The sequence below is a fragment of the Coptis chinensis genome, chromosome 4, assembly GCF_015680905.1.
Source record: "Coptis chinensis isolate HL-2020 chromosome 4, ASM1568090v1, whole genome shotgun sequence".
NCBI lineage: Eukaryota > Viridiplantae > Streptophyta > Magnoliopsida > Ranunculales > Ranunculaceae > Coptis > Coptis chinensis.
The window spans coordinates 39,898,302-39,963,409 of record NC_141459.1 but is presented as its reverse complement, the minus strand read 5'-3'; the positions used below and the strand labels follow the sequence as shown (position 1 = coordinate 39,963,409).

At 37.5% G+C, this 65,108-nt stretch overlaps 1 protein-coding gene and 1 long non-coding RNA gene across 24 annotated transcripts; one reads left to right on the top strand and one right to left on the bottom strand.

The window, feature by feature from the left end:
• Positions 1-6,217: 6,217 nt before the first annotated feature.
• Positions 6,218-9,965, top strand: LOC147503480 (mechanosensitive ion channel protein 6-like). The gene is made up of 4 exons (XM_086604859.1): positions 6,218-6,507; positions 9,145-9,268; positions 9,527-9,820; positions 9,909-9,965. The coding sequence occupies exons 1-4, from the start codon at positions 6,218-6,220 to the stop codon at positions 9,963-9,965; spliced, it is 765 nt and encodes a 254-aa protein (XP_086460985.1).
• Positions 9,966-11,834: 1,869 nt separating this feature from the next.
• On the bottom strand, positions 11,835-38,071 carry LOC147503479 (uncharacterized). 23 transcript variants are annotated; one of them, XR_015192718.1, is made up of 23 exons: positions 37,848-38,071; positions 36,378-37,712; positions 36,209-36,282; positions 35,298-35,661; positions 35,159-35,208; positions 35,003-35,030; positions 34,863-34,901; positions 34,626-34,690; positions 34,443-34,524; positions 33,058-33,535; positions 32,749-32,907; positions 32,416-32,561; positions 31,514-31,666; positions 30,149-30,279; positions 29,525-29,589; positions 29,265-29,335; positions 28,694-28,797; positions 27,000-27,054; positions 25,649-25,724; positions 24,525-24,620; positions 15,444-15,538; positions 12,155-12,222; positions 11,835-12,083 (listed from the first exon to the last, which is right to left on the bottom strand). It is a non-coding gene; the product is annotated as an uncharacterized LOC147503479 (long non-coding RNA). The 23 variants fall into 23 exon arrangements; XR_015192719.1 differs by lacking the exon at positions 36,209-36,282; XR_015192725.1 differs by lacking the exons at positions 36,209-36,282; positions 36,378-37,712 and adding an exon at positions 24,159-24,309 and having other exon boundaries at positions 37,848-38,066.
• Positions 38,072-65,108: the final 27,037 nt, after the last annotated feature.

Below are 65,108 nucleotides of genomic sequence, written 5' to 3'. Positions count from 1 at the left end.
TATGGGTTTTTTGAAATTTATGTTGGTAATCACGAACTGTTTGATTAAATGCTTATCTGATGTTTATGTTTGTTCTACTTTAATATTTTTTTGTTCTATAATCATTGTATTAGGTTTACATTTTGAGGATAGTACCATGGATTTTGTATTATAATGTACTGTCCTATGAATTTGGCATTCATATGTCTTTCTATCTATTTTTATGCACCGTTATCAAAACTTTAATAAGGTTTCATGTGTCACACTACATGGAAGGAGTAAATAGCATTATCAGTCATCCTGGCTTTCTTATATGTCATTTCAAATTAACCCAATATTGTCTGTAGCATCACCTGTAAAACAACTTGTGGTTTACAACTTTTGATGTAGGCTGGCGTTTTTAAAGTTTGTTATGTGGAATAAGTTTATTATTTGGTTAACATTCACTATTTCATTTGCATTTCTTAACTTATGTAGTTAGCTGAATCTGATTGTTCTAATTACATTTTTTGCAGATATGAAGTTGGACCTGCAATACCTAGAAAAGTGATTTCCTAAGGTGGTCAATCTTAAATAACTTTCACTGTTGAAACATATCCCCTTCCCAGGGCGTGCCATTATAACTGAATCGGTGATTTCCTCCCCCCTCCAACTCTTTTCTCTCACTGCATGTGTTCTCATCAAGAGAGTTTAGCTACACTAATCTATTATTCCTTTAAAATCAGATTTGTGCCCCTTCATTTTCACAATCTCAACAAAGATATTGAGAAAGTTGCCACAATCAATTATAGATCATATGTTTTTCCTTCTCAAGAATCGATTGTTCTATGAGAATCTCTTAATATTTTTTATTTCTTCAACCCTTGAAGTTAAAGGACCAATGCTGCAATATAGTAGGTGTGTTAAGCTCTGTCATCTTATATGGATGAATTTATATGTTGCTTATAGAATATCAGAATATCAGTTCGATGACGAATGTGCATGAACTGAAACTAATCGAAATAATTTTTCATTTTTTGCAGATATGTATAGTTTAAAGTTGATTCAATTCAAGACTCGGAATTAACAGATTGAACTCTTATCCTCCTTTTGTTTGCTACAGTGACGCTGGAGAGACTCATATTATAAATTTTGTTTATACTATGGGAGGTTGTGCAATGGATGTTAAGATTTGTCTGGTGAGATTTGAAATTGTTGCATTAGATAGTCCTTTAATTTGCTTCTTAGATATGTAACCACTTTTGAGTTGTACAGTTCAAACTTAAACACGTCCACCTGCTTTTGTGTGTGAGAGTGGTTTAGTACTTTAGTTAGCCTAAAGCAACAATACATATGTAAGAGATCCTCCTGAATGATAAGATTAGAAGTTGATTGCTATATATAAACTTATTCAAAAATCAAAACTGGAGTTATTTGGTTTCATGTGAATGATTTATACTTAAAACCTTGGCTCATTGTCTTGGAGACCCTTGATGGATTTAGCCTTAGTAGCATGGAGAAGTACCTGAGGTTAACTGTTAAGGTTGGTGTATGAGAGTACGAGAAAATAATTCAAGTACATGAGAAAAAGTCCATATACAAAACCATGATCTAGGAACCGTTAACAGGCAATTTGGAATTCTAAGCTTACTTTTTTTTCTTTGATCTTGCTACTCAACCAAGCAAGTATGCATTGTGTTAATTGTAGGAAGGCACATACATACTGTTTTGATTTGTTTTTTTCTTTTGTATATGCCGTTTGAATTGTGTACTATATAATGCCAATATTTTTGGAACTATTTTGGTGTTTAACATTGTACCTACGTAATATTATGTTGTTATCAATATATGAAATAAATTATCACTGTATTGCCTTTCAGCTTGGGTGTTTGGCTCATCAAGTTTTAATTTGTAGAAAGTTGTATTCGCTTTACGTGTATATAGAAGCGCGACCTGCGCCCGGGATATAGTATGGATGGATAGATGGCGACCCCATTTCGGATGTTAAGGATGCCCGATTGAATTGACACGACCAGCGCTTCTCTCCTAAGCGGTAGCGACCTGCGCCCCGTGTTTCTCAAGCCACCGAATTTTGTTGTTTCCTATTTTGTAAACTCTATATAAACAATTGTAATCTCTTTAGATTTTAATCAAGTAAATATACACTGAATTGAATTGAATCCTCTGGTTCTACATGGTATCAGAGCCAAACCATTGAAATCCGCTGCATTTAATCCTTGAATCTTAAACCCATTATTAAATTCTTGAATCTTAAACCCCTCTCACAAAGTTTTATTTTTTATTTTCTTCAAAAACCTAAATTGTTTGTTTTTTTTCTGCAATGGCTGACTCTGACAACAATTTTTCAAGCATCATTCATCACCACTACACCCACAAAACAACTCAGCATTCCCAAAAACTGTTCCATTAGATGAGTCTAACTATACCATTTGGGCTCCTCTCATACGGATGCAGATTGGAGCAAGGGGAAAGCTTGGTTATTTGACTAGCACAAAGGTTGAACCGCTTATGAATTCGTCAGAATATGAAGTTTGGGCAACAGATAATGAAAAGGCAAAAAGCTGGCTTATTGATTCTATAGATATTTCTCTTATGAACCGTATATTCGTCTTCCTACTGCAAAAGATATTTAGGAGGCTATGGAGAAGACCTTCTATGATGACTCTGATGAAACTCAAATTTTTGAATTGAATACGAAGTGTTTTGAAGCGAAGCAGAATGGGAGACTTATTCCTTCCTATTACAACGAATTGGTGGCTATGTTTCAGGAAATTGATCAGAGGGTGACCTCCCAGAATAACAATGTTGAAGATGTAGTCCATGAAACGTCCACGATGTCTAGAATGCATGTTCATATGTTTTTACGTGGCCTAGATCAGGAGTATGATCAGGTGCGTGGAGAGATCCTTCGGAAAGAACCTAAATTTTCCTTGGAACAAAGCTATGCTTACATTCGTAAGGTACAATCTGAGAAATAGGCTATGGGGCGCTCTGTATCAACTGAATCCTCTGTCTTGGCTGTTCATAGCAAGACAACTCCTCCAATTTTTTCTGGTCCTCCACGCCATCCTAAAGGTAAATCAAATCCTTGGGCAGATAAAAAATGCGGTGTTTGCGGAGACTTGGGTCATAGAAAAGAAAGATGTTATGAAGGGATTGGTTATCCTGATTAGTGGGACTTCTCGAAGAGGTCACAAAAGAATTTAAGCAAGGCCGCCATTGCTAATGTTGTGAATGGAGAGAATGCTTCGGCTAGTGTCGCGCAATCAGGTATGAATGGTAAGGTTATTTCGAATAATACATGGATAATTGATTCAGGTGCATCTGACCATATGACAAATGACCCAAACCTTGTGAAAAGTCTTAGACCTTCACCTCAGACTGCTGTTTCTACTGCTGATGGTACTCCAACTCCGGTTAGCGGAGAAGGGTCTATTGAGTTATCTAACACCCCCACTCTTGAATCTGTCTTAGTTGTTCCATCCCTTGATTATAACCTCTTGTCTGTTTGTCAAATTATCCTCGCACTTGCATGTACTGTGACATTCTATTCATCTTTCTGTGTTTTTCAGGACATTACGATTTTCGTGATTCTTAGTTATGGTGTTAGAAAGGAAACCGTACTACGGACTTTGGCGGCGAGAAACAAAAGAATTTTCAGGGGCAAGCTAATCAGGTTAATAGGGTCGAGAATACAAAAGAAGTTGTGTGGTTATGGCATCGTAGGTTAGGTCATCTATCTTTTAGTTATTTGAAGAGGTTGCAACCTCAGTTATTTTCAGTTGTTAGTGAGTCTGAGTTTCATTGTGACATTTGTGAACTGGCTAAGAGCCACCGTATTTCATATTCACCAAGTATTAATAGATGTCCTGTTCCTTTTATGAAAATTCATTCTGATGTTTGGGGTCCTGCCAAAGTTTTTTCATTTTCTGGAGCTAGATATTATGTGACTTTTATTGATGATTGCACTTGCATGACGTGGGTGTCGTTACTGAAAAACAAAAGTGATGTATATGGGATGTTTACTAATTTTTACAAAATGGAGGCGACGCAGTATCAACAATCTATCAGGGTCTTTCAGTCTGATAATGGTGGAGAATTTGTGAATGGCCTCATGTCTGAATTTTGCAAAAGAATTGGAATTCGTCATCAAACCTCCAATTCTGGTACCCCCCAACAAAATGGTTTAACTGAACGGAAGAACAGGCAGTTGTTGGAGGTTGTTCGTGCTTCCTTGTTTGGCATGAATGTACCTCGATCTTATTGGGGTGAAGCAATGAAATCAGTAGCCTATGTTATCAACCGTACTCCCTCACGGGTAATTGAGTTCCAGAATCCTTATCCGAAACTCCATACACTTTTGTCCATCCCATCTATGCCTAACTTGGAGCCTCGGGTGTTTGGATGTACAACTTATGTTCATATCCCACAACTAGAATGAAGTAAACTTGATCCTCGTGCGAATAAGTGTATTTTTGTGTGTTATGTTGAGTTTCAGAAGGGGTATAGGTGTTATGATCCGATTAATGCCAAGATGTATATATCCCTTGATGTCTCATTCCATGAAACATACCTGTATTCCTCAGGGGGAGTTTCCCAGTCTTCCCTTCAGGGGGAGAGTGGCGGTGAAGAGAATCCTGATGTCTTTGAAGAATTGGAACACTTAGAGGAACGATTTGAAGTTCCTGAAGTAGAAATTGATCTTGTAACAGTAGAGACGGAAGCACATGATCCGGATGTATTTGAAACTGTAGTACACGACATTTCCCCTTCTACATCAATAACTGAAGATCTCGATCAGAATGCTCCGCTTCAGGTACCTCCTATAACCTTTAATGAGTCTGTTGGGGTAGAAAGTCTTGAACCTAGACAATCACAAAGAGATAGTAAGGGAATTCCTAAGAAACAATATGAACCAGACATCAAAGCCAATGCTAAATACCCTATAGCTAACTCTATGTCTAACCATAGCCTTTCTGAAATCCATGCACTTGTCATAAATCAATTGTCTACTATATCTATTCCTAGTAACGTGCAGGATGCTTTGAAAGATTCAAAATGGAAAAAAACAATGAATAAAGAATTGGAAGCCTTTCAAAAGAATGTAATATGGGAGGTAGTTGATATGCCTGTTAGAATGAAGATTGTTGGATGTCGTTGGGTGTTTACTGTGAAGCTTAATGCAGATGGAACTACTGATAGATACAAGGCAAAATTCGTTGCCAAGGGATACACACAACGTTATGGAATTGATTACGAGGAGACTTTCGCATCTGTAGCGAAAATTAATACAGTTCGGATTTTAATTTCACTTGCAGCAAATAGAGATTGGCCCTTGCACCAGCTTGATGTGAAGAATGCATTCCTGAATGGGAACTTGGAGGAGGAAGTATACATTGATATGCCTCCAGGTGTGAAGAACCATCCCAAAGATGTTGGGAAGGTGTGTAAACTGAAGAAGACTTTGTATGGCCTAAAACAGTCTCCAAGAGCTTGGTTTGGAAGACTTACACAGTCAATGAAAGTTTTTGGGTACAAACAGAGCAATTCTGACCATACCTTGTTTATCAAACACAAGGATGGTAAGATTACAGCTCTAATTGTGTATGTTGATGATATGATCGTTATAGGAGATGATCCGAAGGAAATAAATGAATTGCAAAAGTATTTGTCGAAGGAATTTGAAATGAAGGATCTAGGCCAACTGAAGTATTTTCTAGGTATTGAAGTTGCAAGGTCTAAAAAGGGGATTTCACTCTCACAGAGGAAGTATGTCCTTGATTTTCTTACTAAAACCGGGATGTTGGATTGCAAACCGATGGAGACACCCATTGAGATAAATCACGGACTTGCCATTCATTATGACCAAGTTCCTACTGATAAAAGCAGGTATTAGCGTCTTGTAGGAAGGTTAATCTATCTATCTCATACTAGACCTGATATTGCTTATGTTGTGAGTGCGGTTAGTCAATTTATGCATTGTCCTAATGAAGAACATATGGATGCAGTCTTTCGTATACTAAAGTATTTGAAAAAAGCACCTGGCAAAGGTTTACTGTTTGGAAAGTATGATGCATTGGATATTGTTAGATACACAGATGCAGATTGGGCTGGTGATAAAACTGATAGACGGTCTACATCAGGATATTACACTTTTGTCGGTGGAAATCTTGTCGCTTGGCGTAGTAAGAAGCAAAAAGTTTTTGCCAGATCGAGTGCAGAAGCTGAATTTTGAGGTATGGCACAGGGAGTATTTGAATTGTTATGGATTCGTACTGTCTTGATGGAATTGGGCTTCGAACTTCAAAAGCCTATGGATTTACATTGTGATAATAAAGTCTCCATTCAAATTGCACATAATCCAGTTCAGCATGATGGGACAAAGCATGTGGAGGTTGATCGTCATTTTATTAAAGAAAATCTTGACAGGAAGGTTATTTGTTTTCCGTTTGTAACCTCTGAGGAGCAATTAGCTAATGTTCTTACCAAAGGTGTATCCCACAAGGTGTTTGACAGCTCAGTTGACAAGTTGGGCATGATTGATATCTATGCACCAACTTAAGGGGGAGTGTAGAAAGCTGTGATACGCGCTACGTGTATAGAAGTAGCGACACTGCGCCCAAATATAATAATGGATAGAAGCGCGACCAGCTCCAACGCGATGTCCAGGATGTCGATTGAATTGGTAGCGACCCGCGCCCTTTTCTAGCCTAAATAGGGAGCGACCTGCGCCCCATGTTTCTCAAGCCACCGAATTTTGTTGTTTCCTATTTTGTAAACTCTATATAAACAATTTTAATCTCTTTAGAATTTAATCAAGTAAATATACACTGAATTGAATTGAATCCTCTGGTTCTACATAATTGGTAAAGGCAATTGTTCCAAGCCATCTCTACGACCAATTTCCCAGCCGTCTTCGTTACTATCTTCTCTCTCTTGGAAGCATGTTCAAAGCAGGCACATCCAATCTCGATCTATAAGGTATGCATGTTGATGTCATTCAAACTCTATTTTATATTAGTAGGCTTAATCAGAAATGGTGTTAACCTTACATTAAACTTTGATATCCTTTTCTATTTAAGAAAAAAGATTTGCATTGAATTACTTTAACATGATCTTAAGTGCTCATACATTTAAGAATACTTTAGTTAAGGATAGGTGTTGGAGGTCAGGAACTTTTCTTTGAAGAAAAGAACATTTTTCCTCTCTCTGACTATAAATTTTAGGAATTTTTCTAAACTATTTGGTGTAAATTAGTAAATATAAACATGCATTTATTTCACGAAATTTACCCAGAATGGCTTCAGTGTATAAATTTCCGTGATAATTTAAAAGAAGATATAGTTTGTGAACCACTATTGAGTTCTGAAGAAGAAGAAACATGCAAGGATACAATCTATATCATGTTCATTGATCGTGTTTACAATCTATAGGTGTTAGCACTGGTATTCTGACATGTCTCTATATATGGTTCATCTGGTTCTTTAGGTACAATGAAGATCTTAAAACTATTAGAAACATGAAGTCTACAGCCTAAGCTAATTAAAGATTTCCATATTTTTTTATTAAGAAAGGATAGATGTAGTGTTTACTATTATTCTGTTAATCATCTTTCATGTGCCTCAGATTCAGGTTTATCACTTTTTGGGATTACTTTGTTCGAATTGATTTAATTTGTTATCTCTACCACTTCATGTAACAATTCATGGCCCAAGAGTTTTATAGTAGAGGTTTGAGGCAGTGATATAATGATGGTGATTGTACCACCTTTACGCTGGGAAAATAAAGTTTTTTATGGCTATGGTTCACTTTTGGAGAAAAAGGAAACTGATCTACAACTTCTTTATTGTTGTGGTACTCTGAATTGATCGACGTATATATAGTAGCATGTAGTTGAAAGTTAAACACCTTGGTTACAAGCTTTAGTGTTACCCCTTGGTCCTAAGCTGACAATGGTGTTTTGATGAAACCAAAATAGAGAAATCTTTATGTGGACCTTTATGACAATTATTAAGCTTATGAGTTACAGTCATTGTTCAATGTTAAACTTTATGCATGTTACGATTAGTAAGTTTTATTAGTGTTGTGATGATACGAGAATGATTTGTTCCTTAGTATTGTGCATTCATTGTCTATAGTTCCTGAAGGATGGCACACATAGTTAAGGCCTTTGTGCCTTTGTGTTTTGTCTGGTGATTGCTCCTTTTTAATGTCTCCGTCAAGGCATCAATATGGCAGTATACATCCAAAGATGTTAGAGCTGTTAAATTTTGTAATTGGAATTTGTATTTGCCTTTTGTGCCCTTGGAGATTCCTAAAGAGATTTAGAGATTGTAGCAGTTGTTGAAGTTGGATTTCAGTAATCTTATGTTGGTGGGCTCGGTTCCTCGGGAGATCGATTAGACAATGTAATCTACTTAGAGATCTTAGTATAAATGAGCATACAGATCAGTATGAGGATATTAAATTACTTTTACTTATCAAAGGAAACATCTTGATTGTAGTATTCCAAGGAACACCAATTAAGATTTAAATTAGAATTGTAACATAAAGTGTGGACATTGCAGATAGAAGCTACCACGTTTTCTGCACTAGTGGCATTGCTTCAGGTTAATCTTACATATATTCTTTTCTAACGGAACACCTTTGAAGAGACCAATGGGTAAAAGAAGCAATAGCACCACACTTACACATTGTATTCCAGCACCATAAGCTAGAGCAAAGCATATTATATAAGTTTGAAGTTCTGCCTGTCAATATGTCAAATCGGGCCTTAGGGGGTTTGTATTTTAACAGTTTTTATAAGGTACTTCCAAATAGTGCAGGTCATGTAAACATCAAAGCAAATTGTCTATTTTGTATTTGCTTTGTAATTTAGAGGATCTTAGGCCAATATATTTGGCAGTGATTGTGTGCAGTTAGTGTATGCACAGCTTAAACTTTTAACATCGAGGTGTTAGATGGCCATAGCGAAGTACTTGCTTGGGTTCTTCTTCACATTAAGTGGAGCAGTTTTGTTGGCATTATCTTGGCATTTGATTGAGAAGGCTTTTAGCAAGAGCAGTAGACCATATGTGACATTATAGGGGAAGCAAATAGGATTATTATATGCTTCCTATCAATTGCCATTCTCTTAAGTTCGCATGTTCTGTCTCTTGGTGACAGGTATATCTATCTAGAGGATCTGATGCGTTTCATAAGAGAGGATGAAGCTTCAAAGACAATGAGTTTGTTTGAAGGAGCAGCGGAAACCAAGAGGGTCAAGAAAGCATCTCTTAAGAATTGGGTGGTAAAGATCTTTGACCCTGTTCTTCGTTTCAATTATACAGTTTAAATTAAAAGTCATCATGCCAATTGCCCAGGTTCTGGATTTGTTATCCTCCTTTGATAGATGTCATCAATTTATCACCCTGGGGGTTGGGAATTGTAAAGAAGAAGAATGTCTTGACTTCATTCTTTGTTGCAATTGTAATATGTGTTTTCAAACTTAAATTTGTGCAAAAACAAATAGGAATACAATTTAATTTGCTGCACCTTTTGATTTCAGGTTAATGCTTTGAGAGAAAGGAAAGCCCTTGCCTTGACCCTGGGCGATACAAAAACAGCTGTAAACCAACTCCACCACATGGTGAACGCTGTTATGGGGATCATAATATTGGTTATTTGGCTTCTCATACTTGGAATTGCAACCACGCAACTTCTGGTTGTTAGAAGCACACAGCTCCTTCCGGTAGGTTTCATGTTTGGAAACACCTGCAAGATGGTATTTGAAGCCATCATTTTCTTATTTGTCATGCACCCTTTTGACGTGGGTGATCGGTGTGAAATGGAAGGTGTTCAGGTAAGAACAAAGTTGACCTGAACTTGGGTGTTTTTTTTTGTGTGTGTTGGAATTTTTTTTGTTCTAATATGTGATTATATTGTCTCAGATGGTAGTGGAAGAAATGAACATCTTAACTACAGTGTTTCTGAGCTTTGACAACTAGAAGATCATATGCCCCAACAGTGTCCTCTCTACTAAACCTATTAGTAATTACTATCGAAGTCCGGATATGGGAGATGTAGTGTGGCCTATGGCAATTTAAGTATATTCATCACAATATGTATAACTTTTTTTTTTCCCTTCATGTTTATAGTGTCAACTTCAACGAGATACCGGTGTTCATTCTGTTGACAAGGTTCTCTTTTGAAGAGTACAAGTTTTTTATTTGGGATAAAATTCAGATAACCATGAAAAAGCTTTGGGATTTCAAAGTAAACTTGGGAATATAACGACGTCGGGATCATTGACACCAAGTCTTTTAGCGCCGACATTGCTCACTTTGATAAATTTGAATGTCATTGTTGTAATGGAAGTATCATATTGCAAATGTTTTTCTTGGCCATTCTCATTCAGTTTGTTGGAATTATTTTTAGAATATATGAACGATGGGACCTATATTTGTAATGAGTATATTTGACTTGTTTTAAAAATGTGCAGTCGTAAAGAGAATCACAAGTAGTTGGTATTTGGATGGGCTTTGAGTTGTTATTTTTCTCCTCATGTTCATGATTATGATGAGACTAATAAAAGAATCTTCTTTATTCAAATCCAGACGAAGCATTGTTCTTCAATTCCATGTTTGCCATGTTAAGTAGAGTTTTCATCTCAAATTTATAATGAGCACTACATTATTTTTTCACCTTCGTCACTTGGCAAACAAACATGTCTTTTGTTATCATGGTGTTCCTATCAGTTCCATATTGTTTTGGCATGCAAGGCTATTGTCAACTAGAAGTATGCTAACATAATTTTATAAAAAAGTTTTAGACACCAAAATTATTTTCACTTTTTGTTTTGTATAATCTGGCAGGTCTTCCTGTGCTAATGTGGTATGAACTTTTTGGGCAATGGATGGGTCCTTACCACGTGCAAGGCACGTGCACAGATGCTAGTTAAGTATAATTAATGTATAAACTTATTAAGACATAAGTTAGAAGATTATAAAAGATTAATGAGGCATAGTATGTCTTGCAAATGGATTTTCCACTTAGCATGATCTCCGTTTAATGGTATTATACCAAACTAAGGTGCTTGCAACATCCACCGCAATGTATTCTTAGTGCACGACAAAACATATAATACAACACAAGTAGGTGTGTTTGACAATTTCATGACAATGATCACACAGAGATTGTATAACACATAAACATGGTACTTAACACGAACAAAATTAGCTCCAAGACATCCAAATTATGAATTTGTAGAATTTGAATGGCTAACTTTGTAATAATGGTAAGTTCAAATACCTTCTTTTTTTTCATCAGCATGTGCACACTCCACCCCACCAAAAAAAAAAGTATGCAAATTTTTTTATTTTTTGTTGTCAGAAGGTCTAAACAATAAAGATTAACAGAATTATGCATTTATTTCAATTCACAAAACTAGAGTGTTTGACTACTAAGAATTTAATATGGACTGATAAAGTTACTACTTAAGCACTTAACCCATTAATTGATACTACTATGTCTATATATATCTACATAATCTAGTCCACAAGTCTATAACAATTCAACAAATTGTTAATTTCCTATAATGCTATAAATAAGTCTATATAACCAGGGGCGGATCTATGAGTTGGCTGTTTGGAGCTATAGCTCCCCCCCGCCCCCTAACGTTGCCAAATATATATATATATATTTAGTGGTCACTATTCATGAATTATACTCCTAAAAATGTCAAAAACCAAATAGCTAGTAGTGGCAATTAAAGCTAGTACCCCTGTAGAGAATCCTGCATCTGCCCCTATATATAACTCAACTATCATGTGGAGAAAACTATAAAATATTAAAATTAAAAGTAAAAAATTACATTGTTTTTTGTTTTTTTAAGTGGAATTTTTATTGATAATGATAATCAATTTTACAAATAATTAGGACAAACGTGCAACAAGCTGTGCTGCAAGTCCTTTCTGAATTTGTTTTTTGTTTTTTGTTGAGGTCTGATGTTTGTTTAAGAATTGAGAGTGAAAGAAAGGAGGGAGGCTTCTTCGTAGTTTTAGCAATTTCTGGTCCAGCACAGTCATGTGCAACATCAGCATCAGGATCATCAACCTGTGAAGCTCCTAGAAAAACACAAAATAACAATAAAAACTATATAATTGTTTTCTAAAGGTTAGGTTGTATCTGGACTTACTCAAAGGTGTCAGCTCTATAGAGGAAGCAGCTTCGGCTACAACCACAATCTCAGCATCCACTGTCCTCCTAACCATCGTTTTTGGAAAAAGAGAATAAAAAAAGTAAGTACACATATAATAACTTAACAAAAAAGTGATTTTGTGGGGAGAGTGAGAGTCTTGAGAAGAAAAATATATGTATTTGTATAATTTTTATTTTATATATATTTATAAAACATATCTATTTATCGATAAAAAAGAAGAAAAATATAGTGAAAAAAAAGTACCTCTTGAAAAGACAGTAGAACAACAATTCGTACAATACCACATAAGATTACCACTAACGAGGAGCCTATACAGGAGAAGAGGAAAAGTGTGGACAGCATGAGGGGGTGGAGATACAACAAAAGTCGGTGGAGGTTGAGATACGTCAGAAGGTGGTAGAGGTGGAGGTGTTGGTGGCGAAGGGTCTAGAAAGGGTGTATCAAACGGATCACTGTGGGATGTAAAAAGGTGGTGGTGGAGGGTCTGAAAAGGGTGTATCAAATGAATCATGTGGGAAGTAAGAAGGTGGTGGTGGAGGGTCAGAAAAGGGTACGTGTATCAAATAGATCACGTGGGAAGTAAGAAGGTGGTGGCGGAGAGTCTGGAAAGGGCAGGGACGAAACAAGGATTCTAAGCCAGGTGGTGCGAGATTATATGCACACCCCACCTAAAAAAAAAGTATGCAATTTATTTTTTATTTTTTTTGTCAGAAGGCCTAAACAATAAAAATTAACAAAATTATGTATTTATTTCAATTCACAAAACTAGAGTGCGTTGACTACTAAGAATTTAATATGGACTGATGAAGTTACTACTTAAGTACTTAAGCCATTAATTGATACTACTATGTCTATATATATCTACATAATATCTAACCTACAAGTCTACAACAATTCAACAAATTATTAATTAACTTCCTATAATGCGCGCTATAAGTCTATATATATAACCATACTATCATGTGGAAAAAACTATAAAAGATTAACATTATATTGAAATTAAAAAATTACTTTGTTTTTTGTTTTTTATTTTTTTTAAGTGGAAATTTTATTGATAATGATAACGAGTTTTACAAATAACTTGCCAATTAGCCCGCCTGCGGCCGGGCCTACTACATTGATAGTTCATGCATGATGATCTGTTTTTACTTTTATCAAACTATTAACAACTACAATACAACATTACTGCATTACCTACCATTGGTGGCAGAGTATATATTGACCGACTTTCCTCCATTGAAATATAATTACATCCAAGATCTTAACAAACATGGTGAGGCAAACGAAAAGAAATTGTATATATATAGAGTTCTAGACTTATAAAAGAAGTTGTTCATAACGTAGTGATTATAAAAATATAAATCACCTAGCTAAGCAAGCTTGTATCACTAATGTTATTAACCCATAAAATATCTTTACCACAATGGTTATTGGTGGTGTTTGCCCAAGAGTTATAATTTCTAATCTATGTAGCAATGTCCTTATTAACCGCACCAAGGCCAAGCGCAGTATGAAATATGAACACCCAAGTTGATGTCCCTGGGACACTCGAAGAGAACTCAAGCACACTATCCCACAGTCCGTCCACAATAGCCATTCTCCATGGTGAGCAATACCAACCCCAGCCATGTATTTAAACTCTGCCTCTCCTTCAACCCATTTCTGCCGCATGAAGTCATTGATCTAAATATTGGAAAAACCAACTCTAAGTAAAGAGAAGAAGAAAAAGTTAATCCAAGAAGCATAGTTGTGAAACATTTTTCCGTAGCCTTTTTTGGTCCATCGGATCATGACAGTGCCATGACTTCTATATATTATTTAAATGTATGTAGAATAATTTTTACAATAAATAAAAATAGATAGGGAAATGAGGGAGATGGTGGAAGAGGGGACAAAAGGTAAATGTTTCTTGTTGGCAATATGATGAGTACAATAATGCATTGAGATTTAAAAATCAATCATATTAAGCAATGAGGTCTGGTATAAGTGTGACATTGATGATTGAAAATGTAATAAATGTCCTCATCAGAACATGCTCCATTCGAATTATACTCGAATTCGTCATAGTAGGTGGCATTATGTCCATCTTGGACACACCACAGAAGGTGTGTCCTTCCTACATGGGCAAAGAACATCTCACGTGGGAGATCCAAACTCATACCCAGTGTTGACCCTTGCTTGCCAGAGATGAAGTAGAAGCTGAAGGCGGGTCCTGTTGAGTCTTGAAAAACCATTTCCAGCTGGTTCTGCGTTAAGAGATCCATGTTGACTTTGAGAACAATTTGATTTTAGACCCGCTTGTTCCCAGTGTCTTGGAAAATGTACACATCCGAAGCAATCGCTATACTCACTTCTCCCCACCCACGCTGAAGTGGCAGTGTATAGGTGTGGTAGTGGGCTAGGGTTTCCGCATCCAAGATACTACAAATCTCAAGTATATGGCCATTTGTTATTTCAGTGATATAACAAGCCCAGTTATAACTCTCCCAAAGCCAGAAAGCATCTTTCTGTGACCATCCTCTACCCTCAATGTGATAGAAGATATACATGCTTCTGCTCTGGTCAAATTCAATTGCCTCTCCCATCAGCAAAGTGATCCCACCATCCTCTATGGGATAGGTGCTACTGAAACACCCTCTCTAACTACTAATAGGTCTAGCATCAACATGAGGCAAGTCGGGTAAGGGAAAGACATTCCAAGTCTTCAGGTGCAAGTAAAAGATGCTACGGTAGTTTCTTCTGGCAAGCAGGACCCAACCGTCCTTTTAGACCAGAGGATAAAGGACTCACGCCACAATTCGTGTTCAAAGGAGGAGAGTCTCCTATCATCTAAATTATATATGGTAGCCCTCACTTCATTCTAGTGTTTGCTAAGCAATACCCTTCTCGCGGAAAGTTCAACAATGCCTCTAGAGTTTTGGGGTGGTGGCATCAAGAAGAAAGGATCAGGTATATGTAGCACACACAACTGGGAAACCATATAAACTCCGCCAGCTGCCAGTAATATAGACGTGTAGATTGTTATATTGGCCTGTAATACTTAGTAATTGCGAGATAATGATCACCCATTGTTGTGATTGCCGACTATCAAAATGGAATTTTGCAATACCAAATTTGTCAATACACCAAGAAAAAAGTAAAAATAGGTAGCATACCTTCTTTTCGAACTTAGATAGAAAAAGTATTGGAAAGAAGATTAATACAATAAAAAAGAAGTTCAAATGAGCAGATTCATATACTTCTGAAAACTTGAAGTACACATTACCTAAACTTCCTCAGCCAGCATGGTGCAAATTTGCTCTTCCAAGTATGCATGTCAAGTTGACCACTTGCACTTCTTGTTCCATGATAACTATATACCTTCCAAACAGAAAAAAATCATGTGTTCAAAAATGCAAGTGCTACTTTCTTCTTGGATACACGGTGGATATCTAGCACATTGGGAAATAATTAGTTGTCATTATTTAACTCCAAGAATCCAACACTGTAAAAGGCCTTATACAAAGCACCAATGGATATACTTAGCAGAGTAGCTACGTTCACTTTTCATCATAATGATAGAATTCAAGTTTAACATAATTATATTAACATAATAAAATATAATAAGAAAACAATTAAAAAATATAATAAAACTTTGCTGGAGAATAAAATATAATAAAACATAATAAAATATAAATTAAAACTTTGCTGAAAACTATCATCTCAACATCAATAAGAAGAAAACAATTACTTAGATAAGTACATTTAAAAAATAAAAGGATGATAAGATTCCATTGTCTAATATGATGGGTGCTACTATTGAATACTAATGGAGAATTTAGAAATGATGCAGCGAGATATGGAGGACTAATTTGGTACTCCAATGTTTAAATTTACATGCCTATTGTGCTGGTTCTTTCAAGCATTTCAGTTCTTACAACAAAACAAAGTGAGATTGCAAATACATAGTGATTATATCGCGATAACAACTAGTAAGGCTTTGATTTTTTTTTTCCTCATTTGACAGTACATTCATGATCCAAAAAAATTTAATTAGCATCCATTCTTATAATTCAAGGGCAGGCATTGTAATACTTTTATTGAGTAAGTAAATGTGTACATGTAAAATCAGTGGTGGAGCTAGGAATTCCCATAATGTGGGACACTTGCATGAGCCAAATTTTTTTTTCCCAAAACAATTAGTTAACCTTTTGTTTTTTGGTACAATCGATTATCAAAAATCGAAGTAAGTAAGAAAACTCATTGAAAGGGTTGCCTACCAAAGAGAGAAACACGTTGATTAGCATGTATTAATGGCTCAATAGTGACATGAAATATGCAACTAATTGTAGCCATGAAAAACTTTTCTGCACATGAATATCCCACCCTCAAAAGTTCTCTAGAAGATGAGTTGATATGACTGCCTAGATTGATTATGTCGTTTACAGTATCTGAATAATCTGTTCATCTTCATAATGTTGGTTAATGTTTTCTTGAGCTGATTCCTTGGTGTTCCTTAGATTTTGCATTAAACTATGGTCTATGGGAAGCATCTTATTTGCGCAGTGATAAGGTCTTTGTATTTGTAGGCAAAATCACATTTTTCTTAATCAAACATGGCTATTATGGCAAATATAGCACCAACGTGATATTTGCAAGCTCATCGATAGGCCCTATCACTACACCATATGAAGGAATTTCTAACAATTGCATTTTTTCATTTGTAACACTTACTCAGCCGTTAGTAATTTAATGACAGTTAGTATTCCGTTACTAAGTCATGTAACCGTTAGTAAATTAGTTGAATAATTTTGTGACCTTTATCGGGTTATTAACTAACGGATCGTAAGTGTTACCAATTTGTTAAAAACAAAACAAATAGCAATATCGGACTAAATAAAAAAGGCTAAAATTTAAGCGGGATTAATTTCGTTAGGTCAACTGCCATTAAGTCCTTATCTAAAGAAAACATAAGCAAAAAGAAGCAAAGGGTTGCCGCCTTGACTGCTGCCCGCGGTAAAGTAATCATCTTCCTCTCGATTTCTTCCTCGTTGTCTTCCTCGATTTCTCCCTTTTCAATTAAGTGATTAATAAGATATATTTCTTTGAGTCATGGTTCTATACATCTCCAAATTATCCCCTCCACGGGAGTTCTATTTCTACGGATTGACATTGTTTTATTGCTTGATTTTGATAAATTAGGGATTTTGGTTTTGATAATATTGTTTGTAAAAGTTAAAAAATGAGGACCTTTTTTTTAAAAAAAAAATTTTTTGTTTTGTTTTTAGGTTTGGGTTATTTTTTAGGTTAGTTTGATTTTACCCCTTTCATGCAAATTTCCATTTTTATGTCCTCCAAACTTTAGGATTATAGGGGGCAAGGAAAATAACTTTCTTGATTTATCTTTTTGTTTATGGAAATATGTAAAGTGTTTGAACTCTATTTTATCTCTTGTTGGTTTATAGCAATTTGTTGAGGTATATTAATGTGTGGGAATTGTAGGGTTTGATTTTTCTTTACTTGTTAATTCATGGCCTATCGATAGAGGTTTCAAACCTAAAGTTTTCTTGTCCCAAGTAGCCATGACTAAATGAATGCCCTTTTGTACTGATTTCTAAATTTTGCAATGTCAAACCTGTTGGTAAAGTTAGAAGTGAAGGAGTGTGGTAGAATTGCAGATTGAAAAATTTAAGACATTAGTTAATTCACTTTGATAAAATTTTGTTTTTTTTTTGATATACTGACTTTTGTACTAAAGTTGCATTTGGGTGGTCGCTTTTGTGGAAAACGTTAATATCTCTCCAAATCGAAAGTTGCATACCCATCGATGTAGCGGATAGTCAAGTTGATTCGAGATGAACTTGAATGCCTCGAGATGGATGGAAATTGCAAAGGTACTCTTTTATATGTAAATGTTTTTATTAGAATCCTATCCTCTTTTCTCATATCTTTTCATGATGTTTTTGTATTTCTCAATTGTATTTGAGAGAGTGAAGTGTTCATTCTGTTTTGTCTGAGGAATAATAATGTTTTAAAGCCTTTGAGCATATTATAGAGGGTAGTTATAGGGGTAATGGGTAGAGTTATAAGTGTCATTGTCAAGATAGTTTATTTATTTAACTCTTGCTAAATTAAGAAGGAAACAAATGAGGAGGCTCGTTAGCGGTAAGTAAGCTAGGAGGTGCTCATAGTGAACCTCGGTGCATTTGTATAAAAGGTAGTTGCCTTACTTTTTATTTTGGTCTGCAAAAGCGGTGGTTGCTTTGATATTTCTCCTTAGATGGGCATTTCAGCTTATGGTTGCTTGAAGTCAGAAAATCATGATTTACTTCATCTTTCTGCTGATTCTTGTTGTGTAAAATTGAGAATGCCTTTTCTTTTCAACTATGGTTTGAAGTGATCCATTAGACCATTCAACATAAAACTTGGGTGCCAGCTCACATATACAAACTGATTCAACAAAAATTGGTTTATGCTAATAGTAAAATGGTTTATGCTAATCTGGTCATTTCATATACTCAACTTTTTATATTCAACTATGCAAAGGAGAATGGGCCATGTGAGGAGTGATTCACAAATTTGTTTCTTTCTATGGAGGGCTTACTATTAGTTCCCATTTTACGTGTGCAACTATGGGTTGGGAATTGGTAACTAAATAAGTTTGGAACATAGTCGGCCCCTATAAGCAGCATTTTTATTTCTTAGTCATCATTAATAGAAGCTATGCCATTCATGGTTATACGATTTGTGTTAGATTAGTCTTTTATGCTAGAACTTTGCTGATTGCTTTGTTTGAAATGATTTTTGTTTGTAGTATTAGTATGCCTTTGTTTGGTGGGTTTATGGTCTTTACTAAATAGTTGGTGCATCTTGAAAGTGGATAGATAGTAGTAAATATATATAGTATAGCATGATTGCAGATTATATGCATCTTGTAGCTTTTCGATTTTAGCTTTTAGTCTCATCTTTGTTGTTTTATTTGCCTTGTTGCCTATCACTTACCAATTTGGATCGGATGGTTCAAGGCTTATTGTTTCATTGGCATGTTTACCACTTAGTTACTTCAAATTGGCTTCTACATGTTGTTAATTTCCAATTCTATCTCGTCTTCTTTTATGATTTAAAACTTAATTTGTTCGCCTACGCATACCTAATTTCTTATAATTGTTTATCTAGGAAATATAAAATTATTGAATGAATATCCATGTGCTTGAGAAAATGTTATTTTCATTGACAAGGGTTGTGAGTATATTTACCCTATCTTACTCTGCCAATGCAAACGTAAGAAAAGTTTTTTGCATTACCCAGGTTCAAGCCCAAACAAAGGAGGAAGGAGGGGTCTCTTGGGCGTCTCTTTCTAAACAAAGTATATATGTGTATACAACATGTCATCGGGTGGTTAATATATCAAGGTAATGGTGGTATTTCGGGTGATGCTTGTTTTTTTTTTTTGAATGTAGAATCAATGTTATGTTTTTTTTTTTTTGCTAATGTGTAGATGTGCCATATGGTAAAGCGTCTATATTTTGATGAATTGGTGGAGTCCATCACATGCATTGGCAATTGAGTTCAAGGGGATTGTATGTGGGGGTAGTGAAAGGTGAGGTAACTATTAAACTTGTTGAAGTGAGATCTGCTTGAGGTTTTATTCCTTGGTTGCCACACCTTTGTTCTTTAATTACTAGGCTTTTTAATAAACTTTGTAGGTTCCCACTCAGATTTTCTGGGCCAACTTCTAGAAGCACAACTTGTATTGCAATTGTTCCAAACAACCATGTTGTTGTCGCAAATCTTGGTGACTATCATTGTGTGATATCAAGGAAGGGTGAGGTAACTATTAAAATTGGCACAATCTTATTAACATGTGATGCTCTTGTAAACATGTGTTAGAAGATATTCATATTGTTACAAGTTTGGGTAGTTGATAGTGTTCAAACTTGCCTTGTCTCTGTTGATTAGTTTTGGTAGTTGAAAAAATAGGGTTCTTTTATATTCAAATATTGTGTAAGTATCGGTCTCATGTTGGTATTTGATGTTGGTTTTTTTTTTTTTCTGTAGCCAAATTATGTTTTCGAGTGTGGTTAACTCATCAATTTTTATTGTGGTGAGGTCGGTGCTTTTACCCGATTCTGTTAAATTTTTTGAAGTACTATTTATGGTAATACAATTCAGTCCTCTATTTGTGTCATTTGTTTGGTATGTGGTAGCACTTTGGATTAACATAGAAATGGGATTGCTTATGGAAAGTATGCTCTCTAAAAAGTCTTAAATTGGTGAAATAGTTTAGTCCTCCACATTAACAAGTGTGGAGTCCTTGAGAATGTTCTTGACTATTTGGTGACTTCGACATTGATGGTGGTATATGTTTGTGTTCTTTTGGTGGGAAGTTGGAATGCAGCGGATATTGCACATCCATCTTTTGGCATTTATACATTGGGGATGCTTGGTATGGGTTGTCAACCCTCAATACACATTACTATACATGAATGTCAGTCATCTTTCAATTGAACTGTGGTGTGGACTGTTATTGTACACTTTTGCATGCACTCTTGCAAATCACTCCTTTGTATATATTTCAAGGTCGACTATTCAATGTGTAGGATCAGACAGAGTGCATACATGGAGAGGGCTATCATCCAATATATATAGTATTCAATCTATACATTGTATTCTTGATGGTACTTCTAGCAATATACAAAGATTTGGATGAATCTGAGAACTATCATGGTGACTTTGGAATATATATAAACATGTCACATAGGTATTTGTGGGTAAAGCGATGTGCATGTGTCTCTTTTATGTTGGTCTGTTATTGGAGAACATGGGTTGGTGGGATTTTTATATTGTTATTAAAATCGAAAGTTTCATAATGAAATTCCCATCTATTAAAATATAGATAACGATTGCCGGAAGACTCTTGTTACTTGTTAGTTACCCCATGATAGCATGTTGTTCAAAACTGAATAAATAAATGCAACAAATGCTCAATATTTATGTCCAACTCTTTTTTAATTTTTCTATATCCCAAATATACCAAGTCCCGGATATAATCTTTTTCCTTGGTTTGTTAACTGCCCTAGGCTTCGGTACCAAGCCTGGATGTACGGATGGTGGCATTTGGGATATAACTTGTTCGGATTTCCCACCCTAAAGAAACTTTATCCCGCCCGTAGCTTAAGGTTTTAAATTTAAAGTTCTCTTTGTAGGTTCTTTTCAATTTTTCAGTTGTTGAAAAGGTATACTTTGTGGACAATTTCTTTGATGGATTCTTTTAGATCGTTGGACACTCATTAGCTAGGTGGAGGCCTGCGGCACTTCTAACATATGCATTAAAGGGAGCAACGGGATTTCTCGATGGTGGCTACGTGTGTTGCATTTTCTCCGGTATGTGTCGTTGTGCAATATATGTTTGACTTGTAATAATTGTTCGGACACTATTTTATTGTTTCTTTTTTGCTTTTTTTTCATGTCCCGGTTACCTTGACTTTCAAACAAAACAAAACCAAGAAAAAAGTTTGCTCTGTTCTAGATTTAATTTAGATCGAATCACTCTCTATAAAGTTGTTTGTTGGAAACAACTTTCTCACCATCTTCATAACTGATTAGATTTTTAACTTAGCTGCTTGCATTTTTGTATGACATGGGATCGGCGAGTCGGGCAAACACTTTATTATACATTTGTAAATGGAGCGATTTGGTGCCTACCATTTCATTTGCTTGATTAGATGACTTGCTTTCTGTCTTTGGGACTTCCATTCTTCTAGACTTTATGTATTACTATTATTTCTTATTTCCTCATATATGAGCAGAAGCATTATACTACGAGTAAGCATAGAATTTGGGCCGACTAATTTGAATTGTCAAATCCGAGATATTACTCGTCATTGTCTTAAGGTAACAACATATGCTTGGCTAAATGATTTGCATAGCCAGATTGAGCACACAAGAATCCTAAGCTTGTCTATCGTTATGCATCAATTTTGGGTTCTCGCCTTCCCTCCATTGCTAGTGCTAGGTAAAAAGTTCGGTCTTTGAGGGATTTCTGCGTCCCCATTTCAAATGGTACTTTCGGGTAAGACCTAACTACTACCTTCCACAAATAAAACAAAATATTGCATGGATTTGTACTTGGCATTTTAGCGCCTGCCTTGTGTAAGGAATTTAATTTGGTACGTATGAGCCTAGATTAAAATGTTGACAATATAAATAATTATATTCTTGACAATATAAATAATATGTTGAGAAGTACTAGATTAAGATATAGCGTTTTGTTTTATGAAATGATTGAAAACTTCAGATTTTGGGATTGGATGTATGTGCTGATACCTTGGTTGGAAATGATATGTTGAGAGGTATCTTTGGTGGACAAATGAAGCGAGTCACGATAGGTAGAACATAGTCTGATGTGTAGTCAGAATTCCATTCATATGACTTACCTTTGAACCATTTATTCTAAGCCCTATTGCCTAATGTTTTATAGGGGAAATGCTTCTTTGGAGCAGCAAAGGCATTGTTCATGGATGAAATATCTATAGGTTTGGACAGCAAAGGCATTGTTCATGGATGAAATATCTGAGGTTTGGACAGTTCAACAACTTTCCGGATAGTGAATGCTTTGAGGCAAACCATCCATATTCTCCAAGGACTGCCGTCATCTCGCTCCTTCAACCAGCTCTAGATATTTGTGACCTTTTTAATGAGATTATTCTAATCTCGGATGGTCGATTGTGTACCGGGGTCCGCGTGAGAATGTACTTGAATTCTTTGGATTGATGGGCTTCCAATGTCCGACAGAAAAGGAGTTCTTGACTTTTTGCAAAAGTAAGTTTCATTTAGAAAACTACCCTACTTTTTCTTTATTTTCCATTTGCTATTATCCCATGTGAGTCTTTTAGAAAGGGGGTTGAGATTGAACTTTTCGTTTGTATGATAGCTAGGTGACCTCAAAGAAAGATCGAAAACAGTATTAGGTGCGTAAAGATGACAAGAGCAAGAGCCATCATGCAACTTTGACAATGAAGAAGTTTGGGGTTTAACAAGAAGGAAGGAACTCTTAAAAGCTTGCATCAAAGAGAATATTTGAGGATGAAGAGGAACAGTTTTGTGTACATCTTCAAATTGACATAAGTGAGTTTCATGTTTCGGATAGAAAATCTTGCTCAATACACATTTGATCTCTTACTGATTTTTTATTATTCATGTTGCAGCTTACCATAATGGCATTCAACACATCGACACTCTTCATGCGAAATGTCTTGTGATGATGTAGCAGATGGTGGTATATATATGGGAGCTCTATTTTATAGTCTTCTTTTGCATATGTTGTATTTGTGATTGGGCTATGTTAATTGGAAATCGTATATATGTATGGTAAAGATTGTTAGTTTTATGGATGAATAGAAGAATTTTTTTTAATATATTGTAGAGTGAAAAGGTCGCATGTGGTGCTTGTAAAAGATTGTGTTGTAGCATTCTAGGTGGGTGACAAAAAAGGGCCAGGAAATTCAATTTTCTTTTTAAAAAAAAGCGAAAAAGTATTAGTAACGGATACAAAACCGTTAGAAATATTTTAACCAAACAGTTCTAGTAACGGAAAAGCAAGCGTTGGAAAGGGGTAATTACCAACCCTTCTATGTGTTGGGAGCGAATCCTTATCTAAATTAATAAGCTGTTACTAATTAATTGTAGCGGTTGATATGTGTTGTTGAAATTAATTTTAGTAACACTTATGAATCGTTAGTAAATTTCCTAACGGATACTATCCGTTACTAATATCTGATATTGTTCATTTGTCACGCATTTGTGTAAGCATAAAGATAACCGTTACTAATATTTTTGTAGCGGATGTGCATCCGTTACTAATGTCCTATTATGGTGTAGTGTATAACTGCCTTGAGTAGCAACTGTGCCAGAGGACTCACACTATTTTAAACCTGTAAACAAAAGTAGTGGTGGTTATAACTATCTGGAAGAATGGAGGCCAAGGGGCTATCTCATGCACCTGAGTGAGGAATTGAGACTGTATCTAGACTTAGAGCAAGAAGTGAAAAAGTGAGATTCAATCCAGCCTCAGGCTAGCGATTGATAATGCTGCCATCGATTAAACATTAATTGAAAATTTGTTGTCCATATACGCAGTGATGCTGTGCTGCCTGACATTAAATACACATCATATGATTTAGCCAATTTGTGGAAGATCAACATTGTAAATATATGGGATTTCAGGCATATGGTGGGAAGGGTTGTGTTCAACTTCTTTAAATAAATGAGTATTGTTCTAGTTGCTTTAGCACCATATAATAATGTAACTAATATATGTCTACGCATATGTGTCCACATGGTTTCCTCAACGAATAGTAGGCAATACCTTTAAAGTTCATATGAACCAAATTGATCTCCACAATCTCGGAATTTATCTCAACCCACTAGCAAGAAAATCTGAGTAATGAACTGTCACCAAGAGCTACAAAATGAAAGACAAATTGTTTGAATAAGGTTTATATTTAACACCACATAAAAGACTATGTATTATCAAAAAAACCATATATAGTGCACCAAATATATACAAAAGCTTAGTTCAATAAAAAAAAACATTAGCACCTCGCCTATTATTTATAAAAGAACTATAGGTGCTCGCTTATAAAGAATCCATAGGCACCCTGCCTGTCAAATGCCAATAAACCATAGGCGTCCACCTATATTGCATCACTCCCCCCACCAAGAGATGATTGATATGAGAATAAAACTTCGAGGTTTTACTGTCGATAAATTAACTAATTGGAGGAGTGTTATTCGCCAACTCAATGAGTTGCATACATTTCACCTGAGTAATTTTCATCATGAGATTCCAATAAATTACATAGTATTTCAAATTTCAAGACAAAAAAGTGTCCTTTACTTAAGGTATGTAACTCACAAAGTGGGTTGCCAAGTTTTTTAGGACGCTTGTCGGTAAAAAGTTTAAGCAAGATTAAGATTTTGCAGCTATACTACAGTAACACACTAAAACAGAATTTACAATAAAACAAATAACAAACAATGGAATGCAGAACAATATCCTTACGCCACAAATAGGTTGGTGACTCAAGAAACATATATAACTCAACTACGCGCAGCTGTATATTAAAATATTAAATTATCTAACTTGCTTAGGTCCCCTGAGCTAGATATATGGATACCCACAAATATTGTCAAGTTGCATACTTTAGGCTCTTTTGGAATAAACTATTTAGCATAAAGGGACAAAATTTAGTAGCATAGATTCATAAAGCTCTGTTAAGGATATGCATATAGGCAAGCACACATAGGCTAATCTAGATTCCTCCGCGACAGTCCATACGTGCTAGGACAATTCTAGTGAATTGTATTTTTCCACCTTATCCTTGACATGATACCAAAGTTGCAACGTAATTACAACAATCCTTTACCTTTTCGCATACAAACAATATAAGGAAATTCTGAATTGTAGAAGCGCATATAACCGATACTTACCGTTCATGCCTTTGAAATTAGAATGCTACGACAATATGGTTCATTCTATCTCGGAAATGATTCGCAATCAAAGACCCTGGAACACACACACAAAAAAAAGGTTTATCAAGTATGTAGGCTACAAAAAACTTTGGATCCTAAACTGAAAAGGTATAGTAGCCTATGTTCAAGTAAGTACCCTACTGGTACATGAATCCATGTATAAGAATGTTGAAATGCAAACTAATCCGCTCGTAAAAAATAAAGAAATGCAAGCTAATCTTGAAATGAAAGCCAATTCACTCATACTAATTAACAACTCTTAGTATGATAGGACTGATTAACTACCCATTCCAATTGATTAACTAAAAAAACTTTGATTTTGGTAGGTCACATGCATGTTAGTATGTGAATGGAGAAAAAAATGACCTTGCATGACTATTGTGGATCCAATCATGATCTTGTAATTCATGAGCGTAGTTAGATCATGTTTTTTTTTTATAATATTTTAAGTGGTCTATTAAAAAATAATATGACATGAGGCATAGTATACAAAGATGTCACTTGAAAAGGAGAGGCAGTTTGCTGAAAAAATAGCGCTTAGTCGATGCCCAAGTGTGCCTACACATAGCCTTGATAGTATAGGTTTTGTGCAAATTATTACAATTGCATATACACGATAACCAAAACCAAACCTATTGCTGAAGCGAGGTGATACCCATAACCAAAACATATAACCTAAAGTAAAACTCTTCTGAACAATCCTACTACCCATAGTCCTATTCAATGTTTAATACATAAACATACTGCTTGTTCTTCAAACTCCTATGTAACTAGACTCCTATTAAACTTCTATTCTCCAACATCTCCATCCACTATTCACATGTTAGTTAATAAGAAAAATCAATATCTTGATGCAGTGTTGCATACCAAACTAATGACTATAAGTTCAGTCTGATCACCACTTTTGTCAAGATAGGTATCAAACTATGGAGGCTAGTCCCAATCAACTATACTGTGATTCTTGTGATCTTGATCTTCTTGCACGCAATACTAATTGAAGTTTGGTGGGAAATGAAGATAACATGATCATATTCAACAAATTGATATAGAGGTCCAGAACACAATCTACATTAGAAAAGCCCATTACTGAAGACTTGCAAGTTGATGGGATTCCTAGGTGTTCTACACATTATAGATTCTACTCATTACCATTTATATTAAGTGTATGTCTTCAAGCAGGATTTCTCAACAAAGTAACTGGTCAGACAATCTCCACTGAGTACTAAAATTTTCGAAAATGAATCATATGATTATGCAATTATTATTTTATTATAAATTCGCAGGTCCAAATAGGAAAACTTGGTTGTACCTCTGCAAGATCATCTGTGAGACATTGGAGTTGTCCAGTTAGAGAAGTGACTTGTCTGTGTAGCATTGGAATAACTTGTTTAGAAACACAAAACAGATTGCTCTATACTTTCAATTCTCTAAGCAGCCCAAATCGACAAAGATTTTCAGCTAGCAATAAATGCTATTGATACATTATTCTCATTATGTGGAAGTGAAGATATTTATCCAACCATAACTGTTGAATATAGAAAGCTCTACCACTTTGAGATAGATAGGCGGAACATGTGGCTTAGTGACCTGAGATAATCAAAGAATTGTAGCTATTCGATCAGTTTCTAGTACAACCCAAACAAAGTGTCCTAGAGAATTACTTGTCTAAATTTTACATATATATCTAGTATAAGGGTCTAGTTCGATAAATTCGATAGCCGAAGCACAATTTAGGGCCCTAAGGATACTCTCATACTCTAGTCATGTAGGTAGCGAATTTACTACTAAAATCAACTATCCTAATCAAGCCACATGACAAATACTTGTGGATTCCATACAAAAATTTGGGGACCTTGACTGTTTGACAATCTAATGGAAAGAATATCTTCAAATCTATCATCTACATCCATTATTTGTAGAGTCAAATTACCTATGGCTCAGAATCCGAAAGGGTAGGACACCACGCACAAAGATGAACAAAAAATATTTAAAAGAAAATTACAATGCAATTCATGGATAATAACTCGCTCATAAGAGATTAGTAGCTTTCAAGACATATTAGTACTTGTAAAGAACCAATCTCCGATGGTGGCTGACGTGGCTTCTTGGGAGCATTCTCAACTACTGAGTATTAATGGTCTTTGATTGGTATTAATGGTATTAGGGGAAGGATCATTACCCTCTCCTTGAAGGGTCTCCCCAGTCCGTCAAGCCCGAAGGGTTTATAATGCTATCCAAGTCACAGAAGGAATAGGCCACTCTTGAAAATCTACCCCAACCTGTTCCCAAGTATATCGTCCCATGAGTATCAATTTATTGACGATCTAAAGGATTAGCATGTATTGGTTTATATGTCAAACTTCAAAATTATATTTAAGCATAGAAGAGGGGGGTGGGTTGAGGATAGCTACCTAATAGTTGGCCATATTAAAAGCAAGTGTACTTACAAAGAGAATGCAAGTGTAGTTACGTACAAAGAAATTAAGCAATTCAAATCTTCACCAAACATCTAAATGGGATACTCTAGCACTATTAAGTTAAGTAAGTATTATACCTCAAATTCATAACTAAAACAAACGCCTTGAACTTCAAGCTCATAGATTGATGGGCAATGGGTCTCTTTAAATGATTTTCACTATGATCAACATCTTTAATCGGCAATAAGCCTATTTACTATGGTACTAGTTTATAATGTTCGATTCATAAGGCCTTTTGTATACCATTTATCACTATTTAAGTTGTCATATAGATCATAATGACTAATTCATGATAAGAGCATTTTAGAATCATCTTCTTTGTATATCTCTACTAGAAATATTCTTTACTATGGTGCTAGTTTATAATGTTGGATTCATAAGGCATTTTGTATACCATTTATCACTATTCAAGTTATCATATAGATCATAAAGACTAATTCATGATAAGAGAATTTTTATTTTCTTTGAAAATGGCAATGTAATAACATTCAGTAAAATAGAGACCATAGTATGGATAGTGAATTACCTCTGAATTAAGCCCACTCCATAAACCCATCCAGTGTCTGTGTATCTTAAAGTGGATACAATCACAGTTGATAAAAGGGCACATAACTTCATGCATTTTGCATTCTATTAAGTCAAACAAAATCATGGTAGGAATAAGAAAGAGAAAAGACCCATCTGAATGCTTTCTCAAACACTTAAGATGCAATAGACGACACTTCCCAGACAATATAATAGAGACTATACCCATGAAACTGAAGATGTGCAGTAACTAATCATGGCATTCTCAAGGCAAATCATAAGAGTTTCGAATTGTTGTTAAGAGTATTTTTATTTAAAAAAAGAAAGAATATGAGAGGTTGCAAATTATATTGTCTGATTTGGTCAATTGTGTGGTATCTTGTCTTGTATCTCAGTAATAGACACGGTTGCTTCAGTGCTTTAAACAATGATTGAAACCATTTATAGGAAATCCACACAATTCTAAATGCAAAGCAAAGGAGGTCACGAATCAAGAAGAGTAGGAAAAATAAATTCTACATGCTGCAAATAAATAGAATTGAATTCAATAGTTGTAAAGCTTGGAAAAATACCTTTGCAAACAGTCTCTTAAATCAAGAGAGTGATTTAATGGTGTCGGAGTGCTCGAGATGATTGGTACCATCTGAAAGATAATATATTGGCAATAGGGCAGTGAAATTAAGGAACCGAATAGAGAATAGTTTGAGCCTAGTAACGAATCTATACACACATCAGTAAACTACACAAATTGAAAGAACAATGCAAACCAAAAGAGTAAAAAAAAACTTATCACTAATCATTAGGAGAGGGAGAGAGAGTGAAAGCAAAGTACCTTTGACATATACAGATCTCGACTTTCGCTTTTCTTGTATGGCCCTTAAACTTCTTAGTTCAAAGCTACATAAAACAATCTTAGTTAATACTCAGAATTATAACAAACCACTAACACAATATATACACCAAGTGATCACAACCATCTGTTCATAGTTTCTACCAAAGGTTTGAATATAACAAATTTTAAGTACATAGATAAGAAGTTAAGAACATATATTTGAAATAGTATACGTTAAATCTCATCGCTCCAAGACAGACCTAGCTTCCCTATATGATCACCATATGATCCATTTATTTGAAGAAAGACAGACTTAAAAATTCGGGTAAGAGTATGTATTGCAAGAAATCAAAGAACATACATTACCCACAAAACAAACTAACCAAAAAGAAACATGTAAGACTTTAAAGAAATGAAGAACAACATCAAGTTGTTAGTACTTGTGACAAAAGGGAAAAAGAAAAGCGAATGAAAATCAAATATAGGAATGACATATATTAGTCTAATCAACCAAGCAATGAAGTACAAAAACGTTCAAAGGCGCCGACGCAATAAGAAGTCAAATTAAAATGCAAAATGAACATACAATAAAGCAATTTATCACAAATACGACTCTAAGTGTACCTGAGAACTATGGTTATTTCTTGCATAGCTTCATCTACTTGGGAGTCTTTTCCACTAAATATCATCAGGTCAATCTTCAAGCATCACATTCTCAAATGGTTGGTCTTAAGTAAATGAACAATCACTTGTACCTGCTTAACAAAATCATATCATGTGAGCTTATCAATATGTATACACGTACACCAAGTTACAATTCAAATAAGAGACATTAAGCTAGCATGTTCGGGACCTCAAATAGAAGCTCCTTTTGACTACAATAAAATAGGCGAAATAAAACTTTGATTCTTAGCGGAAAAAAAAACACAAAGTAATAAAATGATGGTGAAATAATTTAAGTAATTTTAATAAGAATTCACTGTTTGAATACGAAGAAAAAAACAATTGATGAGATAGATAAGAAACATAAAAATACCATCGAACTTACAAAAAGATTTCTTTCACACTGAAGTCACTTAACATTGAAAGTGTGATCTATGAATTAGCATACCTTGTAGGTTTTAGGAGTTCTCCTCGATATATAAAGAGTTGAAGGAGCTAATCGGGATAGGAGAACATCAAAGCTACTGTTTGGGAATGTAGAGTTGCAAAACTTGAAATTAAAAGCCAATTGTAAACTGACCGGTGGTAAGCCTTGCTGATTTGCAAGTGCTCCACTTCATGGGTATACTGGGAGATGAAGCTGTAGCTTTTGGCTGGTTTTAGTTTAAGTTGTAGCTGGAGGTGGAAGATTAGGAAATAATGATATACCAGGCTATTTCTTTTTCTACCATGATACCCTAGTTTAAGGTGTGAAAGCATTGGTGAGATTGACTCCAAGAGTAATTTGTGGAGGTGTCACGACAAATTCTTGAGGTAATTGGGCTTGATGGTTCTCATGCAATTGTTTGTTAATGCCTTATATATTGTATTTGACAAAACAATAAAGACATCACAAAATTAACGTACGACAGAAAGCAAATATTGCATATATGACAATCTAATACATACCGACTGCATGGTACCTAGATATCATAGAAACATACTAACAGACATAAACCAAGCATATAAGTGAGGTTTTATTGATTGGAAAAGAAGAGGTGTTTTCGGACCAACACAATTCAATCAAACACAACAACAATTTTGTGAGTCCTTCTCAAATTAGGGAGTGCATTCTTGTGAGACATATGCACTAAGTTCTGATTATGAACTACCTTGCTCATACCTTAAGGTTTATATAAACTTCCAATTCCCCCATTCATAACTCAATCGAAATGGAGATTTTCAGTTCCTATCATAGATGAGATGAAACTAATATTGGGCATAGAATGGAAATCAAAACTCATTTTAGTGCCCAAAGATGTCATTTGTGATCTACGGTATGCATACCTAGCTTAGTACGCTGCTTTGCTCATTTGTGAAGCGTTTGATACACATAGTTAAGTTTGTTGTACTTCTCAGTTGTCACTGTGCACTTTTGTTAACCCATGAAAGGCTTTACTGAACACATACAAAATCAACAACATTCACTCCGCAATGCCTCTGAAAAAACCACCAGAGCCTATTTCAACGTTATATAAAGCATAACCAATCTGACATTTAGCCAGTGTGAGAGAAAGCTCCTAGGATTTAGTATCGGTATCTACATAAACAAAATTTTGTGAGATATTTCACTGTTAATCCTAATTAGTAATGCCTAGGTAGAACTTCTACCACATGAGAAATTCCAAAGCAGTTATATCTAAAATCATATGTCTATTTCTCCTAAACACATAAAGACTCACTCCAGATCCTAAAGTGAGTCAAGGGTGCGGATACTTAAGCCTGCTCAAAGTTACTTCAAAATCCACCAAGTTAATATACCTTTGATGGCAGAGACATGTCTAACCACGTATCAAGGAAAATAAATAATCGTGTGAAGGTAATCAAGCTTGGTAGTAATCTCGAAACAAAGACTATGTCGACCTGTTTCTTTATATTAAACCGTCGTCAACAATTTAATCGACAACACCTATATGCATTAAAAAAATAAATAATCAAAAAGAATATTAGTGAATTCATTATTCATGCATTATAAAAATATATATATGATTATCTCATATTATTCATGCACATTACTACGTACTTACTATTTTTCTAATCTTGAGTTAGTGGTGCTATCGTGCTAGCTAAGTCGCAATCCTTCTAATATCAATACATCACGGTCTAAAATTCCAAATTATTTACTATTATTCTAAGTTTGAGTCAATGGTGCTATCATGCTACTAATATCAAATAACTTTTGGAGTTACCTTAGAGTTGAAACTGTTCTACAGAGCTGATAACATGTAACTCCATAACCATAAGCAAGAGTACTCCAACAATAGCAACACTGAAGTCTCTAAATAAAATTGACATGTCATGTCTATAGGTGTCTTCCACATAGTTGCTAGAATGCCTGCACCATCAATTAATAACAATGTAAAATGGTATATGTAAAAGGAAGACATGCAATGCAAGTTGTGTGTAAAAGGAATCCTGTCACTAAAACTGCATAAACTTTGAAGAGATAAAAAAAATACCATCACTCAGTAATTGTAGTTAGACTGTAGTGGCTAGTTTTGCAACAAAAATCAAGATATTACCTTGTAATAAACAACCTCTAAAGTTGTATTGTGATGTGATTGAAGGCCTTAGCCATAACCAAAGTGCCTTTCTTTGAATGGATTTGGGTTGATTGTGGTTTGAAGCATCAAGTCCAATCAGTATACTCTTCCACTTGTCCTCACTTTGGTAGATATGATCTATAACGTCCAATTTCCGAAAAAGGAAATAATGGTAAGTGCACCAATACATCGGGGGCATTAAGTACCCCAATATTCATCGTGCTAATTAGTAAGCAACTTAGAACATACATATGAAGGTGTCAAATATGTAAAAGCATGTGTACTAACCTTTTCAATTAGATCTCTAGAAGCAAAGAGAATATACATGTGAAGGAGTTCACCACCTCCATGATTCAGTAGGTTGGGTTGTCAAATTTGTAGAAGCACGTGGTCGAGTTATGCAATAAACAAACTCTATTACGTATTGAACAATAAAACAAACTTAAAAGAAACATCGCAAATTGAGCTAATATTGTACCTTAAGTGCAAGATTTGCATGGAAAAAAATAGACTATTAAGAGAATGCATGATTAAAGTTGTGTACTGACCCTTAAATCTTTTATTTGCACTGGAACAAAAAAAAATTACCATGCAAACTTGATGGATCTAGAATAGCATTAGGCCACATGCTCCAGAACAGCAAAGCATCTCCCACTTTTGGCTTAACAGAAAGGCCTTTCTTCCCACATTCAAACAATTTGTTCCACCAAGCAACAAAACTGAATTTCCTTTGGTAGAAGGAAACACCTCTCTCCTCCTTTAACATCTGAGCTAATTCAATAGGACTTAATGAGGATGCATTTCTGTACATCACAAAATTTGAAATTCTAAAAACAACACACACCAAAACACATGCAATTTGCATAGTAATGCTGAATAATTCTAATTACAGGCTATTTTAGAGACACTAGTTTTGTGAATGTGAATTTATAGTTTTAATTTATCCCTGAATAAATTGGTCCTCTATTGGAATGTCAAACGAACCCAACTTTATATTGAAGAAAATAGAACCTCTTAAACTCCTTTTGACCAGTTTGTTTTAGACAAAACATAGTATATATATCACTAACATGTTAAAGAATTTTAAGATCTAAATTATTAAAATTTGTATTCAAAACAGGTAAAAAATCAATAAAATACCGGAAAAAATAGCTTGATTAATTAAAAGAATATCAATTTATACAATTAAGAAAAATATCTAAAATTTTAAGTTTACTGGAGAAATTTATACAACACATTCAACAAATAGAAAAAGAGAGAATAGTAACCGGAACAAATCCACATTGACACTATCATATTCCATGTAGGTTGTTGATGCCTTGACCATAACCTGTCGAAAATGATTGGCTTGGACACCCGATCTCAATGCTACCTATTAGTACATCATGTGGACTTAGGCACTGGACATTCTAACATCTTGCTATTGGGCATTGCCAAGCATTCAACTGAATTCATATATTGAAGGCGGAACCCGACATATTAATTTAATTCACTTATGGATAAAAACCCATGTCACTTGATTACATCAATTTGCATAGAAAAAAAATAGTATAGCAAAATTGAAAAAAGAAAGTGTATCCCAACAACATAGGTTTGAAAGTGCATAAACCCAATTCTTAGAATCAATAAACTACTAATCACTACTCACGCAGAACGAAAGCACAAAACAATACCTGTCATGCCAGTAGCTAGTAATCCAAGGCACTTAGTAATTAGGAAAAGATGAGTCACACTCGTTTGATCCAGAAGTTTGTCCTGAAAAAACACACAAACACATTCCAATAAACTCAGCCCATTCAAATTAATAACACAATCAATGAAACAAATAATACTTTCTTTTGAGTGATAACACATACGGAATCCTTCCCTCGAACACCAATCGAAGTTATACCAGCCAACTTTACTGCCTTAAATGCATACTCTGCCAATCAATAAAAGATTAAATCTTTTCAATTGATCGATTCAAATTGTGAAGTCATGAAGAATGGAGGCGATAAATTTTTTGAATACTTGGATTTGAGAGGAGGGGAAGATGTGGATTAACTTTTTCTACCAAAAAAACAACTTGGATTTGAGATGAGGAGAAGATATACCATAAAATGAACTGAGAGGAAGAAGACCAAAGCAGTTTGCTTCAAAAACACATACAAATCAAAAGATAAAAACACATACAAATCAAAAGATAAAAAAGAAGCGCAGAAATTTGAACAAACCAGGCCAAGCAAGACGACACCTTTAATGCTACAAAGCAATTCTTGTATCTGCCAAGGAAATAAAAAATGAATTAACATACTATCGACTAACTCCTGGGAGATTGCATTATAATCAATAGCAACTAATCATGTTGAATTGAATGAATTGAGACCTAAACTATGGAAAGGGGGTATACCTCCTTTCTCTTCTTAGAGATTAATGCACTTTGTCTGAAAACTCCTGTTCCTGAGCAAACATAATACACACGCTCAAACAATAACGATTCACATTCAACCAATAAGTTAGGAAGCTAAATTAAGTGAAAGGGGGTATACCTCTCTGGCAACTTCTTCAACACACGCTGCTTTTGAGCATTAGTTTGTGCAGTAATCCATTTACGATGTTGGTTTGGGTAAGATAAAGGATGCCATTATTTTTTGTTCAAATCAATAGCCCTCCTCCCTCATCTTCATTCATCTTTTTCTCAAAGAACTTGTTTTCAGGTAGCTAGGGTATGGTTTGGTAGTTGCATTTCTCACTCCTCAATACAGTATTTCAAATTTCTATTAGCAAATGTCAAGGTCTGTCACCAAAATTTTACAGCTGTGAAAAGACTACCAAATTTACTCTACTCTTTTTTCTCCAAAGCCCTCGTCGCTAGCTTCTCCATTGTTCCCATCTAACATGCCTAGTCCGTCTCTTCAAAAAAAAAAAAAAAAAAAAAAAAAAAAAAAAAAAAATCAATCAACTTCCAAATTCTTCTTCACGCCCACCAACCACATAATATCTTCAATAGATTCAGTGCAAGATAAAACTAAACATAAATGAAGATGATGAGGGTTCTTCTTTGATTCAAGAGTTAAAAAGAAAGATCAATTAAAGATGTGATGATAGTTGGATTGAGAGAGAGAGAGAGAGAGAGAGAGAGAGATTTCTTGCGGTTTTTAGCAACTTACTAATTTTGTGAGCGTGAGAGAGTGAACATTTTTAGAAAAGTTTCTAACAACTTTAGCCATGATATTATTTTTGGTTTCGTTGAGCAGAGTAATCAATTGATCAATCTCTGATGACAAAGAAAAATTGAGAGGGTTTAAAAAAAAATAGAATTGATTGGGTGGGATTTTGACGAAGAGTCTTTTGCTATTTTTTTTGGGTTGGTAGGTTGAAGGGTTTTGTTGAGAATGGAAGCGAACTCGAGAGGTTTATTGTTTTCATTGACAGAAGCACATCCTTTCAGCACACTCACCGGAATTGGAAGCTTGATACTACAAAAGATCAGTGATTTAATGGTGTTGGAGTGCTCGAGATCATTGTTACCATCTGAATTGAAAGATATTTTGTTGTTGAGAGAGGCGAAAGAATGAATTGACAAAAGGTTCACAAAATTCTCTTAGCAGAGATACTTGCTACTTTACTTTGGATGGCTTGCTGGAGCTTTAAAAGGCCGCTTTCCATGCTTTCCATGCCGCCATGGGAGTTCGGTGTAGCCATTAGGGCCATGACCATCTCCCGATCCTCAGATAATTCCGAACCAACATGTTCTTCCATTTTGTGTTGATTATGAATTACAGGTTGTGAGATATTCTTTCCTTGCATTTCCACCACTTGAGATTGATTACCACTCAATAGGTTTGAGTTCTTCTTTCCTTGCATCTCTACCACTTGAGATTGATTACCACTCGAGGGGTTTGAGGTCTTCTTTCCTTGCCTCTACCACTTGAGATTGATTACCACTCAAAGGGTTTGAGGTCTTCTTTCCTTGCCTTTCTTCCACTTGAAATTGATTATGGCTCACTGGTTTATTAAAGGTCTTCTTTCCTTGCCTCCACGGGCAATTTTGTTTAGCCATTAGAGAGTACACTATCACCCTATCCTCAGATTCGAAACCTTTCCCTTGTGATTGCCTTATACCAGGACTTTCACTTGAAGACTTCTCAGGAAACTTCCTCTTACAATTCATGATATTCTTGAGTTTCACAAACTCCATACCTAATTTTCCCCCAGATATGCCAACCCCACTATACCTGAGATCATATTAAGACATATCATTTCCCAGTGAAGTCTTAGCACTGGTTCTCTCTGTGTCTCCTTGTTTCAACTTACTCCCATTGTTAAAAGAATCGGCCGAGGTTTGACGACTTTCTGAATTAGCATGTGTTACAATTCTTCTCGTTAAGACGTCAGCAGAAATAGATGTTTTAGTGTCATCTGATATCTCTAGCTTTACTGATCTGTCAGGTATAACAGAGTCCATCGGTAATTTCACCGCCAGACTACTTGTTAGCTCTTTCTCTTCAGACGTAGAAGCATTTCTCTGCAAATCTTTGGAAGCAGGCTCATCTGTATCATTCAAGTGGTCAGACAATTTGGTTCTATGCAAGTTCTTTGACACGTCTTCCTTTCCAGAATTTGAAGCTTTTATAGGTTTTACCGTAGTGTATCTACAGACATTAGTTCCAAATTCTCCAAAGAAGTTGCAGGTACACCTTCTTCCTCCTCTTCCAATTTCTCAATGCCTCCATTCCCATTCAAATTCTTACCAACCGGCGCTGCAAATCGCCCACACCCTTTGGGAAAATCCCTCTTGGACGACACATTCCTTCTCTTAAACTTATAAGACTGAACATCTAATCCAAAACCACCATTTTCACCATTTTCTAACAATCTTTTCATCATAACTACATTACCATTTACTTTATGCCCCATCATTTACAAACCCCACTAATCACTTTCCCATTTTTAATTAACAACTGGTCAAACCAAAAAATGGGCTTAAGTCTATTTCAACGATCATTGCAAAAAAAAAATATGTATATAATAAATGGAATCAAAATGACAAAAATGAAAACACTTGATATATAAAAAGTGAAAAGAAGAGACCGAACCTGTTTTGTGGAAGCATCCAAGGTTTTAGTGATCAGAGTCGTTGTTGTTGGGTGGCTTTTATAGCTAAAGCCTAAAGCCCTTTTGATGTATTGTTTATCAAGCTTTTTTTTTTTTTTTTTGGTAAATGTCGGGGTGGGGTTTTGAGTTTTGACGAAAGGTTTATTTCTCCTTTTCTTTTATTTCGGATTGTTACACGAATAGTTCCCAAAACTAGGCCGTGAGTTTGTTTGTTTGTTTGTTTGTTTTTTTTCCGGCGAATCATTGTAAAAGTTGAGGTGAGAAAAAAAAGGGGCTGACGTGTTTCACTGAGAGCATACTTCACTGTTCAGTATTAATGATATTTGATTAGGACAAGCGTGCTGATTAAAATTATACAAACTGATCAGTTGGGCTTTGGGCCTTTAGATATTTGGTTTAGTCTATAAACTGATCGGTTGGGCTTTGGGCCTTTGGATATTTGTTTTAGTCTCGTTAACCCATCAAATATTCAAACACACATTTGTCCATTTTTAATGGTTTTGGACTCAAAATAAATAATAAATGATAATTTTGTAAGGGCAAAAAGAGAAGTAAAAAAAATGTTGGTTTATTAGAATATTTTTTATTAGTTTTTTTTAATACTATTTTTTTGTTGATTATATTCTCACTATAGTTGTGAAAATTTTGGAGTGTGCGCGGTAGTGGAAGTTTGCAAAAAAAAATTGGGGGATGCAAGTATTTATAGTTTGAAGGTTTTTCTAGACAATTAGTTATGTGGTAATGGAGCTTTCTAATCACAGAGAGTGTGACTGCCCCCACACGCACCTCCCTATATCCATCTATGTGCGTCTGACTGCTGACCCCATTGATAACGTACTCCTAGTGAGACAAGACTTCCTATGTAAGTGGATGTATGCTCTGGAAAACCGAAAGCCAAACTTAGCAAGTGTCTTGATTGAGTTGGTTTTCATGTTATACAAGAGCATTTCCCACATATTTTTCCTCATTATAACTTTCCTGCCAGTTATATGAACTCCACTTAAACGAACTCCAAATAAACTACAGCATGAAAAACAATGAATTAGAAGCTGATTTTTGGTGGAGATGTTCTTCCCACAATATAGATCATCCTTAGAAAAAATCAGCACATTTGAAGATGTCTAGATGTATCAAAATTTGCTTACAGTGTTATAAAATTATCCAACGGTCCAGATTTTTCAAATTTCAAAACAACTTTTGACAAAGTTAAATATTTTCGTTTGGGCTGATTTTTTGTAGAAAAATTCTCTATTATGAGAAGACTATTTTCACTAAAAATCAGCCCTCAATTCATCTTATAAATCCACTTTTGATGGTGGAGTTCATTTGGAGTTCATATAACGGGCTTGTATAACTTTTCCACGCACTGTGTGCAAAACCTAGTGGTTCCATGTAAAATGACGCCCTGAATATATCTGGTCTTCCAATATCACAAACTTTTGTCCAAGAACCTACCACACATGCACCAATAATCTTTCATGACCCATACCTCAACCTTTACTCTGAGATGTGGACTGAAAATACAAAACATTCCACCTAGTTCCCCAACCACTGCATTGTAGGTCACTTCCTTAGGCAGTGGTATCTCTTGGAAAACCTCACTCTTGATTTCGAAAGAAACAATAAATTCGAAGAACTGACAAAAGGCTTAGTTGCTAAGTGTAGATAAAGTAGGAGACCTCATCTAGAAGTTTCCACAAGCCAGTGCCTCCTAAAGTGCATGTACACATTAACATGTGTTTGGAAATCTTTTTCTAAACGGTTATTCTCATAAAGAGAAAAATTAGAAGCAATCCTTAATATCTTATACTTGTTAGTGCCTTGATGAAAACCAAAAGCAAACTGGGTAATCGTATCACGAGTACGAAAGTGAGATGGAATAGGTGGTGGAGATGGGATGGCAATGTGTTCTTTGGTGAGCGGCCATACGTACAAATCAAACTAATTATCTTTCAGCTTATAGGCTAAACACAACAAGCCTACAAATACCACCAACCATACTAAAATACGTGTCAATTGGAGATTCGAACTCTATTGAGTTGTTATTAGGTGATGTTGTAAGTTCCACGTGGTGAAAGAGGGTCCTTAGTCCTTACCATGTCATTATGTCTATGTTCACCTAGAAGCAAAAAGGCTAGAGTAGTTGGACTGGCACCTGACCTGGAACAAATATTTGACTGGCAACCACGATATAGTATCTCAGCTACCACCTCATATGGAAGGCTCTTCGTCATTTCCAATTCCACTCTCGCACTCCCTGGTCATTGTACTGCCCTTTTTACTTATTTTTTCTTCTAAAAGGACCTCATCCTGGGCCCTTGGCATTTGGTACTAACTACTAAGAGCATCTTTAGGTGAGACACTATCCTAACATCAAACACCAATTTTTCAATAATTAATTTGGTGTTTTTTCATCTTCAGGAGAGACACATGTTGATGAAAACAAAAAAAAAAAAACACCAAATCTGCCAAAATTTGGTATTTGTTTTGGTGCTGTATCAAATTTATATCGCGGGGTTTTTTGAACACCGCATGGGCTTGGGCTAGAGTGTGGGCTTCAAGCACATAGTTTTGCGAAAACCGCGCAAGAGATTTGAAAAGAGAAGAAAGAAAAAAGTTAATGTGCGACATATCGCGCGATTTTTGGAAAACCGCGTGGGCTTGGGCTTCTGTGGTGCGGTTTTGCGAAAGCTGCTTGGGCTATACTGTGCGGTTTATCCAAAACCGCGTGATTTGATGCCAATTATTTGATATCGCTCCTGAAGTTGGTTGGTGTTTTTTTGGTTTGGTATTTAGTTTGGTTTAAATATTTGGTATTTTATTGGTTTCTCTCCTAAAGATGCTCTAACTACTTAGCCCGAACCATTATTTGGTCATAACATAGTGGGCCCGTAGGTACATCTTTTCCGTATTTACTTTTTGTGTTGTATACACGCCAAAATCCAGATGCCAATAAAATTGTAGTCAATTCACTTATTGTGGGTGAAATTGTGTAAGGGGGGGCATTTGATCCAAGTCCAAATTATGGATGCCTGACAAAAATATGTTTGGTTAAAATGCTAAATTGCATATTAAAAATGTCGAGTGGGGCATCTTATGGAGAGTCTGGGAGAAAGCTTAATTTGAAGGAGCTTTACTAACTTTGTTATCAAGTAGAACGATTTAAGGGTTAATTTGTCTAAACCTCCCATATTTGTCACCAGTTTATAATAAACCCTCCACATTTGTAAGCATCATGATTTACCCCCACGTCGTTTGACTTCCATCCCCTTTCCGTTGGTAGTCTATTCTATATAATACCAAAATTATCTCTGACCAAGGGTATAATGGGTATTTAACAACAACTCTTTTTCAAGTGTAAATAAAAAAAAGACAAAATGTAATAATGACTCTTTTTTGAGGAATAACTTTAGAATACTAACGGAACTGAGATGGAAGTCAGATGGAGTGGAGGGTAAATCATAATGTTTACAGATGTAGTTTATTATAAATTGGTATCTTATTAACCCATCATTTAACCTTGTATCTTATTGAACAAAGCAAATGAACCAATCTTTCATCTTTCTCATCCCTTCTCTCTCACCTTGCCACCATCAGATTTTCAGATGAGTCCGAATTTGTGGACAGACTTGTCCACAAACAGCAGATTTTTATTGGTTAAATCCATTTTCAGTCAGTTTAACAGTATTTTTAGGCAGTAACACAGTTTTATTTGGGCAGCCACTCCACCAATAAGAAACTGAGCTCTTGTGGACAGCAAACAGTTGCTTGTCCACAAACTTATTCTATTTTCAGATCATCCAAGTCTAAATTTTCTCACCCATCCCCAATTCTCAAAAAGCCCGAGCAAATACCATGAGGCCTGGCCCAACTACATCTTTAGAAGAGATTAAGAGATGGATATGTAATAATGTAAATATATAAAATTTGGAGCCCTGTTTATGAGTGGATCCAAAGTTCGACCCCCAAAAATGTTCACGTCAAAATTCAGACAAATTCTAGGATTAGGGCAGCACCAAAAACAGCCAATTCAATCAACTTTGATTGGTTCTTTCCACCGTTACAAACACATTCCTAAAGATGGGTTCGATAAGAACGATCCAAATGTTGGAACAGGACTTGGTACATGATAAGAGCCCAAAACTGTAGTTTTAACCCCTTAATAATCATACTGTTAGACCAATTATGTGAATAATAAGTAAGAGTTAATACTGATTAAGTGTTTTTTATACATTTCAGGCTTCAAAGTCCATTATGTGCCGAAATGTGCCATTTTAGCGAGATAAAGGAGAAAAAGTCAGCAGAACTTCCGAATACCATATCTTTGGACTCAGACCTCGGAATGAGGCCTACCTTATGTCAAAACGACCGCTCGGAAAGAGCTTTGCAATGGTCCAAGCCTTGACCCAATCAGAGGAGCAAAGTGGACGAAAAGTCTGTGGAAGCCAACTGCAGCTGAAGAGGCCTTTTGGATTTGAAATAATTGGGTTTTGGGCCCGATTCCTCGGCCCAAAACATGGCTCCAAGCCCATGCACGATTTTTGGATCTGGATGTATAAAAACAAAAGCTTGACTCAGTGTTAATGGCAGTCACAAGAGCAAGAGTTAGAAAATAGTAGATAGCTTAGAATAGAAAGTAGCCATTAAAATAGCTTCTAGATCTAGTTTTATTTAATTGTTTTGATTAAGTATAGTTTCAAATCTAATTCATTTCATTAGATTAAACCTTGAATCTTGTTCTTCATTTGATTAGATCAATAAAGTAGTATTCTTTACCCATTTCGATTTTTGTCAATTCCAATTCTAGATCTAAATTCAATTCCTGTCCTTATTTCAATTTAGTCATTAAATTAGATTTCATTATTGTTAAATTAAGTAAATTTCAATGCTTTATATTATGTTTAGTCTTAATCTAAATGGAAATGATTGCGGAATGATTCAAGGCTAAACCTCCATTAGAGGGGGTTGTGAAGCCTTGATGAAAGCTTGATTCCGATTATCGTAGAGTCGTCGTATTTTCTATTCCACTCTAGAGACGATTAGTTCACCATGAGAATGGGTTTAATTGTTCACATGCTAGTTATGAATTGGTAGAAATGCCATGTATAATTAGGGATTAGGAATAACCAATTGTTCTGCGAAGCAGTTCAATTCGGATTACGACGATTCGTCGTTAGTGGATTAAGTTGAGTTAAGGTGGAATCAATCCCCCTCTAACTCCTTATCATAGAATCAACGTAGCATTCCCTTAGTATTCTGATAACCGACTAGTTGCATCTTGTGGGTAGTTGCATCGTAGTATAATTCCCTTCGTAAAACTCTCATAGACTTAAAAACGACTAGTTAGATTAGAAAACATCCATGCTAGAGCACTAGGAGTGGAACGAATTCGTTACTCCATTCTATTTCGATAGACTTGAGAGTAGGAAACTTTGATAATCAACCACGTAAAATTGTTAAGTTCTAGTTTACTTACGTTGTGAATTCATCGTTCATTTCGTAGGTAGACTATTCATTATTATCATATTCATTACAGATACCAATTTAATCTTATCAGTACAACACCAAGTTGTGGTGATGTAATGAAACTTCAAATGAAGGTTAATGAAAGTGGAAAAGTTGTTGATGCTTATGTCAAGACATTTGGTTGTGACTCTACTGTGGAATCATCTACTGTTGCGACTGAGTAGGTGAAAGGGAAACATTTGGAAGAAGTTTTGAGTATTAGAAGTACAGAAATTGCGAAACGTCTTAAGTTTCCGCCTGCCAAGTTTCATGCTAGTGTTCTTGCCGAGGATGCAATTAAGGCTGCTGTTAAAGATTATGAAGAGAAACAATTGAAGTTTGCCGTAGATGCTAATTGATGTAATTTTCCTGTTTAATTAGTATTATTGTCAATCTTTGTGACTTTGTGAGTGGTCTTTTTACTGAAATCTAGGCTGGGTTTGTTAAAATTTTCCTAAATGGAATGTACGGAAATAAAAAATAGTGATCCACTATGGAAATGGAAAGGAATGGAATACGATGGAAACAATTTCAAAATAGTGTCTGTTTGATAAATTGGGGAATGGAAAGTAAACTGGGGAAAAGAATAATCAATAATCCTCTGTTTGTTACAACATTCCCAATGCAGGTGGATATGGTGGGAATGTGAAAATATTCACCTGTAAATGGTTCAAAACTTTTGCCCAATGTAAAAGTGAATATGAAGGTGACTATTTTCCCAAGTCAAAACGAAGGTGAAACCTTTAACCAAGATAGTGGCTGAGTTATGAACTTTGGACGGGATGTTGAATTCTGTTTGGTATGGTTTTTTTTTAAAAAATTCGGTTTTGTTTTCGGACGGGATGTTGGATTCCGTCTCACGTGTTTTCGACTTTTTTTTGGTTTTTTTTTAAAACTTCAAACGGGATGTTTCATTCCGTCCGATGCGTTTTTTCGATTTTTTCAGACGAAATCTAACATCCCGTCTGAGATTATTTTTCACCTTTGCATTGGGTAGCCTCATCTTACTTTTCACCAAAAAGGTGGAAAGGAGGGGAAATACAGCCTACATGGAGGTGAATAATAGTGGCTTGCATTGGGAATGCTCTTATGAAAATGAAAGGAAAATTGGAAATATAATATTTCATCAGTATTACTTGTCATTGTTTTTTTTTCAAAACTCATAGTTTTTTTTTTGGGGAAAAATGGTGTATAACACTTGCAAACTCATATAATATTGTCTGACAAACAATAACAATAGAGACCTCCCACAAACATATAACCATTGTGAATTCACTATAAATCTACTATAATCCTCATAATATCTGCAACACCTAATGGATTCAAAACAATACAAAATACTTAAGAACTCTGTATCAGCCAAATTCAGGACCAACAAGATGACACGACTCATGGACCGAGGTAGTATAGGGCAGGAGAGAGGGAGAGCACAGGATCGAGTCCGCGAAACATTAGAAGGACGTGGACTCCAGAGATACATGAAGAAAAGGATGGTTCATGAGCTTGAGGGGATACAAGTTAGTAGAACATACGTCATGAGTAGGGTATCCAGGCCGCGATACCTAAGATGGTAGGTGGGCGGTTAGCGATCGTAAGGAGAGAGAGGTGGAGATCATGGAACCAAAAAGCAGTTAGCGGTTAGAAGCTATAAGAGGTGAAAAAAGAAAAAGAAGGAAGAGGAAAAAACAGAGGTAGAGAGAAAAGAGAGGTTGTAAGATCAGAGACTACATTTTGATTTCAGAGGTTGTAAAATCTGATCATACATTTGGCGCCGTCTGTGGGGAACACGAGGTGACCTGCGATCTAGTGATAGGAAGAGAAAGTTATAGAATGGCAACGATAGCTAAGAAAGTAAGAGGGAGACCAAAAAAGGTGAGAGCGGAAATCGGGGAGGAAGAGACCCTGAGTGTAGAGATGGAAGAAACGCAGGAGGAAGTTCAAGATGCGGCAGCAGAGGCAACCAGACTCCTGCAGGAAGAGATAGTGAGACTGAGGGAGGAGAATGATGGCCTTAGAAGAGAGAGAGAAACTACACAAAGAGAGGAGGGGACTAGAGATCCAGAGAATAGCGAGGTGGGAGGCCAGAACGAGGAAGCACTTCAGGGATTGAGAGGTGATCTAGAAGGAGGGGTCACACTGGAGGTGGTCCAAGCAATGATCGAAAATGATAGAGAAGTAAATCGAGCGGCGGAAAAGGAGAACCAAGGGGCGGTGAAGAAGGTGGTGGCAAAACTTAATCAGAACCCGCTAGCGGCAGATCTTTGTCGCCGGAACTCCGGAGGTACCTAAGAGGTTCTCGCGAGCCGAGGTTTGAGCGATATGATCTGTAAGGGTGATCCCGCTGGACCACTTACACACCACTTCATGCAGCAGATGATGCTGTGGCAAGAGAATAAATATGATGGACTCCGCTGCATGATGTTTCCTGCCAGCCTGAAAGGGGGACCTTCGGATTGGTATTACTGATTGACATCACAAAGTATAAATAAGTTCGAGGAGTTGGAGCAGGCATTTGTGGATCATTTCATTCATCAGAAACGGAGGGTAGTGGATATCGCGAGACCTCTTCAACATCAAATAGAAATCCGCCCGAGACACTAAGGGAATTTTTGTGTAGATTCAAGGAAGAGACGTTGAGGGTGGAGAATTTTGATGAGCACACCGTAGTCATAGCATTCCAGCATGGGTTGAAATAGGGAACTAGAGTCCACGAATCTGTATCCAAAATCGAAGTCACTACGTTACATGCGTTGTATCCGAAGGTCGAGAAGTACATACGCTATGAGGATATGTTGCAAAGAACTACCAAGGAACCTAGGAAGACAGAGAAATCAGTGCAGAGTGTAGGACATGACGACCAAAAAGACAGAGGCAAGGCTGCGGTAAGAGAAGGGGGGTCTTACAGGGAAGAAACACACAAAGCCGAGAGAGGTCGAGACCAAGGTAAGAGAGACATTCGCGAGAGAAAACCATACCGTGACATAGCGTCAACTCCTTTGAACAAACCCTTGGAGGAAATCTTGCCACTAATCAAAGGGATGCAGTATTATGAAGGTTCGAGAAGTACACCTAGAGAGTTGGAAGAGAAGCCGCTTGCGGCTTACCACTAGATCAGAAACCACAAAACCAATGAATGCTTCGCGTTACAATGGTTGGTAGAGAGAATGATAGAAAAGGGGTTGCTGAGGGAGTTCATCAAGGAGACCCATCCGGTCGAAGGAGCGCTGGCCATGGCAAGGATTCTAGGTACAATCAATGTCATCTTTAGTGGAGAAGCAATAGGACACATTGGTAATAACAATAGCAGTGGGTAACTACATGGTGAAGAGGGTATTAATAGACTGCGGGAGCTCAGTCGATTTGTTGTTTAGGGGTGCGATGGAGGAAATGAGCCTCGAGAAGAAGCAATTGAAGCCCCCTCGGACAAATTTGTTTGGATTCAACAGTAGCATGACCGAACCCATAGGGGAACTGGTGCTACCAGTGACTACAGGTCCGGTGACGGTGTTCACTCGTTTCATGATCGTGGACTCTACTTCATAGTTTAACGCGATCTTGGGAAGAAGATGGATTCACGAGATGAAGGCAATCCCATCCACCTACTATCAACTGATCCGTTTTCCAACTAAGGGAGGAATGTATGAGATAAGGGGGGACCAAGTCGCGGCTCAAAAGATTCACCAGGTGGCGGTTCGTGAATTGATCCGCACACTAGATAAGGATACACAGGGAGATGGCGAACCCCGGACATAGCAATTACAGACCGCGGTAGCGAATGGGGAATTGCTAATGGGGGCAAAGACAATGGATGAGGTGGAGATAGTGAACGTAGGTACCGAGGAAGAAGAGAAATTTGTGTCTATTGGGGTCGATTTATCGGAGAGTTGGACAACAAAGTTGACCGATTTGTTAACAGAGAACAGTGATCTTTTCGCATGGTCCGTAGAGGATCTGGTGGGACTGGATCCGGAATTTGCTTGTCACAGGTTGCATATGAGAGAGAGTGCCAAGCCCATCCGGCAAAAGATGATAGGTTTAAAGCTGCAGTATGCGCAAGGAATACGAGAGGAGATACATAGGTTGAAAGCGGCTGGCATAATCTGCGAATGCTAATTCACAGAGTGGCTCTCAAATATAGTCGCGGTTTCGAAAAAGAATGGAAAAGTGAGAATGTGTGTCGATTTCATGGATGTCAACGTGCAGTGCCCGAAAGATTGCTATCCAATGCCGCGAATAGATGAGCTGGTGGATCGGACTGCGGAGTTTAAGTTTTTCTTTTTCATGGATGCATCAATGGGGTACAATTAGGTGTTCATGTATGAGCCGGATCAAGAAAAAACCGCGTTCATAGTAAACGGACGAATCTACTGTTATACCCGAATGCCTTTCGGACTGAAAAACGCCAGGGCCACATTTCAGAGGGTAGGGGAGAAGATGTTTGAGAGCAAAATCAGAAAGGGAATGGAAATCTACATAGACGATATGGTAAAGAAGAGTATGACCGAGGAGGAACACCTGGAGGGATTGAGGGAGATGTTCTCAATACTACGGAAATACAAGCTGATGTTGAATCCTGAGAAATGCACCTTTGGGGTGACGTCGGGAAGTTTTTTGGGTTATATCGTCACATACCGCGGAATAGAAGCAAATCCTTACCAGATCAGGGCTTCGGTGGAAATGCAATCACCACAGAATGTGAAAGAGGTCCAAAGGTTGGCAGGAAGAATCGCGGCTCTCAACAGGTTCATTTCAAAGTCTTCAGACAAGTGTAGACCTCTGTACCTACTCTTGCGGAAGACAATTGACTTCCAGTGGACCGAGGCGTGCGGAAAGGCTTTCCAGGAGTTAAAGGTTTATTTGGGAAAAGCCCCAATCCTATCGCGACTAGGGCAAGGAGAAAAGTTGTATCTCTACTTGGGGGTGTCAGAGTACGCAATCAGCTCTGTGTTGGTAAGGGTGGTGGACAAGGTAGAAAGGCCGGTGTACTTTCAGAGCAAAACCATGTTAGATGCAGAAACCAGATACAGCAGGACCGAGAAATTTGCTTTGGCTTTGGTTTTCTCAGCGTTGAAATTGAAACCTTACTTCGATGCTCACTCAGTAGTGGTGGTGACTAACTTGCCACTCAAACAGGCCTTGAAGGCGGACAAGTCAGGAAGAATGCTGAAATGGGCAGTAGTGCTGAGTTCATACGATATAGAGTACCAGATCAGGACAGCGGAGAAGGCATAAGCTATGGCGGAATTCCTTGCAGAATTCCCCGCCGAGGACCGTACGTGGGGGGAAGAAATGATTATGGAACAAGAGGGCGATGCCAGTCATGACCCATTTGATCCTTGGGATATGAGGAACGGACGGAGGGTCTTCGCAGATGGGTCCGCGACCGACACAGGGAGTGGAATTAGGGTGGTATTGGTTACACCAGAAAATAATCGGCTAGAATTGTTGATGAAATTAGGGTTAAGTAGCGAATAATGAGTCGAGTCTGACGGCGATAATAGTCGAGAGTTGGAAATGGTCACGATCCGGGAGTGAGTGAATTAACGGTGTATTCAGATTCCAACTTGGTAATATGTCAAATGAACGGAGAGTTTGTGGCCCGATGCCCCAAGATGGCGAAGTATTTGGAGGTATTACAGAGAAAGGCTAGCAAATTTACTAAGATCAAATTCGCTCATCTTGGCCGCGGAGAAAACAGACACGCCGACGCTTTAGCGTATATTGTGGCGGTTCTTCCGGGAACCGAGGGTAGAGCCGTTGAAATCAAGGTGCTGAGCAAACCAAGTACATCTGAGGATGAAGGGATTTGGGAAGTCACCGAGAAAGGGTCAGGATGGATGGGACCCATAAAGAGTTTCCTTTCGGGGTCAGAGATCGAGGACAAACGAGAGAGGAAAAGAATGAAGTAGATGTCCCAAAGATACACTTTGATAGATGGTGACATGTACAGACGAAATGTCAGCGGTCCATTGTTGAAGTGTTTGGGGCCTCGGCAGGCGGAAGAAGTCATGGGTGAGATTCATGAGGGAGATTGTGGAAGCCATTCGGCAGGGAGGACGACGGCGCACCGGTTGTTATCACAAGGGTATTTTTGGCCGCACATGAAGCAAGACACAACCGAATATGCCAAGAGGTGTGAGAAATGTCAAAGATTCTCACCGCTAATACACGCTCCTACGGAATCCTTGCATAAGGTGTTTAGCCCTTGGCCTTTCGCCATGTGGGCGCTAGACATCGTCGGGACGCTACCCATGGCCAGTGGCAAACAAAGGTTCATGTTGGTCGCGACTGACTATTTTACTAAATGGGTCAAGGGTGTGGCACTACAGCAAGTTAAGGAGGAACAAGTTAAGAAATTCCTGTGGGAGAACATAATTTGCAGATTTGGGCTACCGCATACCATAATCGCAGATAATTGGACTCAGTTTACAGGGGGTAAGGTACGTGATTTCCTCTAAGCGTTTAAGGTGAAGCAAGGGTTCTCAGCTCCTTACAATCCGGAGGGGAACGGTCAGGCAGAATCCTCGAACAAGACTATAATGGATAATTTGAAGAAAAAATTGGAGGATTGAAAGGGGTCTTGGGCAGACGAATTGAACCAGGTGCTATGGGCATACCGAACCACACCACGAACGTTTACTCAAGAGTCGCCATTTGCCATGGCATATAGAGTAGAAGCAGTGATTCCTGTGAAGATGGTGGAGGCCACTACTAGAACCAGAGCAGTAGAAGAAGGAGTCAACAAAACTATATTAGCTACTGAGTTGAACCTTACGGAGGAAAAGAGAGACATAGCGCGCATCAGATTGGAAGAATACCATAGGAGATTGCAGAGGCAATATGACAAGAGGGTAAAGCCACGACAGTTCTAGGTTGGAGACCACGTTCTGAGACGAGTGACCCCGGCCACCAGAAAGGAGAAAGACGGAAAACTGGGGCCTAACTGGGAGGGGCCCTACACTGTGGTTGATAAGGGGAGCGCTAGGACCTATCGGTTGCAGACTCCAAAGGGAGATGACATCGCGAGACCTTGGAACATCAGAATGCTGAAGAAGTTCTATGAGTGATGCTTTGTACAGTTTTATTGTAATTAAAGACAAACTCCTAAACCTCTAGAGATTGTTATTCGAGTGTACGGTGCTGTTTTGTGTTATATGTTTTATCATTGAACAGAGTGCAATTGGGACCAAATGATATGGTGTTTTTATTAGCCGCGAACTAACAGAATAACTTACTCGGGAGGCAGTTTCTAACTTGTGGGAAAACTGAGCTGCCTTAACCAGCTTCATGGTTGCCAGAGACAACGGAGGGGATGAGCCCTTCATGGATGACGAGGTCCAAAACCAACTGGGGGCAAATTGAGCTGCCCCCAAACAGCCTCACGGCTGCCAGAGATAACGGAGGGGACGAGCCCTTTGCGGATGACGAGGTCCAAAACCAACTGGGGGCAAACTGAGCTGCCCCCAAATAGCTTCACGGTTGTAAGAGACAACGGAGGGGACGAACCCTTTGTGGACGACGAGGTCCAAAACCAATTGGGGGCAAACTGAGCGGCTGCCCCCAAACATCCTCACGGCTGCCAGAGGCAACGGAGGGGGTGTGCCCTCTGTGGACGATGAGGTCCAAAACCAAAGTGGGAGCAAACGGAGCTGCCCCAAACCAAGTCATTATAGACGGCTAAGCAGAATACAGATAAATAGAGTTGGCGCAAATTGGTAAAACACATTCCAAATAAGATAATAGCTAAAATGCATCAAGTCAGATGAATGGGGAACAAAGAGTGAGTAACTTAATAGCCCGCTGTGAACACCCAGAAATACGGGACACAGAGTATTAAGACAACCAGTTAGGAAGCAAAAAGTATCAAAGCATAAAACAAAAGAGTGAACTCCAAGTTACTGCTCCTCAGCCGGTTCTTTCGGAGTGGGATCTTCTGGCACTTCTTTTGTGGGTAAGCCTTCTGATATTTCTACCACCGCATCATCTGCCGCCTGGAGGGTGCTGAATTCTTCTTCAGGCAGTGGAGTGGAAGTGGCAGTTGGATCGGCGGCCTGGACAGGAGCAGAAGGTGGCAAGGGAAGGAGTCTGCCAGCTGCAGTAAGCTCATCCAGCTGACGTTGGAGTTCTCTATCAATTTTCTTTTCGGCCAAAATGCGGAAGCGATCAGAAGCAGCAGTCAGGGATTGGTCAAGAGTGGCCTGAGTGGCGGCCTCCATTGCTGCCTTCTCGCTCGTCATTTTAGCCTGAAGGTCAGTCAACTGTTGACGAAGAGCCCCTTCCGCGGTCATGTCATCATTGTGGGCCTTGAGGGCCACAATACGATAAACATCGCGTTCTTTATCCAACTTAGCATATTGTGCTTTCCAGCCGTCAAGCCCATGGATCTCCTACTTCGCCGCCTCCAAAGTGTCTAGGGTGTTGGTCAATCCACGGATGACATAGCCTATATCCAGGCTCAGCTGAACCCAAAAGGGACGTGAGATACGTTACAAGAGAAAAATACAAGGCAAAAAGAGAATCAAGACGAGTCACACCTTCTCCCACCCAGTGTAGATAGCAGCACGATGTGCGACAAAGGTTCCAGAGTCGCCATAGGCTTGGTCTTGTGGAAGATGGGGGCTGAAGAACAGTGTGGCAGCCACTACAGCGTTGTCCAAGGCCGAGTCTCGAGTGGTGACTGGGCGATCCCTAGCTTTGAAGTCGGCGTGCCATATTTCAGGCCCAACAGGCAAAGGATCCTTGCCATGACGGCGTGAAGAAGCTAAAGGCCGTGGTACTGTAGCAACTAGGCCAGAGGGGGCAGCAGGGGTAGCGGTATTTCCCATTGTTTTACATCTTTTAGCAGGTGGACCCTTCATCGTCGAGTCAGTGGGATCATCTTCCGGGTCGTTGTCCCACAACTTGAGCTTGGAGACATCCATGGTCTAGGTAGGCAAGAGGGGAGCCGGTGACCGCAAAATCGTCTTCCCAATCAGCAAGGGAAGAATAAGAGTCGGGGACACTTGCTGGGATGGATGAGATAGGTGCAGCGGTAGGAGATACGTTAGACCGAGAAGCTGCAGCTCTTAGGGCCACGGCTTGAGAATGAGAGATCTTCTTGGTATAGCCCCTCTTCTTAGTCTTGGGGGGAGAAGGTTTGGGTAATCTCTCTTTAGGGGGAGGCAGATGGTAGAAAGGACCTTGATACTTGCCAAAATCTTTGAGAGTTGGATCAAGGAGAAGAGGAGTGGCTTTATCAGGATCGATGCCGAGAATGTCACACTGATCGTTTCCTAAACTACGGAGTTTCTGGAAGATTTCAGAATAGACACCGGCATAGATTTGAGAGTGCGAGTCGGGACTCCAACATGTGATAAGGAAAGTTAAGCACGGTATCAATGAGAATAGTAAAAGGACACTTAAGCTGATTAACTACACTTATCGCTCTTCATAAAGTGTAAATGCCTTAGAGAAACTTCGTGAGGTATATCCGCTGACAGAAAGTTCTCGGACACATACAAAGGGTAGTGGTGCCAGACTTTATCAGAGGTGGTGATGTTGAGAACGAAAGACTTCTTCCGCGGACGACTACAAAAGGATTGATAGCCTATATTGCCAAACTTGGTACTCTTTTTTATGAAGTAATGGGCAATGATATCGCGGAGTTGGATTTTGGGAGAATTCGTTTTGTTATAAAAGTTGGTAGCGTACATGATGCGCCATAAATTTCCAATACCTTGACATGGCGGAATGTTGAAATGATTGCATACTTCCACATCCAGCAATGACAAGGGAAATCTTAAGCCGACCACTATTTGACCGATTGTAGCGACCAGGTACCCTGGCCGCGGTTCTACAAGATGAGAGAAATGAGTTACTCCAGACACATGTTATAATATCACATCGTCAGGGATGCCATAAGCAGCCTTGACCGCATCTAGGTTGGGTCTGCGGTAGTATGAGGGAGGTGGAGGAAGCTTAAACGATCTCCCCGAGGTAGAGGGGATAGCGGCAGGGCTCATCGACTCGGAGGCCGGGGACACAGACTCATCCGCGATGGAGTTACTAGACCTAGAGGGTGGGGTCTCCGATTTATCAGATCTTACAGCGGAGGAGTTCGATGACTCCATAGCAGACATAATGCACACAGAACAGATGATTAAGGCAAGAAAGGTTACTGTTTCCCAAGAAGCGATAAGGTTGAGAGATACAAAGGGGGACACAATAAAGCCTAAGGAGCAAGGGGAAGAACTAAACTTTGATCGGAAACTAGAAAACTGAAAATGGAAAAGAAAGAAAAGGGAAAGGAACAAACCTGACTTTCAGTGCAGCTGCGAGCTAAGGAAGAGAAGGCGTAGAGGGCTAGAACAAGGGCAAGTAAAAATATCACCAGCGAAAGGGAGCTAACGGGGAGAACGGGCCAGATGAGAGAAGGGCAAAAGAGGGGAGATGGTTGTTGAGTTAGAAAGAATGAAAGAGAATGGAAAAATGGAGGGAAGATGAAGTGTTTGAGCGGGATTTGAAGCATCAGGGGCAAGAGGGTAATTTTCCTGGTGATAAAACCCAAAAGCCAGAAGAGATGGACCGGAGGATGGACGCCACGTGGATTTCAAAGAACGAGGAGTTAAGTTCTGCAGGTAATCATGATGCGTGGGGGGCATGCTGAGCACTCATGGGAGGGGACAGAGAAAACACGTGTCAGTTGGGAGGAACACGTACCAACACAAAGAAGCTGAGGGAATAAGGGATCGCGGATCAAGTGAATGGAGGATATCTCGGACCCCTGAACAGAATTCTTCACATGGTTCTGGAAACCGAGAGGGGGCATCTATATCAGCCAAATTCATGACCAACAGGATGACACGTCTCATGGACCGAGGTAGTATAGGGCAGGAGAGAGGGAGAGCACAGGATCGAGTCCACGAAACATTAGAAGGAGGTGGACTCCAGAGATACATGAAGAAAAGGAGGGTTCATGAGCTTAAGGGGATGCAAGTTAGTAGAACATACGTCATGAGTAGGGTATCAAGGCCGCGATACCTAAGATGGTAGGTGGGTGGTTAGCGATCGTGGGGAGAGAGAGGTGGAGATCATGGAACCAAAAGGCAGTTAGCGGTTAGAAGTTATAAGAGGTGAAAAAAGAAAAAGAAGGAAGAGGAAAAAATAGAGGTAGAGAGAAAAGAGAGGTTGTAAGATCAGAGACTACATTTTAATTTCAGAGGTTGTAAAATCTGATCATACAAACTCCATAAAAGGAAAAATAATAACATCAAAGCATACCCAAAGTGTATCTAAAACACCCACAAAAGTCTTAAGAACTCAACCACTCAATTATCAGCAAGCTTCTTCAATAACCAGCTAGCACGCTTGTTGGTACTCATCTTGAGAAAAACATTTTCATGTTTTCAACACCATCTTTTGAAAACAACTCCATAGCATCAATCTTTTGTTCCTCATCCAACACATCAATTTCATCAATAGCGAAACAAATCTGGTCTCAAATATCGGCTAAAGCATTGTTCTTATGAGCCTCAATTGCAGTCCTCTTACACAAAGAATCTGCCACATTTTGCATAACAAGCCTCATGCCTTCCATAACATCATTGCCCCCACCTTCCATGCTCTTGCGCTTTTTTTGAGGCAATTTGCTTGGATGGGCAGACTGACTTGATGGTTGGGAAGTAGCAGTGTGGGAGCCTCCACCCTCATTACTAGTTGTTGGGAAGCTATCCACATGGATATGCATGTCTTCCCTAACCAAAGTATATGAATACTGAACTTGTGATGACATGTCCATCTCACTTGCCGCTGTAGCGTCTTCATCCACCGTAAGACCAGTTTTGTGTATGTTACCACAAGAAATATTGTCTCCGAGCACTTTAACCCACTCCAACAACGTAACCTAGGTATTGGCTTACCAACATAAAATAATATACACAACTTGTTAGTCATATCCACAAAAGCAAAAGATATTTCGTAACACTTTTATAACTACATGTCATGCCGACAAATCCAAATGGGTCAGAAACTACACTCCAAGCTCTACAACGTTTGTTCACACCCAAAAACTTGAATCCGACTCGGAAATTTACTTAACCTATTTGTAAACAAAAGGTTGTTAGGAAAAATCCTGGTTGACCTTTCTGCACTAAAACTGTCATAACGTTTTTTGTATAACTTGGATTAGTACAAGGTCAATTGGGGTATGAAACTACACTAAATTTCCTATAGCTCAACAAAAAATGCACAAAATGACACCAAACATAGAACTTTGTCAGAAAAATCCTGGTTGACTTTTCTGTACTAAATCAGTCGTAACATTTTTTGTATAACTTGGATTAGTACAAGGTCAACTGGGTATGAAACTACACTAGATTTCCTACAACTAACTTTCAGACCATGAAAGTAGGTTCCAAACAAAAAATGCACAGAATGCCACCCAAACTTTCAACTATGTCAGAAAACTCCTAGCTGACCATTCTATACTAAATCAGTCGTAACTTACTATGTAGATATGGAAATGAGATGAATCCAACTGTATTGGAAAGTAGACTCACAAATCTAAAAGTCTTCTTCAGGCTCAAAGGCCTAATTCCCAAGCATGATTTTTCAGAACTCTTCTGGATTGATCCAAGAAACTAAACCAAGAAAAATTGCTTACATACTCTATTATCAATTCATCTTTCTACACACATTATGACGAATATGAAAGCATCATAAGATAAAAAATAAACCTTACACATTGTTTAGATAGACAAAATAACTAAGTACTCACTACTTTCACGTAAAAAGAATCAAATAACTAAGTACTTACTACAGTACAATAACTAACAAAACGTGTTCGTACAAATATACTTACCTTAATTACATCTGCCCATATTGAAGCATCACTTTCTATCATCATTGTTTCCGGATTCCAACCAAAGCCACTACAAGAAAATGATCTCAAATCTTTGAATGATTTAACTGCAGCCCTCTTTATCTTGATTCGGTTTTCAATGTGTTCTATATCGATTTCAAAACCCAACTGATCTTTCATTGCTTTAGTAACATCAGAGAATGTGATGTCTTTATTCCATCCACTGGTTCCCCTTAAACCCTTCACAAGATGTTCCAAGAAAACTTCTAACATGACATCATCCATAGCTTGAGTTCAAACTATTCTCCCTTTCTAATCGCGTACTGGTGCTTGTGGTGCTTGAGGTGTTGTTTGTGTTGCCATCCTTTCTAACATTATTATATGATCATAACACATATTGAAGCTTTAATATTGTAGTGAGTATACTTCAAAAGAGTTTATATTAGAAGTTGAGGTTCATCCTAAATTGCTTAGAGTTTGAGTGAGGAAGATAAGAAAAAGAAAGGTAGACTCTTGTAGGATTACAATGGTTTTAAGCTAATGAAAACTTGAAAGCTTGATTGTTGCATTGAAATGAATTAAAACATGAAGGGGAAGATTGATTAAAACATTGAAATGAAAGCAAACAAACAAGATTGAAAATTAAAACATAGAACAAGTAAACAAGATTGAAGATTAAAACAAAGAACAAATAAACAAGATTGATTGAAATAAAATAAAACAACAAGAAAGAAATTAAACAAACCAAATGGTTTGGATCCTAAGACAATGGATGGTTTCTCTCTCCCTTGCTTTTAGCTTATATACCCCTACTTTTGCCTTTTATAGATTTGCCTTTCTCCATTACAAACTAGACACCTCACCCTTTCACTTTTTTTTTTGATTTTTGGTTTCTTCATGACCAAGGTAGGTTTAGGGAGAAAGTCTTCATAATTTGAGATAAGGGCCTCCATCTTTGGTCTTTTGATTTGAGGACTTTGATTGTTGACTTTGACCAGTTGACTTTAACTTTTTCAGCTTTTTTCCACAGTAGCTACTGGTCTTTATAATAAGTGTGATTAAGGCTCCTTTTGGTGCTAAGACACAACTTTTATGATAAGTGGTCTGAAATACTCCTTAACCTGAAAAAGGCAGTAAAAACTATGAGTTGTCTTTTCGTTAAGCGTAAAAGGAACTATAATGCAGCAATATACGAGTAATAAAGCGCACATTTGGGAGCTGATCACATATCCATATCCATAATATAAGTTATTAAAAAATATATATATACTATGTAGGAATTGAAAGGATCCATAAAATTCAAATTTCATCATTTTAATCGGTAACATATAATCAAACCATAACAATAGCTAGCAATTCACAAATTGCGTAAATGTCAGATGCAAGTACATATTCTTACCACCCCAAAACAAATACATTACATAAATAACAAAAAGAAATAAATGCGGTCGATCACTTCCTTTGTGTACGAAACATATGACGCTCGGTCCACATACTCTCAGTAAAGTTGGTCCTGAACAACTTCCACTCATTAGTTGGCCTTAGGGCATTATGATCCTGACCTTGGCTGACCATATCTCTAGGTTCCTCCACATCCGGCCATCCACCAACATCGCTAGGGCCTATCGTATAAAATTATCTAGTATACAACAAGATCAAATCAACTTGTATATCCACATTGTAAAAAGGGATTTATCCTCAAATAAGTGAACCGCTTCTTCAAAAGTGCGCTCGACTACATTACTCAATGAAGAATGTCTAAAGTTAAATAACTATTTTGCATTTGGTGCCGCCATTTCTCCAATTTCAGATAAATGATGATACCTTGTTGCCTGATACGAAACTAAGAAGCCTGGGGCAAGTGGGTAACTGACATCAGCTAAATAATATTTATCAGGTGGAACAAACAAGCTCTCCCTTGGATGGTTTAGAGCAGCTCTCAATATCCGACTATCATGAGCAAAACAATCCTATCTGGCCAATACATATGATATTTTCATATCAAATGTACACGTCATTAGAACGTTATGTGCTAAACCCCCCTTCCAATTGCGATACTGTGGTAGGTCTACTATAGGTACCATTGCCGGTATGAAAGTACCATCAATTGCACCAACACAATCCTATAAAATGAGTAAATAAAAAAAAAAAAATCTACTTAAGACTAACTTTATACCTTTAAGACAAACTGCTAGCTAGGTTTAAGAGTAAGCATTTTATAACTTAGTTTACCTTAAAATATCTCATGGCCTAAGGCTTCAGATTACTTCTTGTTGTTGGGGGGTTCGTTTGACGTTCCTGTCCTATGAATTCCATACCAAGCCTCAATACGAATCACAAAACTCTATGAAAATGCCGATTGATTATTTCTTGTGACCTTATCGTAGTCCAAGCAGTAGGCCCCACATGTGTATCGTGGCCTAAAATGTAAAGAAACATTGCCATTTGTTCCTTCACGGGAACCTGATAATAATAAAATTGATAGTTTTACTAATGAATAAAGTGATGAAACTCTAAACGCAAGTAAAACTAAAACTGAACTATACTCGTGATTATCAAAGATTTCTACTCTCGATACTATTGAAGTAGAGTTGGAATAGAAGATTCGTTCCACTCCTAGTTCTTTAACATTCAAATTTCCTACGACTATCAATCCTACCAAAGTTAATGAGAGTTTTACGAATTATACTATGAAATGCTACAGAATACTAAAGTTTGAATATAGAATAAGAATTAGGGAGGAATTGAATCCACCTTAAATCCAACTTAAGAAACTAGCATAGATTTTGTAATCCAATTCTTACATTCTTACGGTAAGAATTGGTCGTTCTAATCCCTAATTATACATGACATCTCTACCAATTCCTAACTAGTAAGTGAGGACGTCCACCCATTCTCATGGCAAATCAACGACCTTCTAGAGTGGAATAGACTCTTACAACGATTCTATACTACACAATCAAGTTTTCATCAAGGCTTCATCAAACCCCTCTAATAGAGGTTTAGCCTTGATTCATCAAACTATTATTTCCATATCAAATTGAATAAGACATAATATAAAGATTCTAACTTTATTAAATTCAACTAAACAATAATTGAAATCTAAATTAACAACTAAGAAATCATTAACGACTAAGAATTGAAATTAGATCTAAGCAATTTTAAATAACAAAATCGAAATTATCAAGAACTAACTATTTTATTTATCTAATGAATGATAAACAATGATTCAATACTAAAATTAAAACAAGAATAACAACTAATTAATTAATTGAAAAAAACTAGATCTATAACTAAGCTTTAATGGCTACTCTAATGGCTACCTCTATCCTAAGCTAATTAATCTTAAGAGCTAAGTCTTGTGTGTAGAAATGGAGGAGACCATATCCACATTTTCGTGTATGGGCTGAGGGTCCATGTTTTGGGCTGGAAAATCGAGCCCAAAGCCCAATTTCTTCAGTCCACAGGGCCTTTTTCAGCTGGCTTTGACTTCAATAGCCTTTTCGTCCACTTTTGCTCCTCTGATTGGGTCAAGGTTTAGACCATTGGAAAGCTCTTTCCGAGCCGGTCGTTTTGACATAAGGTATGTCCAATTCCAAGGCTTGAGTCCAAAGATACGATCTTCGGAAGTTCTGGTGACTTTTGTGTGCTGTTTCTGCCCGTCTTGGCCTTTAATCACAAAACTTCTTAGCAACCAACCCTTGCTCCTTTATATCGCCAAAGTAGCACATTTCTGCACATAATTGACTTCAATACCTGAAATACTTAAAAGCACGTAATTAGCATTAACTCTTATTTATTACTCGCATAATTGGTTTAAAAGTATTATTGCTAATGGGTTAAAACTACAGTTTTGAGCTCTTATTAAACCACCCCCAAACAGCATTTTGCTTGCCCTCAAGCAAATATGAGAAATTAGCATAAGTGACAAAAAATGAAGTTCTAACTAATCTCGTTTCGCCGAGTGCGATTGCATTGACCATATGCAACAAAGCCTTAAACAACTATGAATTCCCTAGTGGACGAGTTATAGCCTCGTGAGAGTTTTCCAGTGAAGGTACTCACAAACTTCATCTATACTACAACGACTCAGAAATAAAACTATTGTTTCCTTATCTATGTCTCAATTATCTATACATCTCACTAGCAATGAATACGAAATAATCAAGTCGAAACCTAAGCTAATATATGCATAACAATCAATCATCTATGAATAAACATATATACAATGAGTAATACTATGAGATGTACCGACAGGTCCGTTTCTGAAAACTCGGAATAGCATCTTTAAGTAGGTCCTCACATAAATGTCAAGACAAAAACCACTCTGATTTTTCCGTTCAAGTTTCGCTACTCTAGTGTGCAGTGGGCACACTTTACCTTACAATCTCAATGACACACAAGGAAGCCGGAGTCGATCAAACACATTTGCCACTTACTATCATACTAACCTATTCCTAATTGAGCTAGAGGTCTTTATTAGGTGTTGCGGGGATTATGAGATGGTTTAAGAAAGAAGGAAATGGATATTCAAAGAGGACAACTCTGAGATAATAGAGGCTTCATATTATGCAACTAGAGAAACCCTTGTTCTTTACTTTTGCTTCTACACTTTGTTTCCATCCTTAGCCATATTTTTTTTTTCTTTTTCTTTGGGTTTTGACTCTTTGATTCTATTTTTGGAGTTCTAACTCTTTATTTTCTTTTATTTTTTTTATTATTTTTTTATTTGGATGGAAACTTACTTTTCTCATCTGAAGCGACTAACGAATTCTTGATTTCAAAGGTTCTTCTCTTTTCTATTCTTCATCTATATTCTCAGACTTATTCAAAGAATTGGTTAGGTTGATTTTTTTATTTTGTTTTGTTTTGTAACAGGGTAAAGGATTTGTGGTTTATGAAAGGCTAAAGAAAGGCTCAGAGGGGCGACTAGCGGAAAATAATTCATAGGTTTGAATTTTTGGCTATATCGATCCAAAGAGGTCCTAAATTCTTGCTTAGGATATGGTATAGTAATAAAGCAAGTGGACGTGTGATTTCTCTATCCGGATTTTACTTCTCCTTTGTTATTTCTCAAATGTTCACTCATATAAGGCTTTAGGCTATATTCTCACATGATTTGTAGAATAAGTACTCTAGCCTAGATTTCAGAAACTTACTGCCAACAATCATAGATACTCATGTAACATATTTATAGATAGATGCAAGGATTATTACATAGATATTAGCCTAAGTTTCTAAAAACTATTATAATGCAAAAGCTACGTGAGACTTCTAGATTATTAAGAGCATAGAGAAAGAAAATAATACCAATATTCCTAAGTGTATAACATACTTTTTATTTATATTTTTAAAATTTAGATTTTTTTTAAACTAGAAAACAAGTGTATATTATACATATCTATATCCTAACAGATGCCTTAATTACACGTATTTCTATGTCCCCCCCCCCCCAAAATAAGAAGCATGCTTTGTCCTCAAAGTATTTAAATAAATAGGTTAGAGAAATACCATTGAAATACGTGAAATTCTGGAACATCTGCAAAACAAGGTTAAACATACTAATATAGAAAAGAAAAACTGATGCAACTCTATAAGAGTTCCACCCATTATGGGGGTTAATGAGAAATAATTTGCTTGGGACATAAGCAGACACTAACTGAAATAAAAACTAACCTTAACTCCCGTTTAAGCATTTTCCTCCTCATCCTTAATAAAGAAATGAGGTTCCTTCGCATCCTGCCATGCCATGGTAATTTGCCAGGCTTCACACCACTTGTCTACTATAGCTAACCTGTCAAGTGCCACTTGGTCGGATGGGGTGTAAGGCGCAACCTGATGAGGTTGTATCCTCCACCCTTGCCAAATCATTACACGGAACAATCGAATAATACAATTGGTGGGTCTCACAATGTCGACCCCAACCCAATCCGTGAAACGGGCATAAAAAATAGGGAAGAAACATAGCATTATACGGCAAATTAAAATAGGCATAAGAAGGTACTCATGCCTCTTGCTATGGGCTCGGGATAAACTAGACATTAGGGTCTGGGGAATATCATAGAGTGTACGTCCCCTAGCTAAAGCAAGGAAAATATCACAAGTTTCGTCATTCACAGAAGAATAACGCCATTCCCTACTAATGTTTAGCATGATCCAAAACATAACAGTGCCCACGTTTATAGACAGTCTACCAAGGGCGACGTTATAATCCTCTTGGTCCTCTATCCTAAAGATTCCTGCCCTATAATGCTCATGCAAATCATCATAGTTATACATGTACATATTATCTACCAAATAGGCCCATGAGTTTTGTATTTCGGCCGACATAACAAGTCCAAGCACAAAGGCTATGAAGAACCTGGAAATTTCCATTGGTTCATCCCCGATGGTGATGGAGAATACTTGTTCTCCATCTGGTCTATCAAAGAACTTACAATTATCATAAAAATAAGATGTAAGTGCGGGAGAGTAAAGTTCATCAGGACTTACCAATAGGGGCTCCCATCTTGCTAGAATGATCACTTCGCGAAACCACGCACCATAGGTGTCACTTTGGAACAAGTCTTCAAAAGACTGTTCCGATATGAAACGAAGGAATGTCATCCCCAATAAACTTGCTGGAATAGCTGCGAAGGACAAATTAGAATTTTTCTTGGCCACGGGGTTCTCCACCTATGCCTGGGTAGGGCGCGGGGTACGCCTTGGTAATTTTTGAGTTCCAGGCACTTGGGCGCAGGGCGCGCTCACTTTGTGCCTGGGATGGGCGTGGGTCGTGCTCAGGATGAAAACTGGAATTCCAGTGTTGTGGGCGCAGGTCATGCTCAGCTCAGGGCTTGGTAGGGTGCGGGTCGCGTTTTGATGAAATTCTATCAGATAGTGCCTATGGCGTAGGTCGCGCTCCACTGGGGCGCAAGCACGCTCCGAGCTGCTGATAGTGCTAAAATAGATAAGAAAGATGGGAATCGTGGGAGTGAAAGGTGAGAGATGAAAGTGAGGTATAATGTGGGTTGTGAGTGTAGAATGAATAAAGTTTTTATAGGTTTTAAGTTGCTAAAACGAATCGGGAAGTTGCCAAAAAGTTTTAAGGCAATTGCCGGAAACAAAAAATTTCCAAAACCGAAAATGGAAACAACCCATATTCTCTATTCCAAAACAAACCTAATATCTTTTAGGTTGAATTTAGGATAGAAAACCTGCCTAACTCATCGAGATTTCATCCTATCACAATATCTATTCATAGCCATGCCCATATCGGCAATATTCTCAACCTTCACTCCAACACAAATTCTAAACTGGAGGATCATATTAAAAATCATGCTAGAGTACATAATACCACCCCCAAACAATTCGGGAAGGTGAGATTAACGATAAAAACAATGCACAATTTGAAAAGAACCATATTATATTAAAACTAAAATTCAAACAACATTTAACAGCCAAATTCAAAATTAAATACAAATTCATAAATTAACATCCGAACTAAATAAAAAGAAAATACAAATCAACATCAACTCATAATATTCCTAAACCACTCACTGCTGGTAGTGGAAGGGACAAGGGAAGGTGATGTCTCCTGAGCTTCTGATGGGCCAGAGCCATCCGTCCTGCAGCGACGATGCTCGTGCCTCACAGACTGCTCCTCAGAAGAAGCACCCCCTTGGGGTGGAAAGCGTGCAAGCATATCATCTCAAAACTTGTGCTGAGCTTCCATCTCGTCCCTTGTCTATTCCAACCGCTCATCCTTGCGCTGGGCACGAGTCTCAAAGTTATGATGCATAGTAGCCTGCCGAGTTCGGAGGTCTTCGCAAATAGTATTGAGATAACGCATGCCACGATGAATCACAGCCATGCGTTATGCATCCAACCTATACCTCTCCAAGGCATCGACATCAAAACATGTCGTGTCCTCCTCATCCTCCGATCGAGTCATCCTCTTTGACTACCCTCTCATTAGGAAACCTCCAAACTCTTTAGATACACTCTGTATAAATATGAGGATTTCGGTACTCTTTTAGGCAAATCCTATCAGAAGTCGGAGTCACTCTCAAGGTCATCATGATCTTCGTTATCAAAACAAGGAGAGGTGCAATACTCTTCCCAACCCCCCTAATCATGTTACCCAAAAACTCCAAAATACAGAACTCGTACTTCTGCTCTTGGAGTATCCATAGAATGTGAAGGCAGTTCAGACCGATGTCACTGACTTTCTCCTTCCCTATGACATTCCTACCAATCCACTGAGCTACAGCCAGCTGGTTGGTTCTGAGAGTCGATTGGCGAACACAATGCGAGCTCGCATTGTAGTTCCCTTCCGAAACAGTCACGTTCATCAAAGGCTCGACCCCAGTATATTGGGAATCCTATAATGTGGCATCGAGATGGCATCTAGGCGGAATGCCTAAAATCTCAGCTAACAACCCAGTAGATACTTCTCTCCTCCTCCCAGCCACCTTAACAAAAATCCTATTTCCATCCAACTCCCTCATCTTATAAAACTGTCGGACCAAATCTTCATGGTAAAAATCGTCTGTCGAGTACCACAAACCACTCCAATCTCTCCTGACCATCTCGTAACCGTAAAATGGCGTGAAGTGGTCAGCAGTAAACGCGTGCTCCGGCAAAATCTGACGTCTTTGAGCCATTGAGACTTTGGAACGATTTGGGGTTTAAATGGAATGTGGGGATGGAGTTTGAGACAACCTCACTAACCAAACAGTGGTGGTGGCGCGACAATTCAAATTCCTCAAATTTTTTTTGTTTTTTCTAATGTTTTGGTGGTGGGAATTTGTGGGGGAATGATTTGGAGAGGAATTGGGATTGATTTAAATGTTTGGCGTGGGTGTAGTTAGGTTTCTTTTTTTTTGGTTAGGTTTTAAAGCTTAATGGTTGTTAATGG

Coding starts and splice junctions, on each gene's coding strand:
- LOC147503480 (XM_086604859.1), top strand. CDS start 6,218: ATGGCACAGGGAGTATTTGAATTGTTATGGATTCGTACTGTCTTGATG. Junction 9,269..9,526: donor CATCTCTTAAGAATTGGGTG/GTAAAGATCTTT, acceptor TTTTGATTTCAG/GTTAATGCTTTGAGAGAAAG. Junction 9,821..9,908: donor GTGAAATGGAAGGTGTTCAG/GTAAGAACAAAG, acceptor ATATTGTCTCAG/ATGGTAGTGGAAGAAATGAA.